The sequence below is a fragment of the Protopterus annectens genome, chromosome 1.part2, assembly GCF_019279795.1.
Source record: "Protopterus annectens isolate FY-2018-M chromosome 1.part2, PAN1.0, whole genome shotgun sequence".
Classification (NCBI taxonomy): Eukaryota; Metazoa; Chordata; order Ceratodontiformes; family Protopteridae; genus Protopterus; species Protopterus annectens.
Window position 1 is genome coordinate 345,951,531 of NC_056727.1, and position 72,089 is coordinate 346,023,619.

A 72,089-nucleotide genomic window follows, 5' to 3' on the forward strand; every position below is an offset into this window, starting at 1 on the left:
TAAGTGTCCTATAACCATAAAACTGAAAACATGTGTAGACCCATTCTGTATAACATGTCTAGCTAAAGCATTTCCTTCATTTTCCTTGTAAATAGCATAGACATGTTCTCTAATTCTTTCTCTCAAAGTTCTATTGGTTTTTCCCACATAGAAACTTTGACATTTTTTACATACAGCTAGATATATAACATTTCTAGATCTACAATCTGCATAGTCATTAAACTCATATTTAATATTACTGTCAGGATGTGTGAATACATGGGAGTTCATGATAAAATCACATTGGTTGCAATTCCTACAAGCAAATCACATTGGTTGCAATTCCTACAAGCGTGTGTGCCTTTTCTATATGAAATAGTCCTATTCCTATTCTTTCTTTCATAGCATAACAAACGTTTGAGGGACTTTGTGTTCTTATAACTAATAGCAGGTCTGTCACCCACTATTTCCTTGATGTCATCATCTAATAGTAGGATATTCCAATTCTTCTTTATTATATTAACAACAGAATTGTTGGTGTTAGTATAGGGAATTGATAACCTTTTTCTCCTATCTCTCATCCTAGTTGGGCGCTCATGCATAATATTGTCATTCTTAATGAAAGGTGATGCTATCCGCTCACTGCATGTTTCTTGTAGCACTAATAGATCCTTATTATGGTAACCTCTATTGATAAATTCTTGCTGCATGGTAGTAACTGCTGTAGATAAAGCATCATCCTCACTTATGATACGTGAATGACGTATCAATTGATTTTTTACAATATTCTTATGGATATGTGGAGGGTGCATACTATTTCTATGCAAAATAGCATTCCTTCTACAAGGTTTTTTTATAAATATCTGTTGTTAAACGACCTCTATCTAAAATTAATGTAACATCAAGGAAATCTATTTTAGTGGGTGATGTTGTAATAGTCAAGACTAGGAAAGTAGTAGTTCCATTAATATACAACATGAACTCTTCTAAAGTTTCTGTATCTCCTTTCCAAAAACTGTTATAGGTACAGGAAAAGAAACAGGTACACATATGAGGGAAGATTCTACTCTTGTTTTTCCACTCCCTTTTCATATGGAACAGAGACAGTCCTGGAGCCCACACCAAAAATCCAGGAAGAGGAAAACCTCAGGAGGACCGTTCGAGTTCTAGAACAAGGCTCTGAAACCAGTGATACGGACTTAGTAGTTAATTTGTCACAGCATATACTGACAGAATTTGAAAGTAAGTTGTTAAATAAAGGCTTATCCTTCATCCCTTCGCAGGAAGTGGATGTTAGTGAGCTCATAATAGACATTAAGCATTTTACTAGAAATGTGGCACTAGGAATGCTTTTTGATAATGGTGCTGCAAGTAATACTGTAGATAATATTTTTAAAAAAACATCTGTGTTTATTCCTAACTTACATCCTTTATTAGAAAGCTTTGAAAGAGCTTGCACAAATGACTTGCTGAAATATTTTGAAAGTAATGAAAAGAGACCTGAATTTTATAATCTATCTAGTGAAGAGAGAATGGCATTATTTGAGTTACAGAAAAATGCAAATATAACAATAAGACCAGCAGATAAGGGGGGGGGAGCAATTGTGTTGTTGGATAACTGTTATTATAATGACAACATGCTTGAAATGCTATCGGATGAATCTACATATGTAAAGTTAGATAAGCCGGGCTTGAATAGGTTGATTAACTCTGTGCATGCAGATTTATATGACATGTTAATGTGTGATGTCATTGATGAAAATTTATACAAATATTTTTTGATTGAAAATCCAGTTATACCTGTTATTAGAGGCCTGCCCAAGATACATAAGACCATGACCAATCCTCCACTCAGACCCATAGTTTCGGGTCGTGGATGGATAACTGAAACCATCTCTATTTTTTTAGAGAAGACACTTAGACCTATAGTTCTATCTTACGAGACACTAAACAGTTCCTTGAAACCTTATCAATCTATAATGGCAATAATGACCCACCACAGTCAGACATTTTAGTAACGTTAGATGTTGCCTCCCTATTCACTTGTATACCCAATGACGTAGGACTAGATTATTTGAGATTATTTCTGCTGAGTAAAGGAATGAGTAATAATGCCATTATAAGGATTATTATGTTATTGGAGATTGTTTTGAATAATAATGTGTTTCTCTTCAATGGTGAATATTATCTGCAAACCAAAGGTGTGGCGATGGGGACATCTTGTGCCAACTCATATGCAAATCTTGTATTAGCGTATTGGGAGGTCACCTATATATTAGAACATATGAGTTTCTCAAGTAATATTAGACATTACAGACGTTTTGTGGATGATATTTTTTTGATTTGGAAAGGAGATACAGAAACTTTAGAAGAGTTCATGTTGTATATTAATGGAACTACTACTTTCCTAGTCTTGACTATTACAACATCACCCACTAAAATAGATTTCCTTGATGTTACATTAATTTTAGATAGAGGTCGTTTAACAACAGATATTTATAAAAAACCTTGTAGAAGGAATGCTATTTTGCATAGAAATAGTATGCACCCTCCACATATCCATAAGAATATTGTAAAAAATCAATTGATACGTCATTCACGTATCATAAGTGAGGATGATGCTTTGTCTACAGCAGTTACTACCATGCAGCAAGAATTTATCAATAGAGGTTACCATAATAAGGATCTATTAGTGCTACAAGAAACATGCAGTGAGCGGATAGCATCACCTTTCATTAAGAATGACAATATTATGCATGAGCGCCCAACTAGGATGAGAGATAGAAGAAAAAGGTTATCAATTCCCTATACTAACACCAACAATTCTGTTGTTAATATAATAAAGAAGAATTGGAATATCCTACTAGTAGATGATGACATCAAGGAAATAGTGGGTGACAGACCTGCTATTAGTTATAAGAACACAAAGTCCCTCAAACATTTGTTATGCTATGAAAGAAAGAATAGGAATAGGACTATTTCATATAGAAAAGGCACACATGCTTGTAGGAATTGCAACCAATGTGATTTTATCATGAACTCCCATGTATTCACACATCCTGACAGTAATATTAAATATGAGTTTAATGACTATGCAGATTGTAGATCTAGAAATGTTATATATCTAGCTGTATGTAAAAAATGTCAAAGTTTCTATGTGGGAAAAACCAATAGAACTTTGAGAGAAAGAATTAGAGAACATGTCTATGCTATTCACAAGGAAAATGAAGGAAATGCTTTAGCTAGACATGTTATACAGAATGGGTCTACACATGTTTTCAGTTTTATGGTTATAGGACACTTACAAGTAACTGAAAGGTTAGGTAACATCAATAATACTACTGAGAAGGAAGAAGTTAAATGGATCATTAAACTTAGAGCTGATAAAGGACATGGTCTTAATGATAAATTGTCCTTGAAACCCTTCTTGATAGATAGGCCATTCAGACGCTAGTAGATAATATACATGTAATGATGTAGATGCATGATGAATGTATTTGTATTTTCCTATATACACACACATTATTATAGATATGTATAAACACTACATTATGTGTTTTTCATAAAGAGTTGTTATTATAATGCATATATTTCTCTACTTGGCATCTCCCCCCCCCCCCTTTTTATTCATTGTTCATGTACTAGTCCAAAGTGTTTTTCATGTGACAATTTTTACTGTTTTTATTGGTTGTTTTGAATATTTAAGTGGAGTAAGCACAATTGTTTTTATTAAAGTCTGATGAAGCGTTCTGAGCAACGCGAAAGCGCTTACTGTTCAAGGAATAAAGGATTTTACTTCAACTCTGATTTGCAGTTTCCTGGTTGGCTTCGATTGTCTTGGAGTATCTACCTCTTTTTGTTTGGACTTCATTTTCTCTATATGAGGTGATACCTTACCCTGTTTTGTGTTCTCTTTTTCATAATATTCCCATTAACCCAACACACCAGGGTTCCAACAGTTGAACAGCAAGCATAACACATGCATATATTGAACGACAGTGGACATTACAACATCATGCAGGGATAATTGGTGGCAACAGGCCACCCAGATTGTGGTGTTTGAACAGGGCATATGCATCAAAGTAAATGCAGATATTTAATGAACAATAGGACATATGTCCCAACAAATGTTTTGAGATTAGACATACCCATTGAGATGTGGAATTGCATTGTTTATGCACATAGAGTAGGGTGTAAAAAGAAACCTCCATTAACATCCTATAAGTACTTTTACTCTACACTACATTCCTATTTACTGCAGGTGTATATCCACTTCATGTATTATTACACTAGGCAACATGCATTAGGTTGTGTAATGGGTTTGGCTAGTTCATTATATACCTGACCTATATCTGACATACTAACTGTTCAAGATGTAGATGTTACTGCTACATAGTTATATTTTTTATTTATATTTATGTATCTACATATCTGGATGTGTTCATGTGACATTTTCAGTTAAATTTCTACAGAATCCTACATTTCATGTAGCACACTCACATTTCTGGGGAACACATTGACAAGCTACTCATGTGTCAGATTTACCTATGCATGCCAGCCATTTACCGACTGTTGAGGACTGTATATATGCTTCACAGCTACTGGCACTTCCTTATTACACTTTATATGGGACTGCCCAACTGTGGGTTGACAGCACTTAATACAACGGTACTATTTATTTAATGCAAGGGTACAACAACATTTCAAAGTAAGTGACACAGACACACTCCAAGTATTATATCTTTATTAATTACATTACACACTTTTCTACAGGCTCTCTCCTTTATTTGATATTACAGTGCATACGGAAGACTTATTCAAGACATATTATACCTTTATTAATAGGTTACAACACTCTTTTTCAGGCTTGCTCACTTATTTTATATGACAGTACATCCAGAGATAGTATTCCAGACTTATTTTACCTTTATTAATGGGTTACTACACTCTATTTCTGGCTCTCTGACTTATTTTATATAACAGTACATGCAGAGAAATTATTCAGGGCATTTTATGACTGTATTATTGGGCTAACACACTTTTTTCAGGCTCTCTCACATATTTTATATAACAATACATGCAGAATAATTACTAACCTGCCTGGTGGCGCAGCCTTAGCAGCCTATCTGCATAGGCTTGCTGATTCACACCACGGACACCTGCAGCTGTGAAGTAAATGAAGGGATATTGAGACATACCTATCCATTATAGTCTATATTAGCATGTCTTACATACTGCATTCCATGGCTACCTACTCAGTAGTGGGACATCTTGCATATGACGGGTCTCCTGGATCCATTGGTTCAGTAGGTCCTGCTTCTATCTCTTCAGGTCTGCATGGTGGTGACGGACCTGCTCACCAGTCCGAGGGATGCCTGTGGCACTGGTGAGATCATGAGCTAACCGGTCCCAAGCCTCTGCTTTGTACTCCATCCCTTGGAACTGGCCCTGTAGGAGTCTAGACTCATAATGGCGGACAAGGAGCCAAACCGTGTATTTTGACTCCTCGATGCCGCAGCGTTGCGCTCAAAAGCGAGTACCCTCTCCAGCACCAGACATTCTAACTGCAGATGGGAGCTAATATCAGTTATGGTGAGTATTCCCGTCTATGGAGCTTAAATATGCCACATTTCCCGCACTTTTTTGTGATTGGCCATTTTTGAAAATTCTCGGCTGACTGCAGACCTGCATAGCAATGGTTAATCTACCATTTATAAGTATATGTATGTTAACAGTGGATGTGTATCCTAAGCTGTCATGGCTTAGTGGTTCAGTACTTTGATTATGGTGCACAGTGTGCCGGGTTCGAACCTTGTCATTGCTTTTTTATTTTACTACTGTCCAGACAGGCTATGGGGTGTGGCTGTGTTTAGGCAACTTTTCTCCACGTTGCTCCACGTTGCTCTAAGGTGCGCTGGTTAGCGCGGTGCACAGCTCTGCACAAACTTATTACGCTGGGTAAAGTGCTGTTTAGCTATGGGCAACTATATTGCACTGGGTAAAGCACTGCTTAGCTATGGGCAACTAGATTGCACTGGGTAAAGCACTGCTTAGCTATGGGCAACTAGATTGCGCTGGGTAAAGTGCTGCTTAGCTACGGGCAACTAAATTGCACTGGGTAAAGCGCTGCTTCGCTACGGGCATTTATATGTCAAGATCCTTCTTACATTTCTATATATACATTTTGTTCACTGATACATAGGCCATTTTAATGCTTTTTTGTAATATTTTATTCATATATGTCAGGAATTATTTCATATACTAATTTAAAACATAAAACAGAAAGGGGAGTGGTGGGACTCGAACGATGACTGCCTCCTCTTTGTGCAAAGGCTCTACCACTGCGCTATTGCTATTTGGATTGATTTATATAAACATTTCTTATTATGCTCTTCAATGTCAACATTGTTAACTGCAGCTAAGCTATGGGCACACCTGCGCAAACACTAGCAAATATGGGCAGCTATATCGGGAATAAAAAAAAAAAGTTTTACATTTTATAACTCTGCTGGGGGTTTACAATGTGAGGGAGTGTAGTGTTGGGTATGTAGACATTTGAGCAGACTCGCTCATGTGTGTTGACATTTCACAATTCAGACACTTGCAGGAGCGTGGACCTTAGGACTGCTCGGCAGTCAGACATGGCCCCTGCCTTCCTGCACGGTCCGTGTTAGACATGCAGTGGAGTCAGTGTGCCCTCATGAATATGCATGGCACGCTGACGTCATACTGTTCAACTGCAGTTTCCGAGTAAGACTTATTTAGTCTTACACGGAGGATTCGTGAATCCGGGGGGGTGTCTTTCACTTTGTATATGTCATAGGATCATAGGATCATAGGAGGTTATGAGGGTAATGGCCCAGGGGCCCTTAAAAGCCTAGCCAAGAGTTTATCCCCAAAAAGAAACCTCAGTCAGCACCTGTCACCCCTGTCAGTGAGGGAAACAGGTGGAACCCCTGGGAAAAATTTGTGGTTTCACATCCACTCATCAAGGTTGCACTTGAAGAGGGTTAATGAGGTGCTCTGTTTGACATGTATGGGAAGTTTATTCCAGAGACAGTGCAGTCTCTGGGAGGCAAACCTGTCTCTCCAGCAGGTTTTGTCGATATCGCATATTAGATTCAGGAATTTCAAGTGGGTAATGCGTGAGGAGTTAGACTTATGGATATGGAGCATCTCTAGTAGGGCAGGGTCCAAGATTGTCTTGTAGGTGAGACACAGATCAACCCTGAGCAATCTGTATGATACAGAACAGAGTGACAGTGATTTGAGCCTGTTCACAAAGGACAGGTGTTGGAGGCCATGGATTCACTTTGTGAGGTGTTTCAGTGGCCTTTCCAGTTGGTGCAGATATTTGGAGAGGTACATACCAAACAGGGCGTTATACTCAAATAGCGGTTTAATGAGGCAGAAGTATAGAGAGGTAATAACCTCATTTTTTCTGGATGCAATCCCTTTACTTATGAGATGAAACAAGTAAAAGGCTTTTCTGACCACTGCCGCTACATGATGGTCGAATGTGAGGTTGTTATCAACCTGAGTGCCCAGGTCTCTCACTACAGGTTGTGTGCTTAGGTGGCTGCCATTGATGTGGTAATCAGTAGGGGCCATGTTTTTGCCGAATGGTATTATGATACATTTTTTTGTGTTTAGCTTGAGGCCATGACTTAGGCATCAGTCTTTTTTTTTTTTGCTGTGAGACCCTGTTGCAGTATATTAACATCATTTGATGAGTCAATGACAGCACCCAACGTACAGTTGTTCACAAACTTGGTCAGCCACAGGCCTTTTGTCTTTGCCTGGACCTCTGAAAAGTAGATGCCAAACAGTAGGGGCACCAGGACAGATCCCTGGGGAACTCCAATAGTGACAGGTCTGCTATCGGAGCTGGAGGCCTCTACTTTGACTTTGAGGGTCCTGTCAGTGAGCCAGTTGACCACCCACCTGATGAGATAGGGTTTACAACGAGTTGTGTTAGCTTTTCAATGATGCCCGAGAGGAGGATTGTGTCAAAGGCCTTGGCCAAGTCAAGGTAAGCTGTATGCACTTACTTTCCCTCATCCAGGGCCTTGGTGACAGTCTCAAAGAAGTCACCCAGGTTCAACAGGCAAGATCTGCACTTGACGAATCTGAACTGGGTGGGGTCAAGTGCTTGGAGATTGCCTATGTCCTTGTTTATGAGATCCATAATAACATGCTCCATGGCTGTGCAGATCAGACTTGTCAAGCTAATGGGGTGATAGTTTTCAGGGTTAGTAGTGGCACCACCTTTGTGAAAGGGGATGACAATGGCAGTTCTCCACTCTGCTGGAATGAAGCCTGTACTTAGACTGTGGTTGAATAGGGTGCTCAATGGCAAAGTCATTTCTTGGTGAAGAATTAGTGCAGAATACAGCCTGGGATACTATCTGGTCCCATGGAAGCTGTATTCTTTCCTTGGATAGGGCCTTTAGCACTTGATCTGCAGAGGCGTAAGGTGCAGGACAAGTATCAGGGATGTAAAAAGGGCCTTTGGGGGGACAGAGGTGTGAAATTTGTACTGAACCTATCTGCTAGCAGGTTGGCTAAGTCAACAGGATCGGTGTAAGTGATACTGTTAAGTACTAATTTGGAACAAATGAAGAAGTCTTTATGGTTTCCCTTTGTTTCATTGGCTAGTTTAGATTCATAATTGGCTTTGGAGAGTTTCATTAGTGATCAAATTTGGTTGTTGAGGCTAAGGAGGGAGTTTTCCCAATTTGGAATATGTTCCTTTTTACCCCTGGACAGCAGTTTCTTCCTTTTGTTGTAGAACCTGTTGACTGAGGATGTCCTCCAAACAAGTTTGTGTTTCCTTGAGGAGCAGTTTGTAGTTATATTGGGTATGGCTGAGTCCATGCAATTGTAAAGGTGCTTGTATACTACATTGGTGTACTGTTCAGCATAGTTGTCTGCATCCTCTGAGGGAAGCGGTGATGTGAAGCTACAGCATACCCTCCCTTAGAAGATTATAGTCAGCTTTTGAGGAATTTTATAGCTTGGTTACAGTTGGGGAGTTGGGAGGGATAGTCCAATGATTTGATCTCACCAGGGAAAAACATACTATGGGAGTGGTGCTGTGGTCACCCAGGTTGGTGAGAACCAAGTCTAGAATATTATCTCCCCTTGTAGGGGATGAGGAGAGCTGGTCTAGTGTGTCAGAACTGATGAAGTCAAGAAATCGTTGAGTGAGTATAATAATGCAAGAATAGTTCACCCAGTCTATGGTGGGGTAGTTGAAATCACAAAGGATCAGGATGTTATAGGGTACCTTAATGGAGTCAAGTAGATTTAGGTAAGAGGAATGGGTGTCCTGAGTCATGGAGGGGGGCGTCTATAGCTGGCTATAACTTGAATGTGTGTCTTGCCAACTGTCAGTTGTACCCGGAGCAGTTCCAGTGCGTGATGCTAGCAAACCAGTCTGGAGGTGTGCCTGTCCTTAATGAAGATAGAGATTCCACCACCCTTAGTCTTCCTGACCTCATTTTGGAGTCAGAGTGTATGGAGTGAAGTATAGCCTGGTAAGGCAGGGGTGCTCTCTGCAGCCCTGAACCAAGTTTCCGTGACTGCACAGATATTTGCATCTTCCAGTGCAAGGAGGGCCTCCAGTGAGTGCATTTTCAGGTTAAGGCTCCTAGTGTTAAGCAGCATGACCTTCAATTTGCTTTTTGACAGATCTTTTATGTTTGAAGATTTGTTTTTGGGACATTGCCTAAAAAAGGCACAATGGGGGAGGTGAGAGCCTTGGCCAAGATCCAGAAACCCAGTGGTGATAGGTGGAGGCCATCTCTGGCAAAGCATTGAGGTCTGTCGACCATGTTATCCTAGGCAGACAGATACTAGATCCCCTTGGAATGACACCAGAAACTAAACCAATTGTTAAAGTCAATTATTTTTTGTTGGTATTGTGATATAATTCTTGGTGAAGGTAGGATGCTTCTTAGGGCTAGGGTCATACCTGCCTGGGACACATACTCTGAGAGCTCAATCATGTCTCTCTTCATATAGTCCAGGGAGGTATGTCTCAAGTCATTCAAACCAACATGGACAATGGCAGAATTGTACTTGTACTTGTTGTGGAGAGACTTAAGTGTGTGCGTGATGTGGTGGATTCTGGCATCAGACAGACAACTGACTGTGACCTTCTCCATATCGAGCCTGATGATGGAGACATTGGTGTGTCTCACAACTGAGTCATCAATGACTAGTATGTTTGATTTATTATGTCTTGTGGGCTGTGATAGTTTATTTTTTTGCCTTTTTTGGCTGTGTTTGTGGGGTCTATATTACATTGTCGAACTTCAAAAAGTTTTAATGATGTAATTATCGAACTTAAACGTCCGAAACCTGAAAATAGCGAAGCCACGGCACATTGATTTTTTTTCCAGGGAAAAAAAATTGGTGGGCCGTTTTCGGGGCTTTGCTATTTCCTCCACTGTGATGCGATCTTGGAGTTGGTATATTTAAGTAGGGGGGTGTGAGTGTGGTTAGTTTAAGTTTTAGGTTGGAGTTATTTTTTTTTTGTTAGGGAACAGAGATTTTTTTCCCTGGGAAAAAAAAAAAAAATCACTGTTCTTTCTGTTCACTATTTTAATGTTTCGAACATTTAGGTTCAATATTACATCGTTCAAACTTTTTGAAGTTTGACGATGTAATATTGACCCTTGTTTGTGAGACACTGGTGTGTTTGCTGTGTGTGATGTATTTGGTGTTGTGTGTGGAGTGTTTGTGAGTTTGTTTTGGAAGTCTCTGCAGTTTAGGTAAGTTTTAATTGACGACCTCTGCATAGGTGTGTGTGTGTGTGTGTGTGTGTGTGTGTGTGTGTGTGTGTGTGTGTGTGTGTGTGTGTGTGTGTGTGTGTGTGTGTGTTGTGCTTGGCTATGTGAAGTGCATGGTGTGGTGTTTGTGCTGCAATCTCCTCTTTGTCAGGACTACTGACTGTGGTGCGAGTGAGCATGGACTCCAGGTTACTGATGTACATGCATTTTTCACAAGCAGGAGAATTATGTGCTAGGAGAAGAGGGTTGTCAGTAAACATGAGGCAGTTGCTACACTGTCTCAGTATGCCCATGTTGACCAGGCTGGCAGGAGAAACTGATGGGAATTGTCCAGACATTGTGTTCTGAATGCTTAGGTGGACTTATGGAGAGAGTGTTTTGATAAGGGTTTGCCCACAAGAGTGTAGACCACAAGAACTTTGTTAAATGTAAATTAAATGGCCTGAAACACAAGTGCTAAAACCAAAACTAAGGTGCTAGAATAACAGATACATTTAATCAGGCTACTAACAAGCAGTAATAAATGCAGCAGAATAAACGCACTTCAACACTTAGGAGCACACAGCAAAAATAAGGTAATAAAGTAGGAAGAACACAATTACAGTAAAAGCAGCTGAATAAAGTGTATTTTTTGTTGTTTTATGTTTTTTAAGTGGAGAGGAATGAAACAGAAGATAGTACAACATTACGGAACTAAGGGGCTGAGCTGATGAGGTGGGACAGGGAAGATTGTCCAAAGTCAAAGAAGCAAGGGGGGAGTCCCACCCAAATTATTTCACTGCACTCAGATGAGTGATCAAATGAGATGGAAGTGGGAAGAGTGTCCAAAATCAAATTAACAGCAGAGGTAGGCAATTCCAAAGCCACCCAAGTTTAAGAGTACAACAACACTTTGGCTGGAAAAACAAATAGTGCAGACAACAAAGGACACAAAAAACAAAGCAAATATATAAATGCTGTACAGTGCAAAACAAGTGGAAAAAAGTATACTTTTCAGTTTGTATATCAGATGGTTATAGAATCCAACACAGCCAAGAAACTAACTCTGCTATATCAGCTCTGCACAAATTCAGAGAAATGTAAGTTTCTGTAATAGAAGAAGTACTACTACACAACAAAAGAATATACCTCATACTATCAGATAAAACTGGAGGGTTGGCTAATAGCTAACACCTAAGGTGAGCTAGCTCAAAAGAAAGCAAAGTCAACCCCCACCTGAAACTAGCTACTGAACTACCATGAGAACCAAGCAGTGCAGACAACAACATACACAAACAACAAAGCAAATATATAAATGCAGTACAGTGCAAAACAAGTGCAAAAAAAGTATACTTATCAGTTTGTATATCAGATGGTCACAAAATCCAACACAGCCAGGAAATTTACTCTGCTCTATCAACTCTGCATAAATTCAGAGAAATGTAAGTCTTTGTAATAGAAGTACTACACAGAGAATACACCTCAGGCTATCAGATAAAACAGGAGTGTTAGCTAGTAACTAAACACCTAAGGTGGGCTAGCTGAAATGAAAGCAAAGTCAACTCCCACCAGAAACTAGCTACTGAACTACCATGAGAAACAAACAGTGCAGACAAAAACAAAGACACAAACAACAAAGCAAATATATAATTACTGTAGTGTACAAAACAAGTACAAAAAAGTATACTTAACAGTTTGTATATGAGATGGTTATAGAATCCAATACTGCCTGGTTGACTTCTTTGAGACTGTCACCAAGGCCCTGGATGAGGGAAAGTAAGTGCATACAGCTTACCTTGACTTGGCCAGGGTCTTTGACATAATCCTCCTCTCGGGCATCATTGAAAAGCTAACACAACTTGATGTAAATCACTATCTCATCAGGTGGGTGGTCAACTGGCTCACTGACAGGAGCCTCAAAGTCAAAATAGGCACCTCCACCTCCGATAGCAGACCTGTCACTAGTGGAGTTCCCCAGGGATCTGTCCTGCGACCCCTATTGTTTGGCATCTATTTCTCAGAGGTCCAGGCAAAGACAAAAGGCCTGTGGCTGACCAAGTTTGTGAACAACTGTAAGTTGAGTGGTGTCATTGACTCATCAAATGATGTTAATATACTGCAAGAGGGTCTCACAGCAAAAAAAAAAATGACTGATGCCTAAATCATGCCCTCAAGCTAAACAATAAAAAATGTATCATCATACCATACCAGGAAATTAACTCTGCTATAGCAGCTCTGCACAAATTCAGAGAATTGTAAGTCTTTGTAATAGAAGTAGTACACAGAGAATATACCTCAGTCTGTCAGATATAACAGGAGTGTTGGCTAATAGCTAACACCTAAGGTGAGCTGACTCAAAAGAAATCAAAGTCAACCCCCACCTGAGACTAGCTACTGAACTACCCTGAGAAACAAACAGTGCAGACAACAATAGACACAAACAACAAAGCAAATATATAAATGCTGTACAATTCAAAACAAGTGCAAAAAAAAGTATGCTTATGTCATGTGGCTATTATGTTTTCCCTAGACTCAGGCTAAAATGGATCAAGTGGGATCAATCCTCTATCTTGGTTAACAAATTCAAAATACAAAATAAAAAATAAAATAAACCAAAATTAATGGAATTACCAGGAAACCATATGGTCGAGTGACATTAAAGACATGCAGATAGGTGTGTGCGTGAATGGGTGTGCCCTCTTTGAAAGTTGGGCATTGGGCTGGCAACTTGGCACCATAAAACTCCACTGTCAGTCATTAGCGGACTGGAGTTCCGCTGTGGCTACCCCAAACCGGGAAAAGCCAAAAGAGAGACTAGGAAACCATATACAAATTGGCCAAATAACCAGAAAAATATGACCATTACAGCCACTGGAAAAATGTTGAGTCATATGAAGTAAGAAATTTGACTGTACTCTTCAATAAACCCTGACAATGTAAAAATACACTGGTTAAAAACTTTCATCTTTGTAAAAATAAGACATCATCAAATGGTGTTTCGCAGCTCACACAAAACAAACCACAAATCTTCCATGTATTTCTCATGTATTTAAAAAGCACAAATGCACCTAACATCTTTCATAAAACAACAACAGTATTGATGCTGTTCTTTTCAGCATATACATCAAAGAAGCATTATAATTTAAGCCTGGTAGGGTGTTGGCATTATTTCTAAGTTGTCACAAGAATTCTTCAAACTCCAATAATGTTTTCCAGTCCCTTCCACACGTGGATGTAGGAGCTTTTTCTAAAATTAAAAAAAAATATCAAGCTTTTATAATACTTACATGCTAATGAGATATTTGCCAATTTACTTTTGTCATCCTAATGACTAATACTTTATAAATGCTGATAATCTGCTTTTAAAGACAATGTTCATTTTTACCTATACAGAATGAGTCACAAGGCTGGCAAAAGTGCCAGGTAGACCACCCCTTTGCTGTACAACTGAATGGCCCAGTGCCTTGCCATGCTTCCAATTTGTGTAAAATAACACCTAGTAGTTGACATTAATAAAAGGGCATTGACTACAACATCTACATCTATTTGTCCATGTGAAGTCTAAACCCTTGTTACCATTAGACAGATCTTCCAGCAGACTTTTAAGGTTGCTTTTTTCTCCTGAATGTGAAGTTGGGAACTCACATATTATTTAATTAGAAATAACTATATTTGAAAATACCTCAGAGTTTTTTAATAACACCACAATTCATACCCGGTAATAAAATATGGCTTTTTATAGTTATTCTTACTACCAACCAATGTACCTACATATCTGTCAGTAGGGACTACCACCCTGTGTTTTATAATTGCAGGATATTTTGATACCATTCATCAATGACATTTTTAGAAATCTCCCCAATAAAATTACCTGGGCATTCTGTCTCAGAGAACATGGCCCACAGTTTTTTTAACTTCACTTAGAAAGGTAATGTCGTGAAAATTCAGCCTAAACAATCTTTAAAGAAAATTCAAGAAAAATGAATGTTGATTGAAAATTCAAGTTAAAATATGTTTGTTTTATCATTTATGGTATATTAAATGAGCAGCGCGTGATTATTATATTACCATGGATATAAAAAATGTATTTCTGTTGTACCCCATTCTATGGACTGAATAGTTCAATGAAATTTTGATGGCATACCAAGATTATGTAATGTAGGAGTCTCCTTTTTAAAGTTTATGGAAATGGTTTTATACAACTTAGTTTTTTTTTTTTTTTTTGTGTAGATGACAAATATCTCAAACAGGTAAAAGGCCTTGCTATGGGGGCACCCTGTGCCTATGTCTGTTCAAATACAGTTCTTTGGTGGTGGGAGAAAAATCATACTTTCAAACATAACAATTTTGAAAACTGCATAGCTTATTTTAGATATCTGGATGACATTTTTACTGTTTGGAATGGAAGTATATGACAGTTTGAAATGTTTGCGCAATGATTACAGCAATCTACAAATTTTCTTGAATTTTCTTTTAATATCAAGTTTGATGAAGTTAATTTCTTTGGATGTGTGGTTGACCAAAGGGGAGTTGGGGACATTAATACAAACATTTTAAGAAAAAAATACTTATACTAACAATTTTCTACACTATGCTAGTTGTCACCAACACAACCAAAAATGGGGACTGGTGAAAAGTCATTTTATAAGATTGTTCAGACTGATTTTTGATGACGATACCTTTCTAACTAAAGTTAAAACAACTGAGGGCCATGTTTCTTGAGAGAGAATACTTGGCTAATTTTATTGGGGCATTTCTAAAAGTGTCGTTGACAAATGGAGATGAAAAATCCCCTCATTATATGGGCAAATGATCACATTAATCATATTTATGAGCCTCTTATAAGCAGGCTCTGCAATCCTTTTTGAAAAACAAGAGAATATTAGGCTTTTGTAATATATTTTAGGAACTATGAGAATATGTACCCATAAAAGTGGTCACAGCTTTTCATATTACATGTGATACAAGCATTGATAAAGCCAAGTCAGACTGGAAAAAAGTTCTGAAATAAATCTTTCATAATTTCCTTCAAGGAACATGAGTCCCACAATAGCAGACCCAGTCTCTCATATTGCATATGATTAAACACAGGCTAATAAAGTCAGGTGACAGCCTTGTAAAAGCAGACAGTTTCAGTTATCAGACTGTAAACCACTCTACAAACCACTCTGTTAGCAGGACTTGATAAAGCTCAGCTGAAAGTATTTTCTTAAATATTGTTCTATAGTGGTAGCTCAGAGTGTGTTGTCATTTTTTGTTTGTTAAAAATAAAATGAAAACCTTTTAACTAAGAATGGGGGTCCACAGGCTACTGAGCTAGTAAACCATGGTGACTCTTTTAGGAATACTCAAATAAGGGGCTAACTTCTAAGCTTTGGGATTGGCTCCTTGCTTTTCCATTCTCACAGATTTTCCTCTAATCAGCTCCCCTGGACCCCCACCACCATTGTCTGTAACTAGCTTTAAATAAGTGACCTATTGAATGCAATATATAAGAACATGAACACCCATCCATCTACCTACTTAACTGCATAAAGTACTTGAAATGTCAACAAGGAGTCTTTATTCCTCCCAAAGGGTGGGTATCAGAGAGAGAGAGAGAGAGAGAGAGAGAGACTCTTAGATCTGCTAGCTAAAGTGATTTTATCTGGAATCATCTTTTGTATTCTGTTTTGATTATAAAACACAGGATGACAGTCCCTATTGACAGAGATGTAGGTTCATCAGGTGATAGGAATGTAAATTATGCAGTCATCTTTTATTACTGAGTGTACTTTAGACTCCAGTATGATTTGAGGTGTTAGCAAAAATGCTAAATTTTCACCTTTTCCAAGGATGATTTCACAATATGAACAGAATATAACCAATGTTATTAACTGGCTTAGTTTCTGGCATTATTCTAGGAAGCACAATATTTGTCAACATTGAAGGAGATGATCAAAAGACCATGCTGCTTTGCCAGGGATGGTCTGCACCTCTCCTTTGTAGGTTTTTGATTATTAGCTAAAACATTGTTCACCGCCATAATGCCTATTTTAGGCAATGCCAAACTGAAAGTACTTCCAACATAACAAATCAAACCTAAAAAAGTATAAAGGTGCTACAGCTAAAAGCTAGGAGTCTAATCAAAAAAACTCTACCCCCTACAAGATCTCCTCACTCTAGAGAATGATGACATTTGTGTGGTCCCTAAGACGTGGTATAGAGCCGTAGAGAACACATCAGCAGTGCAAGACTATAATGATTTCCACAAATTTTGACCAGCTATTTAACAGACAGGGACTAAAGGTGGCGGTGTCTCAATTTACATAAAAAATAAACATACCTCAAGGCTGGTGAAATAGCTTCTCCATGTTCATATTACCATAGGTAAAATCCTATACCACATCCTTGCAAGCTATAGGTCCCCCTCTATTGTCCAGGAATCCCATGACATGCATTTAAACTTATTGGAAGCACTCACCATCAACCCAATGCCATATTCATGGGAGACTTTAATTACCCCACTGTTAAGTAGGAATCATGCACAACACCAAATGTACAAGCACAAAGATTCCTGGATTTTGTAAACACAAACTCCCTGGACAAGATTGTCAATTTACCAACCAGGGGTGCAAATATACTGGATCTGCTCCTCACTAATATGGGAGAGTGTTGCACAACCACTAGTATAATGTTTTCACTAGTAAGATTGGACTACAAAATGGTCTCCTTTAAAGTAAAAATAAAACCTGGACCTCCACCTAACCCTGTATTATTCAGGAACTACTCTAAGGTTAAGTTCCTACTAGTAAGTGATAACCTGGTAAAATTTCAAGCCCACATAAACCCTGTGAGCACTATGGCTTATGCAGAACTGTTCACAGAAACCCTATACAAGCATGTTAATAGTTGCATAGGGGCAGCTGTACCCACCAGGAAGAAGTACAAAACTAACTTAAAAAACAAGCCACCCTGGTGGAATCACAGCATCAATAGGCTGTATAACAGAAGGAAGAAAATCATGGCAAAAATTAGGAAGTACAGCACCCTGCAGGATATAAACACTGTTATCAAAGTAAACAAACAACTCAAAAGACAAATAAAGTCTACCAAAGCAAAATTTGAGGTAAATTTGGACTTCCAGGCCAAGGACAACCAAAAGGCATTATTTAGCTATGTCTGCAACCTCAAAGGCAATACACCGTTGTGGACAGAGTTCATTATTAGTGGAGCCATCTATAGTGACCAGAATATATAGCAAGCCTACTGGCTAACAAATTCAGCTACAACTTTACACCTCTCTCCCCTTCAACCTTCCCTCAGGAAATGCCATCAAATATCACTACACCTGCTATCACTAAGGAACAGGTCCTTAATGCTGCCTCTAAGGCCAAGAACACTGCATCAATCATCCATGACAATATCCCAAGATGCTTTCTAAATACCATGAAACATGACCTATCAGGCTGTCTGTAATTACTATTTAACTATAGCCTCCAAACAGGCTTTGTGCCTCATGAATGGAGAATAGCAACAGTCATCTCTCTGCCCAAAGGTGGGACATCTACAGACCCTGGAAACTACAGACCCATAGGTCTCACTAGTCTCATATGCAAAGCCATGGAAGGAATTATCATGGAAATGCTCAATAATAACATAGAAAAAACCCAGAAACTGGGCTTGGTTTTGTCAAGGACAGGTCATGCCTACTCACCCTGGTGAATTTCTTTGAGAAGTTCACCAAAGCAATAGATGAGGGCAACATGATTCACATTGCCTACCTTGACTTGCCCGATGCATTTGACACAATACTCCACTTTGGCATTGTTGACAAATTCAAGAGGTTTAGTATAAACCCTTATGTCACCCAGTGGATAGCCAGCAGCTTAGAGACAGGACTCTGGAAGTTAGAATTGGGGAGTCCACCTCTTTAAAGAGGCCAGCTACAAGACGAGTCCCTAAGGGACTGGTCCTGGGAACATTCTTTTTTGTCTGCTACTTCTCTAAAGTTAAGTGCAATGTCAATTGCCTCTGGCTGACTAAATTTGCAGAAGATTGCAAATTAGGATGAGGTCATAGAATCCCTCACCAACACAAATGTTCTCCAAGAAGGGCTGCCACAGACAAATAACTGGTGTCAGAGCTGTGGATTAAAACTAAATGCCAAGAAATGCATAATAGCATTCTTTGGGAGGTTATCCAGCCTGCTAACTATCATATTGACAACACACCTCTAAGAGGTGGCCCAGAAGTCAAAGACTTGGGAGCACACATAGATAGTAATCTAGCCTTTGACCAACACATGTCTACAGTAGTGAGGAAATTGTTCTATGTTGTGCATCATTTAAATTAAGGTATGAAATTAGGTCCAAGAAAGTCATTGTACCACTGTATTTGGTATTCATCAGACCAATCATTGAGTACAGTGCCCCCTTTGGTATGTACCTAAGCAGGCATATTCAACCATTGGAATGTGACCAGAGGTTCCTCACTTCAAGAATACAGGGTATAAGTAACATTTCCTACTCAGACTGCCTCAAGGTTCTGTTCCTACATTCTGTCTCCTATAGGCGGTTGAAGGGAGATCTATGCCTGGCATACAAAGCATTGTCATACCCCACACTGATGGACCTCCTACATATCTGCAAAACAAACAACACAGAATTACCCATTCTAAAGACATAAACTTTGCTTGTGATATAAATATGACTTGCTGGAGAGACAGGTATGTATCTCAGAGACTACTCCCTCTCTAGAACAGGCTCCCCATCCATCTGAAGCAGAAGTCCTTCTAACCCAATTCAAGTATAACTCGGACAATTGGATGGGGAAGAGAAAACTCATCCTTGGTTTGGCACCTGTTTCACTATTGGATGAAGTCAACCAATAAATTGTTCATTTCTCATGCTCCTGCTTGTAAATGTTTCATCTCCCAAGCCCCTGCCTACACTTATCAAAGGTACCAGAACACCTACACCTTTCATCAGCTGTAGTAACCACTAATGAAATGGTGATGCTGTACTACTCTGGTGGCAAGAAACAAGAGGCTGGCATCTGGTTTATGGTGAACAGCTAGGCTGCAAGAAGCATCATCACTTTCCAACCAATACTGGACAACCTGGCAGTGCTCACCATTGATGGCACCATCAAAATCCACATTCTGCCCATCTAAGAACCAACCAAGATGAGTTCAGACCCAGCCAAGGATGACTTCTGCAACCAGCTCCAATACATGTTGGATTTGATCCCATGGACTGAGATGATCATCATGGCGGGAGACTTCAATGTCCATATTGGTGAGGACAGTCCAGTTGGGAAGGAACGATGGGTAGATTTGACCATGAGAATGATAATGGTCTGCACTTTTTGTCCTTTGCTGCATCAAACTATCTCATTGTGGGAAATATACATTCTCCAGAAACACCAGCTCACATAGTGAAATCCATCCGGCAAGGACTTGGCCATATTAGACAACATCCTGGTCAACTCCCACTTCCAATCATTGCTCAAAGATATCCATGCTATGGGAAGACCTCACTGTGGCTCCTATCATTACCTTGTCCATGCTGTGGTGCAGCGTCACTTACAGAGTACAAAACACAAGTCACCTCCAACAGCTAGGCTGGACTGGAAGCAACTGATGGCCTCCACCCATAAACAGGAATTCCAGATTGCACTGTCAAACCAGTTCACAGCACTGGCCCAAATGGAGGACATGGATGAGACAGAAAAGTGGATATCAAACTCCATCATGGAATGTGCCAAATTGCTATGCCCACCCATCTGCCCCCGAATGCAGCCATGGATATCTGATGAGTGCCTGGATCTCATATCCCAACAGAAGCAGGTGAAGTTGGTCAACTATGAACAATACCAATAACTCAGTTGAGAAGTTTGCCAGAGGCTGAAAGCAGGAAGGAAGGCATATTGGAGCCAGATGGTAGCCGACCTTGAAGCAGCGGCATCCAAACTTGAGTACCACACCCTGTACAGCACCCTCAAATGACTGAGTGGGAAGACCAAAACCATCAGTGACAACATCAAAAACATGTGTGCGCTCACCTTGTGAATGCCTGAAATGTTGGGGGAATTGTTTCAAGAGTTTTACAACTATGACCACCCCATGGACCAATGGTCAATCTGTTACCCATTGATCTCCCTGAGGTCCCAATGACTGATGCAAACCCAACAGCTGAAGAGGTGAAATCAGCTATCAGAACACTGAGAAAAAACAAGGCACCAGGAGTTGATCGGGTCACTGTAGAAGCAATCAAGGCTGGAGGTGATATCCTGCTCCTCCAACTCCAAGCACTGATTGAGCTACTATGTTTTATGTAACAATACCATCCACATGGAAAAAGGCCATCATTGTACCCATTCACAAGAAGGGGGACAACAGGGAATGCAAGAACTACCATGGCATCAGCCTGCTTTCCATCATCGGCAAACTATTTATGAAGATCATACAATCCAGGCTGCAGAAACACTAAAAGCAAACCAGCAGGGAAGAACAGGCAATATTCAGACCAAAAAGAAGATGCTGTAATCAAATCTTCACCATCCATCAGCTAAGGGAGAAAATAATCCAGTGTGGATAACATACAGTTATTGTCTTTATTGATTTCAAGTCCACATTTGACTGTATCCACTGGCCTAGCCTGTGAAAGACATTGGAGACCGAGTATGTGCCAAAAACAATCATCAGACTCCTTCAAACTTCATACAATGGTTTATCCAGCCAGGTGTACATTCAGAACAATCTGTCTGAAGAGCTTACCATCAAGACTGAGGTCTGTCAAGGGGATGTGGTATCCCCAGTGTTGTTCAACCTAGTGGTGGATGCCATCATGAAAAGAGTATTTGAAGGCAGGATCAGAGTCCAGTACAATAAAGCCCATTTTGTGAGTGACTGATGACAGTGCCATTTTCATATACAGTGAAGGTGAGGCCATAAATATCCTCTACGACATTTTCAACATCATACAATCATATGGCATATTGATAAACATGGATAAGGTGAAAGTGATGGCAACTGACAGGTCACAAGCTACCATTCACCTCAGGGAGTTCAGATCTAACACAAAAATTCAAGTATCTGGGTTGACTTGTCCAAGAGAAGAAGATGGCATCAACAGCTAAAGTCCATAGCAGGACTGGACAAGCCACTGCAGCATTTGCCTCGCTCAAGTGGTGTCTATGGAGGAGGACAAACATTTGTATCACCACTAAGATTCACCTTTTCCAGGTACTGATCTTGCCAATTCCCCTTTATGGATTGGAAATGTGTATCCTCCTCAAGCCAGACCTGAATAAGCTTGAGGGTTTTTCAAATGCAATGCCTGCACCAAATCTTGTGAATCTCACTTCATGACCACATTAGAAATTAAAGCATCTGGACCAGATATGATCAGCAGCCAATGATCAGTTAACAGCTCCAGAACAGGAGGCTGTGCTGGTTTGGACACATGTGCAGGATGGACACCCACCACTTTCCATAAAGACTATTATGGAGAGAGCGTGCCATGAACTGGAGAGTTCACAAATCTGTACCAAAGAAGACGTGGGCTAAACAGGTTGAAGAGGACCTGAGAAGCCAGTGACTCAACCTGCAGGAGGCCAAAAACATTGCCATGAAGTGAGCAGCATGGAAAGGCATCATGAAGGAAGTCCAGAATCCAGCGACACCCACAGCAGTGTGCCGACTATGGGGTCAACCACCTCTGCCGACTTCCAGCTAGGGACAAAAGAAGAAGAAGACCAGCACTTGTCAGAGATTTACGATGAATTACTAAGCTTAAAAAGGCCCTTGCGGTGATTGCCTTGTAAACACCTATGATCATATGAACCTATAATGCATAATACAAGTCTTCTTTAGGTTAAACTCCATATTATTAGTTGATGCCCATAGGTTCCTATTATGTTGTCGGAAGACAACAATGTCAAACGCACAGAAGAGCGAAACTGGCGGATATTGACGCTCGGATTGTGGGATTGCAGTACAGTGAAGACTGGAATATTTGCCCTTTCCTCACTGTAGTGTGATATCGGAGTTGGTATATATATTTAGCGGGGGTGGGGGTGGGGGTGGGGGGTGCAGCTCCCCACAATAAAAGTTTCAATATTCAGCCATTCTGCTCTTCTGAGCATTTGAAATTGTTGTCTTTCGACAATGTAATATGAACCCAATGCCCACATAAACATTTCATACATAGATCCATAACTGAAGTAATTACTGACACCATCTTAGAATTGTCAGCTTACTCACCCACAACCCTTTCACTGATGAAAAAGATGTCATAAAAAGGCTGACTATGACTGACCTCAGAGCACATCCTTGAGGAGCACTGGAATAATTAAGTTTATATGCAGAAAGATCCTCATCTAATCTTATCCTACCAGATCTATGACACAACCACTTCTTTACCCATATTATTATATATTGTTTTAAATCATATCCTATCATCATAGTATTTTTTTAGGAGGGAGAGTGTCAAATGTCTTAGCCATATCCAGATAAATAATGTCAATTAGTAACCCCTTGTCTAATGCTTCCCGTAATGGTAGATAAAAGTACAGTAAATTGGTCATATGTGATCTCCCCTGGGTGAAGCCATGCTGAGTAATACCCATCCCATAGACCTACTGAATCCAATATATACCTAGAGATAATGCTCTCAAAACACTTTCCCAATATAAACATTAAACTACTCAGCCTAAAATTCTCAATAGCTGATACATTCACACCATTTGGTATATGAATGACTGTTACCTCCTGCCATAATCTTAGTACATATCCTGTTTCCAGTGGTCTTTGAAAAGGTTGTACCAAACAAGGCATAATGGTGTCAGTAATAGACTTCAGAAAATATCCATTACTCCTATCTGGGTGGGCAGCTGAAGTAGAGATATATATTTTTTCCAAAATGGTTACATTAATATCACAAAATCAGTCACACCCAAGGTACAGTGGGGATTGGAGCCAAAGCAGTAAATGTATGACCAGTGGGCTTTGTTTTTCTGAGATGCCCTTATCCTTATCCTTAATGCATGCTGCAGTGCTTACTGGATGTTACCATTAACTACTTAATGTATGCCATTCAAGTATGGGGATATATAATTCACATTAACACAGGCAAATATTAAAGAGCTAAACTCCCTCCAAGCCCTCCTCACCCTAAATAATATAGACATCTGTGAAGTCGCAGAGACATGGTTTAAAGCTGCAGAGAGCACTTGATAGTGCAAAGTTTCAGTGCCTTCAACACTTTTAGACCAGTAGCTGCATAGACAGATACTGAAGGTGGAGGTGTCTCAAAATACATCAGTAACAAGCATACCAATAATTTGGTTCAGGATGATGAGTTGGAGTTGATCCACATGCAGGTCATCATAGATAAAATCCTGTACCACATCCTAGCAAGCTATAGGTTACCCTCTATTTCCCATGAAACCCATAGTGGATACTTAAAACTATTGAAGACACTCACCATCCAACCAAACACCTTACTATGAAGTACTTTAATTATCCTTCTATGCATTAGGAATTCTACACAGCCTCAAATCTGCAGGCACAGAGATTCCTGGACTTGATAAATACAAAAATCCTTAACCAGGTAGTGCATACTCCCACTATATGTTCCAACATACTGGACCTTGTACTCACACATATGGAAGAATGCTACACCAGCCCTTATGTCACATCCTCCCTGGTAAGGTCTGACCTGAAAACTGTCTCCTTGAAAATCAAAATCAACTTGGTAAACCCCAGTAAACCCAATAACAGTTAGGAATTATTATAAGGCAAATTATCTTTTATTAAGCAATAGTTTGTCGAATTCAATGCCCCCCAAATACATAAAATGCAGTAGCCTCTGCAGAACTGTACATAGAAACTCTGTACAACTATGTCAATGGCTGCATACAGGCTCCTGTACCTACTAGATGTAAGCCCAAAACTAACTCAAAAAAACAAACCACCCTGGTGGCATGCCAGATTTAACAGGTTATACAACAAAAGGAAAAAAAAATCATGGCTAAAATCAGAAAGTGTAACTCCCATAAAGATAAGAACTCTATCATCAAAATAAACAGGCAGCTAAGAGGGCTAATTAAGTCCAATAAATACAAATTTGAGGTCAAGATAGCCTCCAGGAAAAGATGAACATAAGGGCTTCTTCAACTATGTGAGAAACCTCAAAGGCAGACACAGTAGTGTGCTAAATCGGTGGTTAATGGTGCCACCTTCACTGAGCTGGCTGATGTAGCGAATCTACCAGCTGAAAAAATTCAGTTCCAACTTTACCCCTTCACTCATCCCTGGCCCCTTCCCAAGAAATGCGTTCAAACTTTGCCCCTCCAACTATAAATAGAGAGCATGTCCTACCTGCGTTTGTTAAGGCCAAGAACACAGTCTCAATGAGCCCCAATAATATCCCAAGATGCCTCCTGTACAGTCTAAAACATGACCTATCAGGGCCACAGGACTTACTATTTAACTATAGTCTTAAAACAGGCCTCATGCCACAAGGCAGACAATCAACAGATACCGGAAGCAACAGACCCATTAGTTTGACTAGTATTATATGCAAAGCCATAGAAAGAATTGTCATGGAAATGATCAACAGTGACATAGGAGACCTTTAGACACTGGATCCATCCCAGTTTTGCTTTGTCAAAGTAAGGTCATGCCTGATGAACCTGCTGGACATCTTTGAGAATGTCGCCAAGGCATTGGATGAAGGTAAAACAATGCATGCTGCCTACATTGACCTGGCTAAAGCATTTGATACACTACCCTATTCTGGCATTGTTAACAAACTTACAGAATCAGGCATAAATCCCCATATAACACATTGGATAGCCCAGCTGGCTCACAGTTAGGACACAGGAAGTTTGGATTGGTGAGACTACCTCCTCAAAGAAGCCTGTCACCAATGGGGTCTCTCAAGGCTGTTTGCTGGGCCTGCTCATCTTTGCCATTTGCTTCTCAGAAGTCACAGCTAATCTCAAAGGCCTCTGGCTGACCATGTCTGCAGATAAGTGCAGACTGGGAGCAGTCATAGAATCCCCCCAAGATACTAATATCTTAGAAGCGGATTTAACAGAGACAAATGACTGGTGCCAAAGTCATGGCTTAAAACTCAATGTCAAGAAATGCATCATAGTACCTTTTGGGAAGTCAGCCACCCTGGGTAACTATGTCATCAATAAAACACCCCTAAGAGTTGATCCACTAGTCTGGGATCTGAAAAACACTTGCATACAGCAGCCTGGCCTTCAACCAACAAGTACCCAAGGTAGTAAAGAAATCCTTCTATGTTGCTCAACTTATAAGTAGGTGCATGGCATCTACGTCCAGCGAAGTCATTGCAGCACTATACTTGGCCTTCATCAGTCCCATCATTGAGTATAATGCCTCCTTCGGTATGTACCTGACCAGACACATGCAGCAACTAGAATGTCCACAAAGATTCCTAACAAAAAGAATACAGGGCATAACACAATATCCTATGTGGATTGCCTCAAAGCAAATCTCTATATTCGGTCTCCTACAGACTACTGAGAGGTGATCTATGCCTGGCAAACAAAGTATCTTGGGACCCCACTCCGATGACCCTTTTCAAATCTGCAAAACAAACAGCATCAGAACTACTGATCTAAAGAAATAAATGTTGCCTGCAACATAAATAGGACATGTTGGAGAGACAGATATGTATCTCAGAGTATTCCTTTTCTCTGGGACAGTTTCCCCCTCCATGTGAAACAAAGTCTGTCTCTAATCCTATTTAAATGTAACTTGCACCACTGGATGGGAAACTGAAAATTCACCCCCTGGTCTGGCACTCATGTCTCTGATGGACAGAGGCAGTTAGCAAATCATGTCATAACCAACAATCACTTATACATAAATGTCTAAAACATATAATTTGTGGGATGCATCTGGGTTGCACGGCTAGTCTTATAAAGGCCCTAGTGGTCATTAGCCTAGCATACATCTATAAACCTATGAACCTAACAGCATACTGCAAATTAGACTGCTCAGGTATAGCTTATTAGGTTAGGAGCCATTAGAAAACTGCCACTTCAGTGCTGCAACCGCTAACCCTCCTCCAACCCACCCTTCACTGGATACTCTGGTGACTGAATGTATCAGTTCTGAAATGCTGAGCACCTGCTATAACACTTTATTTTAAAATAAATAAATAATAAGGGAATAAGCACTACAGTCATTGCTTATACCTATTTACATCATTTCAACAAGGTCTTGTGTATTGCTTAGTTAAGTTAGGTATCCATTATAGCGGATCTGATAGAAAATAGCCTTGAGAAGGGAAAATATATTCAATAGTTATACAGACGGGTATGGCATAGATAAAGAACTATACATTTCCTTTTCTTCTTATTTCTGCCACTGCAGAGGAGTGAATACAGTAGATCACAGTCTGAGTAGAGATTGTCATGTGACAGAAGGCAGCTATGAGTATTAAAAAATTATAATACTAGTAGTATATAAATAAAAGAGTCAGACATGCATTTTGAATTCCATTTTGAGGAAAACAGGTAGGTTTTCTGTTATATTATTACAGCAGTTATAAATTCACATGTGAGAATTAAAACTGATATGCAACAATAATTAAAGAGTCATTGACAAGTTCTGCAGCCAGTCAGTACTAATGAATGGTTCCCTATTACGTGTTCGAAGATGCAAATCTTTGAATGCATCTTTATCGGACTTACAAGAGAGAAAATTTAAAATGGCAAAGGGGCATATAAATGATTTCTTTCCCTGGGAAAGAAATCGCTTGGCTGCCTCCATTACTTTGCCATTTTCCCCACTGTAGTGCGATCTCAGAGTTGGTATATATAGTTAGGGGGGTGTGGGGGGCACAGCCACTTTGTTTAGTTTGTAGTGATGTGTTTTTTTTATTGGGCTAAGTGCTTTCTTTCTCAGAGAAAGAAATCGCTTATATGCCCCTTCGCTGTTTTGCAATTTTGTTCTTGTGAGTTCGGTTAAGACGCATTTGAAATGTTGTGTCTTCGACGATGTAATAGGAACCCTAATGAATGCATTTAATTGGTGCTGTCAAATAAAAACAACTAAGTTGTTAATCTTTATAATATAATATAAATGGTAATTTAATATTTGATTAATAAATGCTTATTCTGTACTGTCAATAACAATGTTTTCTCCCCCACCCCCTCTCTCTCTCAGCCTTAATTTATTTTTAATTCTTTTTTCAGTTCTCTCCCTTTTATGTTCCTCTTTCCACAGGTCCAGAGCTCTAAGGGTCAGTCTAACCACATGCATCACAGGTTTGAGAATGTTCACCACCTCCATCTGCCCACCTGGGGATGCCTTCACAGGGCTGTGGTGGTCCTATAGACCTTGTGGATCCATGGTGCATGGCAGCCTTGAAAACCACTAACATTCTAAGCATTGGGACTTTGTAGAGGCAGAATTTGAGCAGGAACTTTTGACGTGACATTGACCACTGCAAGATCTTATCCAGTGGGTTCAAAACTCACTGCCCTGGTCGGCCCTAGGCATTGAGCCACCCAATACCTCCACTTTGACATCATCAAAGCCCCTTCTGCAAGTTCATCAGGCTGGAGGTATAATTAAAATCCATCAAACCATGTTAAGAACTGTGCCTACACCTCCTCACAGTCCATCTTTTGTGCCTGCCTGCCATGTGTATGCCTTCCATCCACCACTATAGTTTCTCACCTGTCTTAACTAGCTTTTTATGTTTTGTCTATTATCTAACGCTTTCCTAAGCCTCTGTCCTATACCCTCTTTCCTTCTTCCTTCCCTAATTCCCCTCTTATATAAACAAGAAAACAAATCAGAAAAAGGGGGCTTATCTCCTGCCAAAAATATATTACCCTGCTAACCCAATTTCTCCTGCACAACCCTCTTGATATCTTCCTTCTGTGTGTCCCTAGTCTCTCTCTCTCTCTCCCTCACTTCTAGCCTCTCTAGCTTCTCCTTTCTAACCTTATAAAAAAACAGTCAGGGTGTCCCCATAAGGGCATTCCTCTTGCATATTGTAAATAACATCTTATAACTTTTTATATTCACATCCGGATACCTGTGCTGAGCATCACTTTACTGAAATAAACAGCAAACATAACTGACAAAAAAATGTTACTTTACACACTTAATCAAAAGAATAGTGCACAATGCTGCTATTGTTTCAGAAAAAAAAACAGTATAGAAGGCCAAAGTCCAAATACACAAACCTGATTAAGTTTCAAAAACATATTAATCCAACATACCAGATTGGGCATCACATTATGTAAAAATCAGATAGCATGTGCTTTGTTCCCTTTACTCCAAGGACTTCATCAGAACAAAATTAAATCACATGAACTACTTACTTACACATGCTCACATTGAGCCACATATGCCCGACCACAAGTCATATTAAAATCAGACTGTAATTATAGTTTAATTAATACATAGAAACCTCACCTCATGTGGTTTAGTTTTGTTCTGATGAAGTCTTGGAATAAAGGGGACAAAACTACGTTACTTGATTTTTACATAATTTGATGCTTATCCTGGTCAGTTGGATTAATAAAAGTTTTTGAAACCTAATCGGTTTGTGAATTTGAACATTTGGCCTATTCTCCTGGTTTTCTTCTGAAGATTTGACCAGGCTGTGCACTATTCTTTTGGTTCTGAATTTAATTGGGTTCACAACACTTTCTTCTTCTTCTTCTTTCTGGTTCTCACTTTATACTCAAACATCTTTCTTCAAACATAACCGCACTAGTTAGAATTTACTTTACTGTCTTCCATATTTTCAAACCTGCTGTTGGGTGGCCTTTCATTTTTTGTAGTTCACACTATTTAGTGGTGCTTAACATATTTACATATAGGCACAGCACCCCTTTTCACAGTTGACCATTATGCATATACAAACTGTGCGACTATGAACACCACCTGGGACCCTATATTAGACATTCCTTAGATCGATTAGACAAGTTAACAGATGTAAGGGTTGAGCAGGAAGATTTAATGGTGAACACAGATGTGATCTCACTATATTCTGTTATTCCACATCAAGGTGTCACTGATTGCTTAGATTAGACAGTACCAAATTAAAAGTAACTAGGATTCATTTACTAGCAAAATTAATTAATTTAGTTTTAACATATATATCCACACACACACACACACACACACAGATATATATATATATATATATATATATATATATATATATATATATATATATATATTTTTTTTTTTTTTTTTTTTTTTAGGAACAGATTTAAGCAAAAAGTAGGTGCCACAAAGGCGCTTAGCTTTGCAAATTTGATAATGTCATTTTTGAAAAAAAGAATTATGTATATAATAATGAGATCTTTAAATATGTTGAGTTTTACGTATGTTTTACTGACAATATTATTTTATTTGAAAATCTGGAAAAGTTTAAGTATTGGGAAGCTACCACCATTTTGTCATTTACATTTTATTCAAATAAATATTCTGTGAAGCATTTGGATTTATTAATATATAAACTTAAAGAAAGATTTATTTCAAAAGTACATAATAATACTAATAATATGTTACTATATTAGACTACTATACATCCAGTTTATATGAAAACTAATATGGTTTATGGAAAAATGGGTATATATTGAACATTTTTTAAAGTAAAAACTCCAAAAAAGGAAATATAATTTTACAGTGGTAAGTTATCTAGATAAAATACTAGATACAAATCTCTAGTAGATGTGTAGATAATTCTGGAACCTTAGCTACAGCTTTTGCATGGGGTGGAAGAAAAAGGCCACTAGATGGTGATATTGTGTTGCAAATGAATAAAAGCAAGCCCACATTATAACCCCTACACTGTGGAGTCCCAAGTATTAAGTGTATTTTAAAAGAAAATTGGAAAATAATCAAAGGTCGCCTTGAACTGATGAAGATTATTGATAATGAACCTGAGTTTATGTATAAAAGAAGTGTGAAATGAAAAGATTTATTTAATCAAAACAATGAAAATATTTATTATAAATAAAAAAAGTAGAAAAGTGCTATAATTGTCCATACTGTAGGTATATTTCAGGAAGTCCTGCTGTACTGATAAATTATGTTAATAAAACATATGTTACCCCTGGTTATTTTTTTAGTAATTCAAAGAATTATTTAATATAGTGCTCTGCATGTTAATGTTTTTTATAGTGTAAAGACAGCTAGGATTTTTAAAGCAGGATTTATAATACATTTATACTATGAGGACTGGTGATGTTAATAATCCTCCAGAGAAGCATAAATAAAGTTATAAGAATTTTAAGACGTTTTTATTTCTTCTATTAGATGTGATTGATAATGACTTGAGAGAAGGTGATGGAACTTTGCTGGATGTGACAGAATTAAGGTGGCAAATTTTATTAAATGCTTGTGTTAAGTCTTTCGGCTTTTCCTGGTTAGGGTTCGCCACAGCGGATCACCGGTCTGATATTGTTTGGCAGTAGATTTTTTACAGTGTCAAGTTGCCAGCTTGGCACCCAGCCTTCACAAAAGGCACACACTCACGCACCTACCTGCATGTCTTTAAAGTTCAGTCGACCTCAGGGAGGACATGCAGACTCCACACAGAAGGCAATCCAGCTAAGAATCGAACACCCTCTTGCTTTGAGTTGACAACACTAACTGCTGCACCATCACAGAGATATAAATGCTTGTGTCAAGCCAGGATTACATTACATAATTAATTACAGCTGCATTTTAAAATCTAGAAAAAACTGAAACATTGATGCTATGGATTTAATTTAGTGATATGGTTTTATAGCATTATTTAAACTATTTTCTAGATGAGTTTGTTAGACTAATGGAGTCTTTGTTTTATTGAAAGATGAGAAAACTTACTGGTTTTATTTTTCTGAATAAAGTGACTGTTCTTTATTTGTTTTGTATTTCTCTGCAAACAGTACCTATTAAACAATATCTGTCCCAATATTTATTGTTTGTCTGCTGATGAATTCCACATCTGTTCTCAACCTCTTTATAACCTTTTTACCTAATCAATTCTCAGATCCTGTCTTTTTTAATCTCTGACTTAAAGGCCTTTCTTATGTCATGCTCAAGTGATAGTAACTCTTTTTCCCAGATTTTCAGACTTTCATATTCCAGTATAATGTCACTGACCCATGTGTATCTAACAAAGTGGTCTTCCAACTAGTCTTATAAGAAAATACTAAGAAACTATAGAAAACCTTTACCTGTGGTGCATGACTATACATTCAAATTTGGGGGTGACATACTCATTCCAAACTGGCTGGCGGTGTCAGTATTCCAGCAAAACATGGCTTATATTCTTCCCCTGACAAATTATTCTCAATGGGGAAAACCAGGTAATCCTTCACTGCATGCACAAGTAATGAAATCACAAAACATCACATAGCCTTATTTTTTATGCAAACCCAAACGTAATTAAGAAATACATTTTCTAACTTTCAGTATTTGCTCAAATGTGCTTAATACTAACTCTTGTAAAGAGATGCCCAGCAAAAGGCGCGCACACACACACACACACACACACACACACACACACACACACACACACGCACACACACAAAAAAAAAACTACACTATTGATTCTATCTATGACCACCCAGGCAAACACACACACACACACACATAAACACACACACACACACACACACACACACACACACACACACACACACACACACACACACACACACACACACACACACACACACTCACTCACACTGCCAAACACACACACATTGCCTCCCCTGCACACACACACACACACACACACACACACACACACACACACACACACACACACACACACACACACACACACACACACTCATCCCCCAAGGACTATAGCTCCTCTTCATATTACCTAACCTTACTTGTAATCTACTTGTAATATAGTAATATAGTCATCTCAATTGAATATAATGGGAGAATGGTGCATTTTGACAATGTTCATTAAACAGTTGTGCTCATTTACACAGCCCAGTGAGTCTTTGAATTGCTTGGTTGCTTAATTCTCTTCCTGCAGATGATTTCAGGGCAGCACACATAGCTAATTAACATTAGTTGCTTTCCTGGAATGCCTCAGTATCATTTAGTGTGGTCAAGGAGATGATCCACAGTGTTGAGTCTACTGACAGTGCAGAATTACAGCAGTGTGTCAGTCTCTGAATCTGACAGGGTATTTGCAAATGGTTGGTGTGGCATCCCACTCTGGGCCAGTAATCAAGGAGCCTGAATCCTCACCACTGATAGTGGAGAGTGATGTTCACTTTGAATACAAATGGATACACTCAGTATTTCCAGATGCAGATCTGCATCAAGCACATTTTCCCTTAAGAGAACACAGGGAACACACTCAGCCCAGGGTCTGGGTTTTTCTCCCTTTCTTTTCCCAGGTCCCCAGTAAGGCTTGCCCTGGCAAAGCTTCAGAGTTAAGTCCTCAGCCAAGTGCCCAAGCTAAGTACTCCACCAATCTCTCCTTGAAATCAGTGCTTCATGTCCCTGCCTAAGTAGCTGACACACGCATTCTTTGAGATTTAATTTTTACACACACACACACACACACACACACACACACACACACACACACACACACACACACACACACACACACACACACACACACTCACACACACACACACACACACACACACACACACACACACACACACACACCTGGGAAAGGCTGGCACAGATTACCCCCTCTATCAACTTTGCCCAGACTATAAAGTAGATTTACATCCATCAGTCAGTTACTATAAGGATCTTAAAAGGGTATCAAATTATACTGAGTGAAATTAATATTAATACAAATGGTAATGTTGACCAAACAGCCAGGCTTTCAGGAGTGGCCAGAGTTATCACCAAATAAGTATGTGCAAATAGTCTTAAAAACTTAAATATTCTCTGAAAAGGACCAGTCAAAATGAAAAGTTTAAATATATTTAATAATAAATAATAATAGAGAATGAAAATACTAAATGTCAATTTACAGTAAACACCAGAGTTTCAGCACAGGAAATATTAAAAATAACACATCTGAAAAGAGTCACACAATTACAGGGAAAAACAATGCTTAACTATTCTCGTTATATTTTCCTGAATAATCTAAAGAATTATTGTTCTTATTTACTGAATAGAGCAAGGCAAGATAATGTGGGTGAGTGCCCCTTGTTGTCAGATCAAAGACAGAATACAGAATGTTGAGCACAATCTCCTACTAATATCTAAATATTACTTCTGATTTACAGAATGACATCAAACATGTCTGGTCATCTGACTGTTTCCCAGACTATTCCTATCACTAGAAGCTGCCAGGGATTAGCACCTATGTGCTACAACACACACTAGATGCTTAGCTAAATTTTATTAAAGCTTCTGGAAGCCATAAAACAATAAAACCATTGCACTCTTCCTACAGTAGCTGCAACCTATTCTGTAGCCCAAACATTGCATCTATGGATCTATTCAAAACTGTGGGATAACATCTTTATGGCTTAACCCACAAAGTAATTTAATTTCACAATATTTTAAAGTTTGAGATTAACCTCTTCTCTTCCAGTCCTCTGTTAAAACATATACATTTAATGCAGTTACAATAATACATGTACATTTCTTTACCTTCCAGCAGGGCACCCTGTTGATACATTTTAACACAAGCAAACCTCACAAATACATTTTCAGCACAAGCATATCTACAAATAAGTTTGATATACAAATGACATATAATTATTTACAAATTTTCAGTGCCTTGTACACGTCCACTGCCCCACTTCTCCTGGCATGGTTGGCAGTACCTCCTATTGTCATAGTTGGCCTCTTGTGTCAGGGCTCATGGAAAGCCTTTCTGGATCCCAGGAAAGGTCACATGTTTACCTGTGCCTTATAAATCTTAATACAAATGACATCCATTCCAAAACCACATATAAATATGCCTTTTTGACATACAAAATACAGGAGCACTAATTCCTTTTTCATCTTTAATGAATAATCTGTTTTGGACACTGTACGATTTACATTATCAATAGTCAGTCTTCCTGTCACAAATCATGTCTTCTCTAAATTAACCAAACTTTGCAAACTATGCAGTAACCTCTATGCCAACAATAGAATAAATTATTTATAACTGTAATTGACTACTGGTAGTGACCTTTATGAGCCTGGCAGAGTCTTGTCCAGCTATTTGTACAGTATTACTGCTATTTTTGCCTGCTTTCAGCTAATAGTTATTTCACCTTTCTTTAAAATATGATTCAATGAACAACCTCCAATTTACAACAAAAATTTCCTACATTTTCAAATAAATTTCCAGCAGAAAGCCATCCAGGCAAGGAGCCTTACATTTCTTAACTTCCTTCAGTAAAAGCTCTATTCTTCCTGATGTACTTTCCATGAACTTTGTTACCTGCTCTTTAGATAACCTTGCAAGATCTACTCATTCTAGATATCACCTCATTTGTACACCCTGTTCAACTCTTAGTTCCTCCTTAGTATATAACAGCCTACATTTTTCTGAATATTTTGAGTATTCCAACTAGTCTATTGCCCCTTTCACCTCTGTCTATATCCGCCAACCCATATACCACCTGTTCTACCTCCTGTGGCACTGCCAAGTATTTGTACCCTTCAAGTAGTTTTCAAAATATCCAACTCACAAAATTATATTTATCCATTCTGTTCTGAAATGTATCACTTTTGCTATCACCCTTGTAATTTCCTTAATTTTTTCTTCACCCCCTATTCTTATGTCTTTTCATCTTCTCTTGTTCTTTTAGTAATTTTCCTTTGCAGTTCAAATTTTGTTTAAATGTATTCCACTGCTTCACTACTGATCTCAAGACCCTTTGGCCATCCTTATTTTGCAAAATCTCCCTAATCAAGTTGCAGACTCTTCCCCTTTACAGAAATATAAACTTAGCCTACAAAAAGCCTTGGCATCTTAGTCTTCATTAAGTTAATTGCTAACTTTTGAGGGGCATGATCAAATGAAAATAATGGGGTGGGTAGTCATTGTTTTAGCATTAGCAAGGTGGTCTTTAGTAATCTCGATCTTATCAATATGTATATATGTCCGAAATATTTATATAAAACAAGCATGTCAACTCTCAGACTTTATCACATCTGAAAACGCACATCTGTTATTCCATAGATTATGCATCATAAACCTAATTCTAGTTCTCAGACCACCATAGTACCTTTCCATACATCTTGATTTCTAAAGTTAGTATTCCAGTTCCCAGACATCACACTATCCCATTGTAGGACGATATCAATTCTTTTAAAAAAATTGACAGCTCTACACTTCCTATATATTTATATAAAACAAGCATGTCAACTCTCAGACTTTATCACATCTGAAAACGCACATCTGTTATTCCATAGATTATGCATCATAAACCTAATTCTAGTTCTCAGACCACCATAGTACCTTTCCATACATCTTGATTTCTAAAGTTAGTATTCCAGTTCCCAGACATCACACTATCCCATTGTAGGACGATATCAATTCTTTTAAAAAAATTGACAGCTCTACACTTCCTACCCACACATTAATGACAGCTACTGTCTCTCTCCGTAGTATTCCTTTACAGAACACATATCTCCCATACCTGTCAACTTCTCACTCCCTAATGATATAAAGCACACCTTTTAAATCATTGTCACTACCACTTTTCTTATCTGACAGATTACAGGCAGCAAACTCCATGGCTGCAACCCAGTGCTAGTAACTTCATGTTCCCAATAATCAAGATGGATTTTCTAAAAAATAATGAAACTTGGAATATATTTTCTTAACAAACTGAAACCCCTTGATATCTTTACAGGAGATGATATCCCATTCATATTCCAAGATAATTTATACATGGGTTTGCTATGAATAATCATGCTTGACACATGAGAGGCCAGTACTTAAATCAACAACATTCCCAGGCTTCCAGAACTTAAAAATACTTTCCTCTGCACCACTCTGAATGTAATGTGAGGGCACTACTCCACATCCCCAGCTATATATACACACACACCCACCCACACACACACATCTATATATATATATATATATATATATATATATATATATATATATATATATATATATATATATATATCTACTTCAAATCATTGGAGTTGCAGAACATCAAACATCATATGGTCGGGAAACTTACCATTTTTCTCTCTGTAGTGTGATTTTGGAGGTGGTATATTTAATTAGTAGGGGATGGGGGGTGCAGGGGGGCTTGCCCCCTTGCAAAAAATGTAAAAGAAGACTTGTTTTCTTTTTAATCATTTTTTATTTAATGTTCAATGTTGTAGAACTTTGATCTTCTGGTCTTCGACCGTATGATGTTCGATGTTCTGCAACTTCAATGATTTGAACTAGATCTACATATATATATATATATATATATATATATATAAATATATATATATATATATATAAATATATATATATATATATATATATATATATATATATATATATATATATATATGGGTCCACTATGTAATCCCAAAATACTGAAATCCCGAATTTCAGTATTTCAAAATTACATAGCCGAAAACACAAAATTGCAAAACCCGCAGAAGCACGAAATTCAAAATGCCAAAGCACATAGATGTTGAATTAATACTTCTGCTGGTGCATTGTGTGAATGGATGGTGGAAGTTTACGTAAGTATGTATGTGTAAGTGTGTTGGTTAGGGGCTTTAGTGTGTGTAAGTGTGTGTTGTGACTGTGATGTGTGTATGTGAGGGACTAAACTGTGTGGGTGTGAGTTTCCTTTGTGTGTCTGTTTGTGTGATTTCAGAGTTAAAATATTTAAGTAGGGTGGTGTGGGGGTGCAGCATCCCACATGGGGGTTGCAGGGAGGCTTGCCCCCCTGCTTATCTGTAGTGTAGTGTTATATATTTGATTGTGGAGGGAAGTTGTGTGTATTATATGAGTAGAGTACATTTGGGATTTTAAATTTCGCGGTTATGGGGTTTCAGGATTTTGTATTGTAGTTGTGTTTTCAGCTATGTAATTTCAAAATACTGAAATTCTGGATTTCAGTATTTCGGGATTACATAGTGGACCTATATATACATATATATATATATATATATATATATATATATATATGTATATATATATATATAATTGAATTTCAAAACAGTGAGACCAAGTCATTGAAAACTCATAACATCGAATCTCAAATCATTGAAAACTACAAAGCAACTATAAATAACATCCCAGACACTGTTTACTATGTTTATGCAGGGGAGCAAGCCCCCCTGCACCCTCCCACACCCCCCAAAAATTAAATATACCAACTCCAAGGTTACACTACAGTGGAGTTAGGAAATTACCTTTTTCCCCCACTGTAATGTGACCTTTGAGTTGGTATATTTAATGTATGGGGAGTGTGAGGGATGCAGTGGGGCTTGCCCCTTTGCATAAACATAGTAAAAACTCTGTGGGATGTTATTTGCAGTTGCTTTGTAGTTTTCACTGAATTGAAATTCGATATTATAAATTTTTTGATGATGTCAGTTTTCGATGATTTGCTCCCACTGTTTTGAAATTCTATGAAATGAGCTTTTGATGATATGAAGTGAAACTATATATATATATATATATATATATATATATATAGATATATATATTTATATATATATATGTATATATATATATATATATATATATATATATATATATATATATATATATATATATATATATATATATATATATATATATATATATAGGTCCACCTTGTAATTCACAGTCTCGAAGCTCTGAATCCTGACACTCAGAACTTTGAAATTACGGAATCTCGAAAAGTGTCAATGGAGATTGCTGTACAGTCCAGAAAGGTAACGTTACCATTCTCTTCATTGTAGTGCAATCTTGAGTTAGTATATTTAAGTTGCAGGGGGTGTGTGGGGTGCAGGGGGAAAGCCCCCTGTAAAAACTTGATTTCTGATGTTTTGCTGTTTTAGTTTTTTTTTTTTTTTTCGAGATTCCACAGTTTCAAAGTTTTAAGCATCATATACCCATACATACATGCATCTCTATCTATCTATTGAAAGATGCCTACTCACTCTGACATTACATAAACTGAGAGAAAAAGTGTGCTGATAAAAGTCCAACACTAACCTAAGTACTCTTCTCTGAGTCAAACTGCCATTAAAAAAACATAGACAACATTCAGTGTTACTATTCTGAGCATTGATCAACTGGTTGCCAGCAAATATCTGTTTTGTTCTTATATATACTCACCATAGGAAAATTTTGATTAGAATTCCCATCCCCCAGTTTCAGTAAACATCTTCCTTAACTTTGCACTTCTGGATTTTTATATTTAGTAATCTTCAGCCCTCCTTTTTCCTTCATTCTAGGTTGTTAATATCCCGTTTCAATTCACTGAATCTTTGAAATCATTATTTTTTGTATGCTTTTTCTGCCATTCTCTGTATCTAAGCTCCTCCATCACTTCTGCTACAACTCTTATCTCACAACTTTAACTATAAACATAATGTTAACACTAAATGCAACCATATGCATAACTTTCCTCCCATGCTTCACTTGCACTGTGAATGTTCTTTCCTGCTTCAGAAACAGAACACTTGAGCTATGATTATTCTAAGATATCAGGAATGTCGAATAGCTGGACAAAGGAGTTACCTCTGTGCTATTCCCGATTGAAGCAAGGGCATTAGTTAATATCTCTTGTTTTCACATCTCATCTTCAGGGGCTACTGCACCATATCACTCCAATAAACTTTCATCTCTCCTCTTAACTTCCAGATATATTATTACTCTGTAATTGTTCAGATAAATAGTAAACAAAAACATAATATAAAGGATTGATTCTTCACACTATACAATAATTTCATCTTCACAGATCAAATAAAAGTACTCAGCACACTTGAGGCTTCTTCCCTTGTAAATAAGCCAAAAGTGCTCTCATCATCAGCTAAAGTGATCTTTCCCTTTTAAGAAGGCCAAGACATATCATTCAGCTTTTGATAGGCGATTCTTTGTTACATATTTCACTTTCAACTGTATTTTAGTGCTTGCAAACCATTAATTCAAACAATGTTACAGGATATACATAAAAAGAAAGTGATGGAACCAATAAACCCAAAAACAAATATTGCAAAATTAAAAGGTGTATTTGCTGCAGAGTGAAACACACTTTATTCCAATAAAAAGGTGAGCGCTTTCGAGGTTACCTCCTTCTTCAGACCTTAATAAAAACCGAATATACACTCACAGTTTAAAAATATAAAAGAACCAATAACAAAATACATTAAAAATCAATGAGACAAACCCCTTTTTCTCAAAAGGGGCTTTAAAGAGACAGCACTGTTCAAGCCAGGTGGAACATAAGCCTTAAAGTCAACTATCCATTAGTTCTAAATATTCAGTCTCATTACAAAGATCTCCTTCTCTAAGACTCTCATTAATCACCTCGCAGCACAAAGGTACTTATGCCTGTAGGGCTTGTAAGATCTGTTATAACATATGGTCCACTTGTATGGTTAAGCATCCATTGCATTTAACACCGATAGAATTTTCTTTCTATGGAGATTGCTGCACCAAGAATATAGTATCTTTAGCCAACTGTAACCTATGTAGTGCATTCTATACAGGCAAAACTAACCGTATGCTAAAGGAGAGGGTTATGGAGCATTTAAATGAAATACGTAACAATAAACCTACAAATGCATTGGCAAAGCATGTATTAGATGGTGGCGTCCAACATAGTTTTAAGCTTTTAGTCTTACAAAAAATTAATGAGAGTCTTAGAGAAGGAGATATTTGTAATGAGACTGAATATTTAGAACTAAGATGGATAGTTGACTTTAAGGCTTATGTTCCACCTGCCTTGAACATTGCTGTCTCTTTAAAGCCCCTTTTGAAAAAAAGGGGTTTGCCTCATTGATTTTTAATGTATGTTTTTATTGGTTGTTTTATATTTTTAAACTGTGAGTGTATATTCAGTTTTTATTAAGGTCTGAAGAAGAAGGTAACCTCGAAAGCGTTCACCTTTTTATTGGAATAAAGTGTGTTTCACTTTGCAGCAAATATGCCCTTTTATTTTACAATGTTACAGGATAATTGAAATCCAAATAACAAATAGAAATACATGCAGTATATTTGAAGCATAATTTTCATTAATTAATAAGTGGCAAAAATTACCTACAAAACAACCATAGATTCTCTGTAAATATTAGCATCTATATTGTCCGCTAAGTTCAAAAACTTTAAAACCATTCAATTAAATCCAAAAACTAGTCTTCTGCTGATAAGAACCCCCAACAAAAACATAAAGTTCCAGGAGTAAGGCAACACAGCAGCATGGCTCCACTATCTTCACTTTGCTAGTCACTCTGACCATATCATTCTGATTATCCCTTAACTAATATTGATGATAAAAGTCAAAACGTAGCATGACAGCAGTGAAATTAAAGATCATAGAAAAATATTTGCACTCTTCCTTTCCTCCATGCTGACCACAAGTGATCCCACCATCCCACAAGTTTTGTAGTGTAAAAACCATGGCTACCTGAATGCCAAAACATCTATATAACTTGAACTATTCACCAAATTTTCCAAGTTTCATCCAACCATAGCCACCGGCTTGGGGAAAAACATCCCTGCAGTTGTTTACTACTAAAACCAAAACATGTAGCATGCTCCATGTTTTAGCAGCCAGTCTGCTGCCATTGCTTGAAACAGAACTATACAGCAAGAAGTATTTATCTCACATCAGCTAACAGCGGCTGCCTATGATAAACATACCTTCTCTTCAGTTAGTCAAGGTTATTTGCATTTCTGGAGTATGTGCAATTAATTGTTGTTTTCCTAGGCTTCCAAAGTGTTATTAGACTGCTTCTGCTCTGTTAAACTGCACCGTTAGAAGTCTTAATGAGCAACAAACTTTTCAACAGTGTTTGAAAGGGCTAAGTTTGGGACTACTTACCTGTATCCATCAAGTCAATATCCTCCCTTCCATCTTTCAAAACCACTCTGAAAGGCTTCCTAGCTAAAATCGGGCTCTGTTCTTGCTCAAAACTAGGATAAACTATATCCCTAAATGTGAACCAGTATCTTTTCATTCCTTGTACCTCCATACGCTCCCTTCCTCACTCGCTTCCTTAGTTCCATCAAATTCTCTTCCCTGACTTTCTCTCTAATTATACCATAAACCTGTTTTTCCCTCACTTCATATTTCAATTCATGTTTGTATTAGACTAACTTACCTTTAATTTCTCTACAAACTGTTTAAAATTTCTCTAAATATTAAATGATTGTCATATAACTTGTATCAGTTTTTAATCAATGTTTTTATATTATGTTTAATTTGTTATAACTTAAACTGCAGATGTTTTTGTTTTATTTTTGAAATTGTAAAATTATTCTTCTTAAAATGTTTTGTAATAATTTGGAACGTTTCTCCCTGAGCCTCCACTGAAAATGGGCCTTTACCCAGTAGGACTTTCCTAGTAATCAAATGTCAATAAATAGATAAATAAATAAACAGTACATTACTCTGCTATAAGCACGATGATGACAGCTTTCCTTTAGCCTTGCAAACACCATTCACTCCATTTCCCCCATAAAATTAACATGATTGTGTTTAGCTTTTTCCAAAAAACTACACTTAATATCTACTATTCCGATTATAAGAAAATTCTTTCATGCTTATTGTTGTGGGACTATATGTGATGACAACATTTTTTTCAGTTATTATTCATTTTTTTGCATTCTCCCAGAATATAGTTCTTAAGTTATAGCTACTCCTGGGATTTAAGCCTGCTTCCCATCTTGAAAAGCAATTCATTCATCATAAACCATTTAAAAACATTTTATAATAATAGCATATCTGTCTTGACTTCAGTTAGCACTAAGCATTTACGAGTGTATATATTACTCATCTGTTTTATATAAATGAAAAACGAATAAAGAATAAATTCTGTATAAAATGACATTCTTCCTGAATGTGAAATGGCACTGTTGTTTATTTATTTATTTTATGTACATTTTGGTTACTGGGCTAGAACATTGATCACAGAAAGACCAATTGCAAGCTTAAGTCAGGTTGCAATCACAATATAACAAAGGAAAGCAGAAAACAACAACTATCAATAAAAGCCTAATAGAACAGATATTCCAACTACAACAAACAACAAATATCAGCAGAAGCATAAAACAACAGATATGTGACAAATAATAATACACAGGCATGAATGCAAAAGAACAGTAAAAAATGTCCAAAGAAAGTGAAGCATAGAAAAAGGTTGAGTTACATGCTTGCTCTACATAGTTTTATAGGATGGTGTTACTGATGTCTAATAACATATTCATGAAGGAAAAACAGTGCTTCTGAACTGACAAGTATGTAAATAGTTAATAAGACACATACTTACCTGAAAAAGTAAAATGTATAGAATGAAATGTAAAAGAGAAAGGAGTTAGGTAATTTGAAAAAATTATATTTAAGTAATGTCCCCTGTTGCATGGCATTTGCATTCATGTTGTCCATTCAGGAACTGTTTGAATTCTGATCTGAGTTTTGGGTAATTTGTGTGGAAGATGGGGTCATAATGGAGAAATTGACACAGTTTAAGGGCAAGGATAGAGAAGTTATGATCTGCACAATGCAGTTTTGTGGCATGGATTTGGAGTGAAGGCCCATCAACAGATTGTCTTCTGAGGCTGTAGGCTGGGCTGGTTGCAAAAAGTTTTATTTTGGAAGGAGATAGGATGTCTTTTTTGCAGTAGCCTGGAAAATAATGAATCATGTAGTAGGTTGGTTATGATTTGTATGGAGAGACATTTTGCTAAAGTGAAGCAGTGATGCTCATTCTGAGAGAAATTTGTAATGAAATGGCAAATTTTATTCAATAAGGCCTGTAGGGCAGTTGCATTTTTGTTTGATGTGGTGGCAAATAAAGGTAGGCCATATTCCAGCTGAGAAAGAAGAATGCCTTTGCCTATGGCTGCTCTGGCAGAAGCAGAGAGGTAATATGAAATTTCCCTGGCCAAGAATAAGAGGATAACTGATTTTGGGTGTCAGTTTTTGAATGTGTTCCTGATGGTAACCATTTGAAATGTCAGGACCCGCTAGAGTGAGTCCTAAAATATGGAGACTGAATGGGTGAAGGAACAGAGTTACTTATACTAGGTATAAGATGCCATTTCTGAGAATATTCCCTTTTCTCCAAGGTATAGTGATCCCAGAGCTGGTATATGTAAGCTGGAAGAGCTTGCTCCCCATATGAGGAATGTGTGGGGGGGGGGCTTGCTGCCCCTGCAATAAAAAGTTTAAAGGAGAAGAGCGATTTTCTAAATTCACTCTTCTTCCATGTTTTTGGTATTTTTTTTTTTTTTTTTTTGCTTGTTGGCACTCTGTATTTTGAATGCTGGTGTTTCAATATGGTGCCATTCCTGATAAGTGAGGAACTGGTCTAGCCAAACTTCTAGGTATGTCAAGTGGTGATAGTTTCAATAATAGATTGATATCAAAAATGTTGAAAGGAAAGAGCAGTAAAAAGGCTTTTATTTATACCAAAGCGTGTATATTTAGTTTTCATAGGGTTTAGAAAAAAGTTTTTGCTAACAAGCCATGTATTTATAACCAGAAGATCATCCTGAAGTTGAGTTTGAATGGCTCGATGGAAGAGATTTGCTCTATGGATAACTTTTGTCATCAGTATATGGTAAGAGTTGTAGATGGGGCAGGCCCAGAGGAAGTTTATTTATAAAAATGAAGAAAAGCAGTGGAGCAAGAGGAGAACCTTGAGGAACATCTGGGTAAGTGCAGAGTGAGCCAGAAAGGGAGGTGCCTCTCTCTACAGTAAAGGATTTGTTAATCAGGAAGTACTTGAACCATAGAGAAGCTTCAATACTAATATCAGTGTCTGTTAAGGGCATAAGTAACATAGACAGGCATGTCAAAAACTCTATTAAGATCAATGAACATGGCACTAGTAATGTTCCCCTTGCCCAGGTTGGTTAGTATATTGTCTGTTGAGGTCCTTAGTGCAGTCAGGGTATTACTACCTGCCCAAAACCGATGTAGGTACTTACAGAGTAAGTGATATTTTTGCAGAAACCTAGTAAGTTGAGTACAAACTAGCTTCTCCAGTACTGAGCCCAGTATAGAGAGTACTGAAATGGATTTGAAGTGGTTGGTGGAAGTAGGCTTATGACTCTTGTGTCTGGATCTCACAAAGGCAGTTTTCCATATTGAGGGAAGGGTGTTGTTTGTGAGGCTGAAGTTATGTATGCATTTCACAGGAGTAGTAATGAAGTTTCTAGAGTGGTAAAGAAACCAAACACAAAGGTTATCGGGACCAGAATATGAGTCAAGAGGGATTTTTGTGAAGTAAGGGAGCTATTAGTTATACTGTAACTTTGGTAAATTAGAATAGAGGAAGATAACTGGGGGTATGGGATCACTGAAAGTAGCTGTGCTGGACAAGTGGTCAGTGGAAGGTAGGTTGAATAGTTATTTTAGAAAGTTTGAAGGGTGAAAGGTTATCATTTTGACAGTAGATCAGTCCTTGTGACAATGAATTCTGATGATGATATTGCTCTCCAGAATAATTTGGCAGAATGCAAGACAGGTTTGTTTTGGTTTAAAGTCTTTGACTTTGAGCCTATGAATAGATTGCTTGGTGAGACTGCACTATTTAGTCTGCTGGTCTCTACAAGTGGATGATGGGCTGTTTTTCCAATATTTCCATGCATTGTTATGCAGCTGCATAAGGGCTTTCCATTCTTTTGTAAGTAGATCTGTTGGAGGCTGTGTGGGATCTACCAGGACAGCACAGTGGTGCAGCAGTTGTGTTGTCACTTCACAGCAAGAGGTTCTCTGGTTTGATTCTCAGATGAGGTGCCTTCTGTATGGAGTCTGTATGTCCACCCTGTGCGTGGGTTTCCTCCCACATTACAAAGACATGCATTTGGAGGATTTCTCCCCATGCCTCCACTGAAAATTGATTTTGTTCCAAGTTGGGCTTTCCCAGTAAACAAATGGTAAATAAATAAATAAAATAAATCTATAAGGGAGAGAATGAGAGTCCAGTCAATGGTGGAGAGATGGGATTTAAATGTAGCTAACTTGTGAGGAGATCTCTAGTAATAAACCCCTTAGATCATCTGACAATTTATTTTTTAAGGTATCCAAATCTAATAACTTCGATGGAGACACCCTCTACTCAAACAAAAACTAAAACCTAGAACTCTCTTCCACATTCTAAAAAAAAACAGATATTCGTAAGTTCAAACTACTTCTAAGAGAACACTTTACTAAACACTGTCTATGCTCTTGTACAGTCCCAGGATAATTCTTAATATCTGCTGTTACTTACCCTACATATCAGAAGACATGCTCTTTCACCTTTATATCTCTTGCTCATAGTAATTGCTCTTCTTTCTACTTTCCTTGTACAAAACACTTAATTCATTCTAGTTTCTTGTATTTCTTCTAATTATTATATTATATTTTCAACTCATTTTATATATATATATATATATATATATATATATATAAATATATATATATATATATATAAATATATATATATATATATATATATATAATGTTTATGTTTTTTTTAATCTCATTTTGCTATCAATCTAATCCAATGATTATTGTATTTGCTCTGTTTTAACATTTCCTAATGTTTTTTCTATGTGCATTTTTTTGTTTGGAGAATTTTTTTCTCCCCGGGTCTCTGCTGAAAACGGGCTATTTAGCCCAGTTGGATATTACCCGGTTAACAAAATACATAAATAAATAAATAAATAATAGTCTTTGATAAAATTTGATTTTTAAATGTTCAGTTTGTAAGGTAATGGGACAGTGGTCAGTGAAAGAAAATGGGTGACTGGTGATGGAAGAGTTACTGGTAGGGTGAGAGGTTATTAACAGGTCTAGTAGGGTTTGGTGGTTTGTTTTAAAGTTAGATCTAGATGGACTGGTTATGGGTTGTATTAGTTTGTGCTTGACTAGAATTTCAGAGATGTCAAGGCTGGCAGGACCCAGAAAGTTTAAGTTAAAGTCTCCAAGGACAATAATGGGATAATTTATTGGGATGTTAACCAGGATGTTGCTTAAAAGTGATTTCAATAAGGCAATTGAGGCTGGAGGTGGTAGGTATGTCACTGCAATGTATAGGTGTTGAGAGGCTTTAAGTGGGAGTCTAAACAGACTCCAGTTAGGAGCATAGTCAGATACAGAGCTAGTATGAGAGACTACAGAGATACTTACAAAGGATTTGTAAAATAGCATGACATCCACACCAATATGTGAACCAGGTCAGGCATCAAAATAATGGCTCTTATCTGAGAAAAAATTATGCAAGTGCTGGTGTTTATCTTTTAGACAAGATTCCATTATAGCACGTATGTCTAGGGACTGTGAACCTAGAAAGTTACTGATGTCCTCAAGCTTGTTATGCACTCTTTAACATGCATGAGAACACAGGAAAGACAGCTGTGAATGGCTGTTTATGATGGTGGGTGGATTGCCAATAGGAGGGAAGAGGTTCTGTCCTGGTGGTATCATACCCCATAAGTAATCATCATAGGTTTCTGTCCTGGTGGTATCATACCCCATAAGTAATCATCATAGGTTTATCATGTTGGGGCAGGAGAGTTTCATACACTTCACCAGTTTTTCCTTGTATGAACTCACTTCAGGTTTTGCTGTCCATAAACACTATTGAAAGTCTGTGGAAGCCTATGGGTTTCTTTTCTTTTCACTGTGCACCTACCAAAGTTGTCAGACCTTTTGTTTTTCCAGCTGCCGCAAGAGGGCGGGTTGGCACTCAGTGGAACAGATGGTCACTCAGCAAGCACCTACTCAAACTCTATTAATCTCATGCTCTGCGATTAATTTTCTGCCGTTAACTTCCAACTTGTATTTCACTGAGACACAACCCTACAAGCACTTATATAGGAACAGATGCAGTTCCCTTAATTAGACTTGACGCATTTATGAAATTATCTTTGTTATGGATTCTGTCATTGCAAAATAAATGCCTAGATACCTAGACATCTAGGCAGGATGTTAAACAAGTGACTGCCATAGCCAGCTAGGTAAGAACATATTGATGGCAAACCACAGATTAATGGGCAAAGTGAAAGAAATGCAAATAAATGAGTGCCAGCCACAGGAATGGCTCAAGTTCAAAGTTTTCTCATATTCTCTAGTAATACTGAAAATATTGCTGCTTCTTACAGTAACTGTATTCATATTTAAACTGTTGGGACATCAGACTTAAATTATGATGTGATACTTCTAACCTGAGAGACTGCTGTGGAAAAATTATTTGTCAGATGAAAAAGAAGTTGTGATTTGTTTCGTAATGAATGCCTATAACGTTATAGCCCCAGTTATATTATTTCAGTATGTTACAAGACTCAACAGGTATGTTGACAAGTATATTAACCCAAGTATCACTGGATTGCAGCAGTCAGAATCCATTATTAAATAGATACTCATGATAGTGTGTATTTTTCACTGAGGTATGCACTGACAACATAATTTTTCTGCAGCATATTTAGAATGCATCTCAAAAAGATGGGAATACCTCTTTTACAATGTTGGTTAGGAAACTGTAGTTTCTGGTTCTAAAAACAATGCTCTGGTGAAAGACAATCTATACCCCCCTCTCATTTTCCCTGAACTGCTTAGACGCCTGTCATAGAATGATTTTGAAGTATAGTTGCATTCATTCATATTTGTTTACTTGGAAGGTCCCTTTTCAGTGGAGGACCAGGGAGAAAAGGTCCACAGTTAACAAATCTTACGAAATGTCATATAATGTCATACAATAGAATTGTAATAATATCTTTTCAGATACCACACTAGCTGCTTACCATTTCCCCTCAGACCACTTAAAAATGGCTGCAGATGCAATTGCTTTTCCAGTCTCTGCATTGATAAATGCATCCAAAAAATATGTTCCTTCCATCTGGAAAAAATCCTTTATTATACCTTTATGCAAAGGGGTCACATTTACAAAGTTTAATAACTACAGGCCCATTGCAATCCTGTTCCCCCAATCAAAAACACTTGAAAATTCCATTCATGCTGGGCTTCTTCATCACCTAAATTCAAATAATCTTCTGTCTGAAATGCAGCATGGTTTTAAACCTCCACCACAGTGGAAACTCGACCCACCTTCTCTTCACCAGCACTATTAAATAGCATAGGAACAATGGCAAACTAATCAACTGTATTTCTAGACTTATCCAAAGCTTTTGACATTGTATCACACCAGCATTTACTCAATGAATTTACTTCTACAGGTCTCTGTCAATCCTCCCTTACATGGATCCCTAGTTATTTATCTGGAACACAGTAAGCAGTAAACAGTAACAGGACCTCTCCTCCTTTCTCCCAGTTACCATAGGTATCCCTCAAAGCTCTATATTAGGACTCCTTTTCTGCAATATTTTATAATCAAGCTTTATACTGCCATAGACCAAGCAAATATAGTACAGTATGCAGATGACTCAACTTTAAAATGCATAGCCCCCACAATATCCAAACTCCAAGAAGCCATCAAATTTTATTCTTTTCAATCAAAATCTGGTTGAAAAATTCAAACTTGTCCCTCAGTCCCAAAAAAACAAAACTGATGCCCTTCACCCCAAAACATTATCTCAATCAAAAACAGTCTTTCTTGGTTACATCTGTAAATAATACCAAAATTGAGGTAATACCACATACTAAATGACTGGACATTGTAATATATGAGAATCTTAAGTTTGATCAAAACATTCTTCATACAATTAAAAAAAAACACCAGAAGCTTGCCTCCCTTTACATGGCCAAACAGTTCCTTACAGACTCAGCCAAAAAAACCTAGCCTCATCCTATTTGCTTCCAACCCTATTATATGGCTCACCTATCCTTCCAAACCTAACTTCAAATTCAAACTAACTGCCTGTTACAACAAACCGACACAGTAACCAAACTCATCATATCCAAGCTTTAACAGAGTTAAACTGGCTAGAGCTTAACAACTACCTAACAAAGTCTCGATTATTTATGGCGTACCGACTGAAATATTATCCTAAAAAATGCACTGCATTAAAAAATATTCGATTGCCCTATATCCCACAAGAGATTCTGGTGATAAATTTCTATTAAGTACTAGTAAGGTAAATAATTCATCAGGTACTCATTTTATACCTGTTACATTTCCAAACTTTGGAACACCAACCCTACATGAGGAAGTAAAAATCCAACTCAGGCAATACGTTTACCCAGTCCTAGTCATGTTCATATTCATCACCAGGTAGAGACCACTAGTGAAAGCACCGACTTCTTATTACATATCACTAACTCTCCCACTCCTGTATTTCAATCATTACACTTCAAATAATTTTGCCTGATGCACTTGAATCAATATACCTCTCTTCACTCCCCTCTTAAACACAACTCAACATCATTCTCTTAATTAAACACTAATACACATCTTTCTCTTACTTAAACACGGCCCTCATCCTTCTCTTAATTAAAAACTACTCATCATTTTCCTACATAAACACTACCTTTTATCCTTCTCCTTTTCTAACCACTCTACCCCTCTTAAGCATTCCCCATATACCTAAGTTATAAGCTTTCCATACACACCAATTAGGAACAAGCAGCCTAGACAGAACTAATCCTGTACTCTGCTCCCTCATTCATATGTAATTACCACTATTGCCCTATACAATACTAATATCTCCCCTCCTGCATAATTTTATAACTTACTTCTCAACTATGCTCTTCATTATATCTCTTGAACTCTTTGCAAACCTTTCTGTACTGAAATGTAAGAATATTAAACTTATTTACAACAATATTTTCCCTTTTGCAGTATAAATCCATTTGTTTCCTGCAAGATCTCATAGGTTCATAGGTTCATAGGTAGATACTAGGCTATCTACCCTAGGGCATTTATAAGCCTAGCCAGAGTGTATTTGGCTTCCGCCTCCCTATTAGATTAGCCTACTGTGCCTCTGTAAAGTAGGTCACAGAAGGTACCCTTTTAAGATTAGTTTACTGTGCCTCTGTCTAGCAGGGACACAGGAGAGATCCCAGGGGTGAATTTGCAATTTCCCATCCACGCGTCCAAATTTCGCTTGAAGAGGGTCAGCGAGGGGCTATGTCTAACATGAATTGGGATTCTATTCCAGAGTGAGGGGAGCCTCTGGGAAATGAATCTTTCCCTCCAGCATGTCCTATTTATTTTTGTGCTGAGGTTTAGGTCCCTGGAGCATGAATCTCTAAGGGATTTGGATTTTTTGAGGTGGAGCATGTCCATTAATTCTGGGTTTGACATGGCTTTGTACGTCAGGCATAGATTGCCTCTGAATAGGCGGTAAGCAACTGAGTAGAGCTGGAGTTTCTTTAGTCGAGCTGTATAGGACATCTGTTTATAGCCCATGATCCTCTTGGTGAGGTACTTTTGGGGTCTCTCCAGTTGCTGCAGGTGTCGGGTAAGGTACATCCCAAAAGGGGCATTGTATTCAATTATGGGCCTGATGAGTGACGAGTAGAGGGGCACAATGACCTCTCTTGATCTAGATTCAAACCCTTTCGTGATAAGGTGAGCTATATAGAAGGTCTTTCTAACCACTTTGGCAACGTGATTATCAAAGGAGAGATTACTATCTACGTCGGTCCCCAAATCTCTAATTACTTCTTCCGTACTTAATGGATTACCACCTATGTGGTAATTTGTGGGCTCCTTGTTTTTCCCAAAGGGGATGGCTATGCACTTTTTAGCATTTAGCTTGAGGCCGTGGCTCTGGCACCAAGCATCCGTCTCTGTGAGACCCTTTTGGAGGATGCTTGTGTCAGCTGGAGATTCGATTATGGCCCCCAGTTTGCAGTCATCTGCGAACTTTGTCAGCCATAATCCCCCCGTGTTAGCCTGAACCTCAGAGAAGTATATACTGAACAAGAGAGGTCCCAGAACTGAGCCCTGCGGGATGCCACTTGTAACTGGTTTGGATTCGGACATGGCACCTGCAATTCTGACCATGTGGGTTCTATCTCTGAGCCAGATTGCAACCCATCTTGTGATATAGCGGTTGATATTTAAGCTGGTAAGCTTATTTATGATGCCCGAGTGGGGTATTGTGTCGAAGGCTTTTGCGAGGTCCACGTAGGCTGTGTGGACTACCTTGCCCTCATCTATGGCTTTGGTAACTGTTTCAAAGAAATCAACTAGGTTTAAGAGGCAAGATCTGCCCTTAACAAAGCCGAATTGGGTAGAGTCCAGTGTCTGGAGGCTCCCAATGTCTTTGTTTATGAGTTACATGATAATATGCTCCATAGCTTTACAGACCAGACTAGTCAGGCTTATGGGGCGATAGTTTTTGGGGTCCGTTGTGGCACCACCTTTGTGGAGTGGGACCACTGTAGCTGTACGCCATTCTTTGGGTACATATCCTGTAGTAAGGCTAAGTTTGAACAGTGACTTAATGTGAGGGTTGAGTTCTTCTTGGAGCTCATGTAAGACACAGCCTGGGACACCGTCCGGTCCCATAGATGCTGTGTTTTTTGCTTTGGAGAGGGCAGCTTTCACCTGTGCATCTGTGATGTCAGGGAGGTTACATTCAGTTGGGATAGGCGTTTGCTCCTTTGGGGTGGAAGGGGGGAGTAGTTTGCGCTGAATCTGTCTGCCAGGATGTTGGCTATGTCTGTAGGTTCGGTATATTTTGTACCGTTATGCAACAATTCAGAGCATATCTGGGAGTTTCTGCCCATGTTTCTGACATAACTAAAGAAGGCCTTGTGATTATCTTTAGTGTCTGGGGCAATTTTTCTTTCAAAACTGGCCTTTGATGATTTTATGAGGGATTGAAGTTTCTTGCTAATACTGATCAGAGATGCCTTCCCTTTTTGGGATTTTGCTCTGTCATGTAGTAGCTTCCTCCTTTTGTTGTATAGCTTATTTATGGCCGGGGTCCACCAGACCGGTCTCCTGTTTTTGGAGGAGTGAGTCTTGGTTTTATTTGGGATAGCACGATCCATGCATTCCTGCAGGTGCTCATAGAATGCATTTGTAAAGGATTCTGCGGATTGGGCTGTATTATCCTCTGGCCCAGGGGCTTTGAAGGATTCCACCTCAGTCTTGAGAAATGCAAAGTTTGTTTTTGAGAAATTCTTTTCAGTGATTTCCTTGGCTGGGGGTGGGGTCGGGATATGGATGTCCAGGGAAATTTGTTTATGGTCTGATCTTACCAATGAGGGGTTTACCTCTGGTGTGGAACATAGAGTCCCCATGTTGGTGATGATCAGGTCCAATATATTGTTCCCTCTTGTGGGAGTGGTGAGCAGTTGTTCCATTGTGTTAGAGTTCATAAATTCAAGGAACCGTTGGGTGAGGGTTTTTGGGCTTGAGTAGTTTTCCCAGTCAATGTTTGTGTAGTTGAAATCACCCAATAACATAGTGTTTGGAGAGACCTTCATATTCTCCAGTGTTCTCAGGAATGCCAAGTGGGGTTCCTGTAATAGGGAGGGTGTTCTGTAGTAGGCTACAAACTGAAAGGCAGTTTTGCCCGCTGTTAGTTGCACATGGATGGTTTCCGATGCTTCGTGCAGTGCCACTAGGGTGTAGGAATCTTTGATGAATATAGATACTCCCCCTCCTTTTGTGCTTCGGTCCGAGTTTTGGGGCCGAAATGCATGGTATGAGTTATAACCTGGTAGTGCTGGGGTGCTCTCAGGAGCCTTGAACCAGGTTTCTGTTACTGCACAGACATCGATTTTCTCCATACTGAAGTGAGTCTCGAGTGCATGCATCTTGAGGTTTAGACTTCTGGCATTGAGTAGCATTACCTTTAGTTTTTTTATCTTTGGGTTGTCTATGGAGGTGGGTTTGTCCTTTGAGCCTTGCCTAAAAAAGGCACTATGGGAGTGGCAAGAGCCTTGGCCAGTATACGAAAGCCTAAGGGTGACAGGTGCAAGCCGTCCCTAGCAAAGCAACGTGGCTTGTCGAGCATGTCATCCCAGGCTGACAGACACTGGATCCCCTTTGAATGACACCAATACTTTAGCCAATTGTTGAAACTGATCATTTTGTCTTTATACTGTGGCATCATTCTTAGTGAGGGCAAGATGCTACTCAAGGTCAGGGACATACCAGCCTGGACTACATGGTCAGAGATCTCCTCTATGTCTCTTTTCATGTAGTCCAGGGAGGTACATCTCAGGTCATTCACACCAGCATAGACAATGATGGAGTCATACTTGTACTTGCTTTGGAGGGACCTGAGTGCTTGCATTATGTGGTGGATCCTGGCACCCGACAGGCAGCTTACAGTGACCTTTTCCTTGTTCAGTCTGGTGAGTGGGACGTCAGTGTGCCGGACAACAGAGTCCCCTATAACAAGTGTATTTGGTGTGTTGTTTGGCCTTATGGGCTGCGACTGTGAGGCACACTGATTTTGTGAAATATGTGATTTGTGGGTATTGTTGAGGGGTGGCTGTTGCTTGGATATCTGCTTAGGAGGTCTTTGCTGTTTAGGCAGATTTTTATTTAGAGCCTCCAAGTATGTTTTTGTGTGTTTATGTGTTGGGTATGCAGATGCAATAGGTCTGTGCGAGACTGGATTTGTGGTGTGGGTGGTTACCTTTTCCTCCTGATGCCAATCTTGGGTTGAGAGAGCTCTTCCTCCAGTTTGGCTGTGTAACTGCATCTCTCACATGTATTAGAGTTTGTTGGAAGGAGGAGAGGGTTGTCTGTGTACATAAGGCAATTGTAACATTGCCTCAAAATTCCCAGATTCACCAGCTGGACTGGAGAGTAACCTTGAAACTGACCCTTGGACATACTAGATTAGTATAGAGAACTGTTTTATTTTTACTGATCAGATTAGGGAAGGGAACTGATTTTTCACTTGATCAGGAAGGACCAATCGGGAGTCTAATACTTATGAGAAGTCAAGGAGGGTGTAGTGCTTTAGTTAGTGTTTTCTTATAAGAGCTGAGCAAGTGCAGGGATTTATAAAAAGAATAGAGTGATTTCTTTGAGAGTTTGAACAGTTCTAAGGGAAAAAGTGAAGAGCAGACTTTGTGGAGCCTGGAATAGTTTAAACCTGTTTAGGTGACACTGCTCAGTGCGCAAAACCGTGCAAAAAGAGAGTTGTAGGGTTTTAAGAGAGAGAGATTAAGGAGTTTAGAATTGACCCAAAATGGCCAATAAAACTACAGCATCTAGGTAGTAACCACTCCTCCAGGGACAGGCAGGCTGTTCAGTGTTAACCACTCCCACTGGTGAACACAGAGACTTCCCTTTAGCCCAAGCAAGCACTGGCCTTCTAGAAACTTCCAAACAGTTCAGAACAGCAAATCTGTAACTGAACTTTCTTAACTTTCAGAAAGTGGGAAAAAAGCAAGATTTTTTTGTTTCAGAGCTATGAACTTATACACGTTGATATAATTATTTTTCTGTACATACCTGTTTTGTAATTATGTTTTGTTTTTTTTTTTCAGAGAAAAGTAATTGTTTTTTTTTTTCTTCTTTTCTTTTTTTAGACCTGCTTAATTCACTTGTTAATATAAATATACTGAAATAGAGCTTTTCTCACAGGGCCTCTGCTAAAAATGGACTCTGCCAGGTGTGACTTTCCTGGTCAACAAAGACATAACAATAAATAAATAAATAAATAAATACATGCATAGATACATACATACGTACATACATACATACATATATACCTACGCAAATACATTTTTAACTAGACTGGATTATATCATATATCCTATGGGCCGATAATACAGGAGGTTTAAAATATTACATAATGAAGACTCTAGCCTGGTGGTGTCTTTCTTGTAGCATTTACTAGCTAATGCAGATAGAATGTTTAACTTGCAACTGAATATCTGACTTGGAATATAGAAATAACATAAATCAGGGACTATATTTCAGAAGAATTTACATGTTTTTCTTTACTTAGGATGTTGTGTTACTATATGCAGTTGCACTGTGACATCATTATTTATTTATTTTAATTATTTATGTATTATTTATTTATCTATTTATTTTTCCTAGATAAGAAGGCTAGTCCACAGACACCTCCACCTTTCTCTATCTATATATCGATATCTATATCTATCTATATTTACATCTACATCTATATCTATCTATATATATAGCTATATTTATCTGTTTCTCTCTCTCTCTCTCTATATATATATATATATATATAGATATATATATAGATATACAGAGAGAGAGAGATACTATAAATGTATACATGATTACATGATGAGTAGCTGGTAGCTGACAGAACTACCTTTGAAATCTTTTTGATATTTTTTTGGTTGATCACTCATCACCAAAACTGAAACCATCAAACTCCGAAGGTTCTCCCAAAATTAGTTAACAGTGGTGAATTGGAAATGCTTCTTAACCACATAATCATGCTCACTCCTGCCATGGTCAAAGAGGGCAATACTCAATCTTTGCTCAATGACTATTTGCTGTCAAAAAGGAATGCTGATTTTATAGATAGACAAATAGATAGATAGATAGATAGATAGATAGATAGATAGATAGACAGACAGATAGATAGATAGATAGATAGATAGATAGATAGATAGATAGATAGATAGATAGATAGATGATATAAACATAGATATACAGAGTAGATAGAAAGATAGATAAATAGGTAGCAAGATATGAATGTATTGAGTTGCATCACATATATACATTTGACTGTCACTTGATGCACTAATTCCAAAGTGTCAAATCCCAGTTCATTGAGAAAGCACATACCCCTGTACTTTGATACAATGAGGAAACAGTACGAAAAATCAAATAGCAAAACTACATTTTATATATTAAAATCATGGTACATTGCTTTTCACATTTTGGAATATCAGCTGTATTGTGATCTCCCAAAATGAGACCAGTAATGTTGCTAGATATCAGTACGTACAATAAAACACAAAAAGACAAAGTTTTTACAGGAAAGTAAGCCCTCTTACAGTCCCACACCCTTGTAACTTTAAATGGTCAAACACTAGGGTCACACAATAGCGGTGAAAAGAGAAAGCTCAAGTTTATTACATTGTAATCTCCTATTTAAGCCATGGGAGGAATTCAATAAAGCCTACATGGAGTGATTTTCCATACAGGCATAGTGGCAGTGCTCTGTTTACTGGATTACATGGCTGTAAGCAGCCGTGTGATCCAGTATACAGAGCAGAGGGATGTGCACAAGTGTGCAAACACGGAAGTCTGCTTGACATGCAAATCACCTCATAAGCAGGTGAATTGCATGCAAGTGAGGGTGCTAGAGTGATCCAGCGAGCAGATAGGCAGTCCTGCAGACCCCGTGTTGGTGTACGAAGTGTACACAGAAAATAGCTGTGTACAAAAAAATATAAATTGAACAGGGGCTGTAAAAGCCCATTTAGAAGGTCAGAAATTGCATAGTAGGTACAGATATGTGCAAAATAATGCCCTGTGTGTCCGAAAAGTAATCCAAAATAATATAATATAAGCTTTTTTTAATAACCATATGACGTTTGCACAGCACACAGCAGTGCATAAACATGCCATTATGCAAAAAAATATATATTAAAAAGTATAAAAACAGAGAATAATAAAACTGTGACAATAATGCATTATAGGGCCTTGCAAGGAGAATGTACAATGGTAGATATATGTGGTTGCTAAGAGGGCAGGCCTTGGAATGGTGAAGTATCCATGATGTGTACACAGCTCTGTATGCAAATGAGCTGGGGTTACTGAATAGCAAAAATGGGTTACTGTGCACACAGATAAAATCCATGCAGTCCCAGAACCATGTAGGTGTCCACAGGAAATGCAGTTGACATCAAAAGGGGTTGTGTCACTATATGTTTAAACACATTGGAGCTCAGCAGCACCCGTTTGCATGGCTTGCTGCTCAGTTAAGCAGGAGTACATGTGTCCAGTGCTGCTACACATTGCTCAGCTTAGGGGTGCATGTTTTAGCTTGTTTGAGTATGTTTGCACAGTGTGCCACTCTGCTGAGTGTGCCCATGGATGGGGTGTGTCTAGTGATTGCTGTGCAGTGTTTATACCAGCTGTGCGGGTTTGCGCACCACGCCGCTGTGCTTAGCAGGGAAGGCAGTTAAAAAAAGTAAAAAATAATTGCCTGTGAAGGCCAATCATGTATAAAAAAGTGATAACCCTTCTTCCACTTATTCTGGGCCATTAAAACCCCTCAATGATGTACCTGTCAGGTGGAATGCATCATAGGTAGCCAATCTCACAGGCTGCATCTGCAGAAGTGCACTATAAAGTATGAATACACCCTACAATCTGATTTTTCCAACATACTCTGCACCATTGGAGTAGAGACTTGGGAATTTTAACTCACAGAATGCTAGTGACTGCTGCTGCTCTGCTACATTTGTATGTGCTAGATGATGAGGTCATTGCTGATGCTGGTGCTGACAATAGGCCTAGACTAAGAAGGAGAAAAGTGTTCAGGTCCAGGGTAACCTTCCATGAGCTACACGAGCTGGAGATTGTAGAGTGCTACAGGGTGGACAGAGACATACTACAAAAACTCACCAAGCTCTGTCGTCCTCAACTCAGACCTAGAGCCAACAAAGGGGAATCCATCCCAGTGGAAATAAAGGTATGTGTAGCCCTTAGAATACTAGCTACAGGTACTTTTCAAAGACCAACTGGGGACACGATGGGGGTATCACAGGCATCAGCATCCAGGATACCCCACCAGTTCCTGGCTGCCATGCAAACACATGCCAGAGAGCACATTTATTTACCCTGCACCCCTGAGGAGAGGGCCAGAAGTATGCATCTCTTCTACTATGTAGCACACTACCTTAAAGTACTGGGTGCCATAGACTGCAGTCATGTACACATCAAAGCACTCCCCGGTGAGGAGGGTAGAGTCTTTGTCAACTGTAAGGGGTATCACTCTATCATATGCCAGGTCATGTGCAATGCAGAGAGCATCATCATGAATGTGTATGCTGGCAGCCCTTGCAGTTATCATGACTCCCATATCTGGCATGCATCACAGCTGTACCAGATGTTTGCTAGGGGGAAATCCCATACGGCCATCTAGTGGGGGATGCTGACTATGCACTACAACTGTGGATGATAATACCCACCAGAAATGCACATAAACCTACAAAAGAACACTATGATGAGGGACAAACTTGGAACATCATAGAGCATGTGTTTGGGCTGCTCATGTCACAGTTCCAGTGTCTCAATATATCTGGTGGAGCCCTGCAGTACTCTCCAGCCACATGTACACAGATGTTCACAGTATGTGCCATGCTACACATTATGATCAGGCAAGCAAAAACTGAGGGTAATGCTACTCAATGCTAGAAGTCTAAATCTCAAAATGCACAAACTCGAGGCATTCCTTAAAATGGAGAACATCGATATCTGTGCAGTGACTGAGACCTGGTTCAAGGTTCCAGAGAGCACCTCTGCACTACCAGGCTATAACTCATATCACACTTTTCAGCCATGTAACCTGGACCAGAACAAAAAAGGTGGAGATGTGTCCATATTTATTAAGGATATCCACATCTCCAGGCTAGTTGCTAAGCATAATGCATCCGAGGTTATCCAATGCAACTAACTCTGGGCAAAACTGCAATCCATATTGTAGCTTGCTACAGATCCCCCACCATGCTCCAGAATTCCCACTCCTCTTTTCTTGATGTACTGGAAAATATTAGGGTTTAACCAAACACCCTAATAATGGGTGAGTTCAACTACCCCACCATTAACTGGGAAAACTACTCGTGTACCAACTCCTTCACACAACACTTTCGGTAATTCATAAACTCAAATGCCCTGGATCAACTTATCCACACCCCCACCAGGGGCAACAATATCCTAGACCTAGTCATTACAAACATGAGTGACCGGTGTTCCACACCTGAAGTCAACTCCATGCTGGTCCGATCCAACCATAACTAATCACCCTTGATATCCACATCCCGCCCCCACACCCATTAAGGAAACCACAGTAAAAAATTTCTCCAAAGCCAACTTTATGCTTCTTAAGACAGATGTAGCGAACATCATCACACCCATGCAGATAGACAATATAGTTACAACTGCTGAATCCTGTACAAATGCACTCTCCAAGCACTTACACAAATGAATAGATCATGCTATCCCAAACAGAACCAAGATGCTATCCTCCAAAAAAAGGAAGCCAATCTGGTGGTCCCCTGCCATAAACAAACTGTACAACAGAAGGAAGAAATTATTGCAAAAGAGAGTAAAATCCCATGAGTGGAGGAGCTCCCTGGTCAGCCTCAGTAAGAAGCTGAGATCCCTTATAAGATCCTCCAAAGCTAGCTATGAAAACAAAATCACCACTGATTCTAAGGATAACCACAAAGCATTCTATAGCTATGTCAAGAATCTCAATGGCAACACTCAGATCTGCTCTGAGTTACAGCACAAAGGCATGAAAATTACAAAACCAACTGATATTGCCAGCATCCTGGCAGATAGGTTCAGTGCTACCTTTACCCCACCCCCCACCCCCTAAAGGGCCCATATCTATGCAGGAAGAATGCAGAGTCCCTGTAATCACAACTATGCAGGTAAAAGGTGCACTCTCTAAAGCCAAAAACACAACATCCATGGGATCGGACAACATCCCAGGCTGCATTTTACATGAACTTCAGAATGAACTGGCTCCCCACCTAACCACCATGTTCAGTCATAGCCTCCCATCAGGCTTTGTGCTCACTGAATGGTGTACAGCAACAGTTATCCCACTCCACAAAGGGGCAGCCACCAATGATCCCGGAAACTATCACCCTATTAGCCTGACATACCTGGTCTGCAAGGCCATGGAACGTATCATCATGGAACTCATAAACAAAGACATTGGTAACCTCCAAACTCTGGATCCCACCCAGTTCGGGTTTGTGAAAGACAGATCATGCCTCCTGAACCTGAATGACTTCTTTGAGGCAGTCACTAAAGCCGTAGATGAGGGTAAGGTGGTTCACACAGCCTATCTTGACCTTGCCAAGGCTTTCAACACCATCCTTCATTCTGGAATTATAGCTAAACTCACTAAACTAGGTATAAATCCCTACATCATAAGATGGGTTGACAACTGGCACACTGACAGAACCCACAAGGTAAAAGTTGCACACTCCAAATCTGACCTCAAACCAGTGACAAGTGGAGTATCACAGGGTTCAGTCCTGGGACCTCTCCTGTTTGGTATCTACTTCTCTGAAGTACAGGCCAACACAGAAGGCCTCTGGCTAAAGAAGTTCACAGATGACGGCAAACTAGGAGACATAGTCGAGTCCCCAAATGATGTGGAAATCCTACAGAAGGGCCTCGCTGACACATATGCCTGGTGTCAGAGCCATGGCCTCAAGCTCAATGCCAAAAAGTGCATTGTCATCCCCTTTGGTAAAAACTCTCTACCCATGAACTACTACATAGACAGCAGTCTACTTAACACCGAATGTGTGATAAGAGACCTTGGAACCCAGGTGGACAGTAGTCTGTCCTTTGATAGTCACATCGCCACAGTAGTCAGAAAGTTCTTCTATGTGGCACACCTCATCATAAAAGGGTTGTCATCCAGGAAAAAAGAGGTCATTGTTCCCCTCTACTCAACACTCATTAGACCCATTATAGAGTACAACGCCCCTTTTGGAATGTGCCTCACAAGACATCTGGAGTAGCTGGAAAGGCCACAGATGTACCTCACAAAGAGGATTACTGACCTCAAACAGATGCCCTACACTGACCGTCTCAATAAACTCCACATTTACTCCGTGGCATATCGCCTACTCTGAGGTGATCTCTGCCTAACATATAAAGCTATGTCAAACCCAGAGCTGTTGGACATGCTACATCTAAAGAAATCCCAATCCCTCCAAGCTACATGCTCTAGGGACCTAAACCTTGTCACCACAATAAACAGAACATGCTGGAGGGATAGATTCCTGTCCCAGATACTTCCCATACTCTGGAACAGGCTACCCATCTATGTCAAGTAAAGTTCTTCATTAGCACTCTTCAAGAAAAATCTTGATGAGTGGATGGGAAATAGGAAATATACCCCGGGGACCACTTCTGTGTCTCTGCTCGACAGTGGCACAGGAAAATAACTTTCTTGAGTGGTGTAAGCCAGGGAACCTTGCTGTCTAGGCTTATGTAGGCCCTCGGGTCGATAGCTTAGTACCTACCCATGAACCTATGAACCTATCCTGTGGAAACAGCTGCAGCAGGATCATCACAAGGAAGGGACACACAACCCCCCACCAGTGCCAAGGTCCCCAAAGCCACACCCACAGTGGGACTCAGAGTAGGACCCCCCTGAGGCTGTCCATGTAGATAGATGTAGGCATACCTGGTATGCCATGGCCTTGGCAAAGAGGAAACACATAGTACATGCACTGACAAACTCAGATCCTAGGGACTGACACCTTACTCCAACTCACATGCATAGTAAAAAGGATGCCAGCCACACCACACAACCTGCACCTTACCATGTATTGGCTGTGTACTGCATGCACCAGACAGAGTCAGTCCTGAAAAATAGGTATCTCAACTGCTGCATGCACAAGGTAAGTCATTCTCCTTTACAACAAATGTAAGGGGTAGCATATGTATGGGCCTACTGCATTTTTGCAAGGGAATAGAGTGGGAAACTGGACTAATTGCAGAGAACAAACAGCTCTGTCGGACAACAGGTACTCTGTCCAATAGTAACTGCCTCAGAATCTGCAGTAGGCCACAAGGCAGCAAAACCCACTGCAGTATGTAAGTGAATTGCCAGACAGCGGGGTCATAGGACATACGCACGAATCTCAGTGTTACAGTCCCCTAACCCCAGTACATCAGTATTCACATACAACTGCAGTAACATAGTATGTTTGCGAGGATATTTCAGCAGAGAACACAATCTTAGGGCTGTCCCAAACAACCTGACTATATATCCTATTTCCACAATATGCAGGGGTCAAAGTGTATATGTCTGTTTCCTGTTGATAGTGTGAGAAATTAAACCTCACTTCCTGTTGGCTGGTGTGGCTCAGTGGACTAAGTACATTAGCATGGTTGATGGTGTTCATGGTTCAAAGTTGGCTGCACCTACGACTTTTGCATGTGAGGTACTCCTATTGTATGAGTCCCACACACTGTCAATATTTCACAATGTGTTACTGCAAGAAAGTTGTACAAAGCTAGAGACAATGGAGGGACAGAGGGCCAAACCTACAGACATTATATATGCTCTGAGTAACCAAGAATGTGGCTAGTATAACAGCAGGCTGCAACAAGTCAGAGTAGCAGCAGGATGTAAAGGCCATCACTTAACTGAGTCAGTACAGACAACAATTCAATGGGCTCCATTTAGTAGTATATTACTGTAAAAACGCAACTGTATGAGAAGCAGAACAGATATGCTGGACATTCTGCATAGCATGTACAGTCAGAGCTGTGAAGACTGTTACTTTGTGTGTGATGTGTTACATCATGTACCACAGTCACAATTCACAACATACCTACAACCACTTAGAGCAAGAAATCTGGACAAACCCATGAACAGTAGTAGGACAAAGGCCCAAATATAAGGAGAAGGTTTAACTATTGGCCAGATAAATGTAGAACATTCAGAGAATAACAGGTCGTGCAGTAGCATGAGTTTCCTGGTGTGTATGGAGTCAGTAACTCAAATGCTTGTCATCATTTCCTAACTTCAATCTATAATGATTTGCCACTGATATACCAGAATATCACAATGCTATGTAAAACATACTATACATATAATGCAAAACTATGTACAGTCTATTACAAGCTGTACAGGTGTTAGGTATGAGTCATATATTACGTTCATCACACAGCCAGGGAATCCCTTGGACAAAATATCAGGGAGGTACTGGACTGTTGAATCAGGTGCAGCAGCCAATTGGCTGCAGCACAAAAAATCATGGACTGGAGTACAGGTAGGTCTGGCCTGGAGTTACTTTGCAAGTACTGACAGTCACACTGGGCATGCTCCTACACTTAGCAAACCTGAGCCTATGTCTGATGTCTCATCTGCCTAAAGAACTGATATGTGAAAATATGTCTGTACATACAGATAGCTATATATACATATCTATCTCTCCCTATACCTATCATTCATGATCAAACTATCCATCAGTATGTGGCACAGTGGCACATAAACATTTGTGTGTGTGTGTGTGTGTGTGTGTGTGTGTGTGTGTGTGTGTGTGTGTGTGTGTGTAGCTACATAAATGTGTAGGGTGATGTAGACCCTCCACATATATCTATACCACACTGTTACATAATGTACACACAACTACACCTAAGTTGACATACCTGTTTTATATATATATATATATATATATATATATATATATATATATATATATATATATATATATGAATATGTGTGTGGGGATACATGAATGTCCATGCAGAATGCTGGGGGTCATCTGCACATACACACATAACAGTTGTCTGATGGTAAAAGACCAAGGCCACATAATGACATAATCCACCCAAATACAGAACCCTGTGCCTGTGGAATGTCACCCTGTAGACAGACAATGATGAACAAGTGTTGCAATGTGCAATGACTTCAATGCAGGACTTGGACGGGCCATATTGCCACTGGCCAGTTGTCCACCTAGCAAAGAGAAACAGGCCAGAAATGGTGATACTGGTAACCATACACATATACCAGGGGTGTTAACAAATACCTTATTGCTAGGACTCTAGATACAATAACAGCATAAAGCAGGTTCACTCTTCAGGCCACACAGGCTGTGTAAGACAAGGCCAGTTTGTGTAGCCCTCAAGTGCTGTGGCTGCAGCCACAAGTAAACCATATGTAACCGGTAGCAGGTACAATTAGTACTTCGAGCTGTAGTGTGTAATAGTAGGTAAGTAGGGGTTCTAATCTCACATCAACCACTGTGTGTGTGTGTGTGTGTGTGTGTGTGTGTGTGTGTGTGTGTGTGTGTGTGTGTGTGTGTGTAGATGTTTCACTTACAGCAGTACAAACATGCCCATCTGGCCTATGTCTGTGCAATAAGCAATCATTTTATGCTACTGTGACTAGCGTCTTCCTCAACATTGGCCTCCCAGTCAACACCTGCTGATATCATCCACCTTAACAGCACTGGCTGACAATATCAAAACAGATAAGCTCCATGGCACAGGTGATAAGTACTTAGTGCCATTGTCCATACCCATGGATAGGTAGGGATTCTAATTGCCAAAATGGCAACTGTGTACATAAATTTATCTCTAACTCTGTACAATGGTTATACATTTGCAGGCCTTGTGACTACCTGCAGCCTCCCCATTGGCCTCATTTACAAGAACTGCTGATCTCATCCAACTTAACAGCAATGTCTGACAATCTCAAAGCAGATAAGTTCCATGGTGCATGCGATATGTATTAAGTGCTATAGTGTATACTAGTAGATAGGTAGGGGTTCTAATCTCCAAAATGGCAGATCTGTTTGTGTAAATATATTCCCTTGCAGCAGTGTACCTACCTCTATGCAATTGTTATACATTTTTAGACCCTGTGGCTACCTGCCAGCCTCCCCATTGGCTTCCTTTACAAGGCTTGCTGATGTCATCCACCTTAACAGCACTGACTGACAATCTCAAAGCAGAAAAACTCTGTGGGGCACGTGATACATATGTTGTGCTATAATGTATACTAATAGATAGGTAGGGGTTCTAATATCACTAAAGGCAACTCTGTGTGTGTGTAAATACACAAATATATTCCCATGCAACAGTACACATATGGCTATATGGGTGCGCAATTGATATGCATTTTACTACCCTGTCACTAGCTGCTGGCCCTAAATAGCCTAAATCTATTGAGGCATACATGCTATGTACAGAACACCAAGGTGACACGTATCAAGGGTAGCAGGCCTTGTCACAGGGTATGCATGCAAGATTACGCTGACTACCCCCATTGTCCCCGACACTCTGTTCTACACCTATGCACCTAGGAAACCATGCACATATATGGTCGTACCTTGCTAATGTCATATTTCAGTTGTGCTGCCATGCTGTCTTGTGCTGCTGTATTGCTTCCAAGTCCCCATAGCTTATCCACTCAGACTCCTGGAACAGAAACATACACAGTTCGTGAGACACCTGTTATTCTGCAACAGTACCGCCAATCTAACATCATTCTACAAAGGTACACAAGCTTTGATGTGTACTCATGATACATGCTAGCATACAGCACCCGTCATGGTACAATACTACCACACTACAAAACTATATATAATGTAATATACTCATCCCTGTGCATTAGACACATATTTGCATGTCCCTGCATTGATGGTATCGATGGCAGGGATGTGGCACAGGTATCATCTCATGCAGAGAGTGTGGTGTAGGGGTGCCAGAGACCTAGGCTGTGCAAAACAGTTGACAGAATGTGTGTGACTCAGGAAGGGGTGCTGTTTAGCTGGGCCATGGAGAGGTTCTGTGTGTGTCTGTTGTTGACCTGCATGTAGCAGTGATATTTGAGTGTATGCATGTACACAGTCAAGCCAAGTGCTAGCCCTACACATGTGTATGTTGGACAGCTGTGGACCGTACATGGCAGAGTGGGCAGTTCACCATCTCTGGCCATGAACACGGGAACTGGCTGTGTCAGGAGTGGCACTGGCACCACAATGCCCAGGGTCAGATGCAGTGCTAGTAACTGATGGTGACTGGTGTCTGCTGGGCCAAGACCACTACAGGAGCATGCATGTGCACAGCCGCGTGGATTCTCAGCAGATGGTGTTGCTGACCTACGTCCACATGTCCGATGCCCTATTCCCACCAGATGTTCCAGCACAGATAATGTGCGGTCAAGGACTAACAATGTCTAACCACAGCATCTGTCCATTACATCAGTGAAATGATCCATGGCATCACCAATATGGTGGAGGGCGTCATGGATGTCAGATTGAGCTGCATCCATGATCCTGAGCATCCATCTGGTGTTACATTTGGAATGTGCCTATGCCTCCATGACAGAGCTAAATTTGCATCAAGTGACCCATGATGTGACACCTGTTGCAGATGGTAGATAGGCAGCAGTCCTCCTTCGAGCATCCCTGTCACTCTGTGTGTGTGGGATCTCATCAGCTCTCTGGCTATGGGTAGTGTCTGCACTGATGCCATAGTTGGCACACTCTTCTGTTAACTGTTGCCGTACTATGACTGTCTAATATCTGTGGCCACAGGGGACTGGGAATGTATGGGCATAGTAACTGTGTGTGGGGACATTGGGGGAAGAAGTAAGATGTCAACCCATGGGACAGATACAGCTCCCATCAACCCCACCTGTGCTTCACTATTGCCACCATCATCATCAGAGTCTGAAGAGACACTGATATTAGGTTGTGAGGGGGATACACTTCAACCTCCACGTTCACCTGTGAGGATGAAGACAAAATAAGTACATTAGTACCTGCACTGTTATGTATAGTAATCCACACACATACATCTACAGGTGAGGAGCCACAATGGCATTACACATACCACATCTTATTTCTGATCCCATGCACAACACACAAGCAGACTACAACATACACAGACAGGACGTACCTTTTATAACATGCACTGCAGCTTCGTCCGGTTAATGTTTCCAGTACTATACACCTGTCTGATAAGCAATATGTCAGTCTATGTGATAGACCTACACCTAAAACACGGTGCACCCATCTTGAGCATACTATACCAGTTCTAGTATCACTGCCTCAGGTATGCGCCACCTCCATATTGTGTATGAACAGGCAACTGTGAGTAATTGTCTCCTGTATAGCAAAGTGCATAGATCTTCTCAAAAATAAGTGCAAATGTATTACTGCTGCTGCAAATACACAACTGTGATTACCCATTCATTGCACGTCAGTTAACCCCTCCAAAATTGAACATATAAGTATTGTACTCTGGCTAAGCATAACAGTTGTACCTAGGGCAAAATGTCAGCCGTTAACATTCTTAGGTTATATATGATCTGTAAACCAACAGTATCACACTTACCAGGTACAGAACCTTGGACACCAGCCAAACCTGGTGTACCTATGGAAATGTGAGGGGGGTATTGTCAGCAATACCAAATGTGGCATTGTTATAGGTTAAAATGTGTGTATATTAACATGTACAGTAGCTAATGTGATACTGCCTACATTACTGACATTCTGAGTATGTGTGCACAACTGTGCATTGACCATATCTGTGGCCCAATGTTGGACCTGCTCACAGGTTCTGTCCTGTAGCCCTACTTGGTTGACTGCTGTGATGAGGTCAGCCCACAGTGCTGCACATTGGTCACAATGTTGGTGAGTCCTGGACAGCAGAATGTTGTGATGCAGTCTGAGGCCATCCAAGATGACATTGTTTTCAGCCTCTGAAAATTGCGGGTCTCGCCTTCGATGCATCCTTTCTGAAAGACAACAAGAGGGGAACACATCACAGGACCAGATACCTTGATATCCGCTATTTACAGACCCTGCACATCCAAATTGGCCTGCACTATCCACTGTTATATCAACACACTATGTATGTCACTATCACCAACATAGTAGCAATACTGGTTATGTCACTGTGTGCCGTGACAGAGTGTGCTGTGTGTCTCCACACCCATCAATGCTGTCTACTGTGGTGTGTCCTCTGTGGGCAAAGTCCCACTACTATGTCATACAGCCACTGTCAGACACATAGGTGTGTGTTATTACAAGTATGTGGGGACAGTCCAGCAACATCACTGTGCCACAATGACAGACAGCAATGCAAATCTGCTGGAGTATATCCTCTCTGTAGGCATCATACTTCTCCAGTACACAGATGTTTGAGAATGTGTATGTGTGCCTGATATATATGGTCCGTTTGGCACAAACTTGTGGATGTCTGGCAAGCTTTTGGCCAATAACTGATGGTTGTTCTCAGAATATAGAGATTCTGGTTGTCACATTCCAGACCCCTTAGAAAACAGTTATGCTACGGACATTGGATCCTACCCAATTTGGTTTTGTCAAGGGCAGATCCTGCCTTTTGAACTTGGTCGACTTTTTTGAAACAGTCACTAAGGCCATTGATGAGGGTAAGGCAGTTCACACAGCCTACCTTGACCTTGCAAAAGCCTTTGACACAATACCCCACTCGGGCATCATAGACAAACTCACCAGCTTAAATGTAAACCCATATGTCACAAGATGGGTTGCAAACTGGCTCAAGGACAGAACCCACAGGGTCAGAGTTGCTGGAGCTATGTCAGACTCTAAGCCAGTCACAAGCGGTGTCCCACAGGGCTCAGTCCTGGGACCCCTCTTGTTCGGCATTTATTTTTCCGAGGTACAGGCAAACATAGGAGGATTGTGGCTGACAAAGTTCGCAGATGACTGCAAACTGGACGCCATAATTGATACTCCAGCGGACACAAACATCCTTCAGAGAGGCCTCATAGAAATGGATAATTGGTGCCAGAGCCATGACCTTAAGCTGAACGCCAACAAATGTATAGTCATACCCTTTGGGAAAAACAAGGTACCGACAAATTACCACATAGGTGGTAATCCATTAAGTACGGAAGAGGTAATCAGGGACCTAGGGACCCAGGTTGACAGTAACCTCTCATTTGACACTCACATTGCCAAAGTGGTTAGGAAGACCTTCTATATTGCCCACCTTATCATGAAGGGTTTCACATCTAGATCAAGAGAGGTCATTGTGCCCCTGTACTCTTCTCTTATCAGGCCAATGATTGAGTACAATGCCCCATTTGGGATGTATCTCACCCGACACCTGCAGCAGTTGAAAAGACCCCAAAAGTTCCTCACCAAGAGGATAAAGGGTCTTAAACATATGTCATATGCTGCCCGACTGAAAAAACTCCAGCTCTATTCAGTCGCATACCGCCTACTCAGAGGTGATCTGTGCCTGACGTACAAGGCCATGTCCAATCCGGAATTAATGGACATGCTCCACCTCAGAAAATCCAAATCCATCAGAGCCACAAGAACAAGAGACTTAAACCTCAACACAGAAATAAATAGAACATGCCGGAGGGACAGATTCATAACCCAGAGGCTCCCTACACTCTGGAACAGAATCCCAGTCCATGTTAGGCAGAGCCCCTCACTGACTCTATTCAAGAGAAATCTCGACGAGTGGATGGAAGATCGTAGGTTTACCCCGGGGGTCATCTCTGTGTCACTACTAGACAGAGGCACAGTAAACTAAACCCTAAAAGGGCGTAGTATTCTCATCCTAAGGGGTGGTGAAAGCCGCACACACTCTGGCTAGGCTTATAAATGCCCTAGGGCAGATAGCCTAGTACGAACCTATGAACCTATGAACCTATAATATCTGTTACTCTATTCCTACTCTTACTTTGTATGACAAATATGTACACTCTGTTGCTGAGGTTTGGCCTGTGTCCCCCCAGTAATAACAGCTATGACCAGACTTCCTGCTGTAGGGGGTTGCCAGGTACATTAGTCATAGCTCTCAAGCAATGACATAGGAATGTCGACTAAACTGTGACCTAACCAGAGTACATCAGGGACAGTCAGGACACCTTTACAATCTTGGAACTATTCCTGTCTGACATTCACAGACTGAGAGGAGATGAATGATAGTACATCATGTGATATGACAGCTGTGTCCACCCTTACTTATTGTCAATATGTCTAACACATAATCCAGTAGAATTGGTACAGGAGCTGACTGTTGTAGGAGGGAGCGAGAGGACCTCAATTGTGATGTAATTCACAGCAGGCAACATTGAGGGGCATGCCTGTAGCTGTTGGAAAGCAGATTATCACCATGTCATTCCCAGAGATGTACAACAGGCCTACTGTTGTAATCCTTATTCTCTATAACTGCATCCTCCCATCTGCATCCCATTATATGAGGACTTTTATTACATACCTGGTAGAGTGACGTAATCCTTTTGTGAACAAATCCTGAAGAAAAATGCTTGGTAAATCACAGTCTGTCTTGGTAAAGCAAGTTACAGACCTGTTTCCCATAGACAGTTGCTTGCCTTTTGTGGGTAATGCTCATTAACAGGTAATTGCCTGTGCACCAATCAATGGCTCTGACTTGCTAATTGCACAAGAACAGCTGGGTTGCACTTTCATTAGCCAATGACATGGCACCACAGTGCAATATTTAAGGCCTACATGTAGACCTTGGCCCCTTTCTTAGGCTTTGAGATGAACATTATTGAGTTGTGGAGACCACAGCATCACAGAGGGTAGGTACAAATACTGTCCACCGTTGATTTATAAGATATGTCCAAAGTTTTGCTTGCTATGTTTGACCATTATCATATGACATTGTGATTATCTGGCAGTTCAGTGTTAAACATTGCGGGTTGCGATCAGTAAGGGGGAAGAGACATGTCAGTGTCAGACATCATACACATCAGAATATGCATGCTGCTGCAGTAGCTGCTGGTCTATCAACTGACTATGTCTGTAGGGGTGAACTGTGAAACATGTCCCTGTTGCTTGACCTTTGCCCCACCACCCGTTTATGTATGGGTGTTGTCTGGATCCATTGTTTTAAGGGGTTGTGAGGTATGGTAGGTCCATAGCAGGTAGCTGAACATACAGCTGCATATGTTGCAGGCTGCAGCTGCTGATGCAGTCTAGGATGCCTGGGGGGAGTGTAAACACTTTGGAGGACAGCAAGCTGTATGTGTCACTGAGGGGGCAGTTTCAGCTCTTTCTTTACAGCAGAGCCAGGGTGAGGGTATCCATAACAGTCTTGTTGAGGCATGTGCCTCAGGTATGTATGTTATGTAACAGTGCCAATCAGATAGTACTAATAGACATATAGGTAGGCTATACCAATATGTGCAGTGTGTCCCTACTTACAGATCTTTGCCTTTTGAACATGAGTAGCAGTTAATTCAGTAGCAGCCACTTGTTTTGGTTAAAATTTCATGACTCAGTCATTATTTGTTGTCTTCCCAAGAATGTAAGTAAAGTGCAACACATTGGATTCGAACCCAGGACTGTGGGTGGCAAAATGTACTGCATGCAAGGCATTTAACAGACTGAACTACTGAGTCAGTACTGCAGTGGGTGTATTTGGAAGCTATATATGCATGCATAAAGTCTGTGACACAGGATTTGCATTTGCATGTGTTTTGTGAAGTGTATGAGGTGTTACACTCAAATGTCTGTCATGATTTTCTAAACTCATTCTTTAATGGCTTGACAGTATTTTACCAACCAGATATGTTTTTGTGAAACTGTGCCAAATTTAGGGGGCAAAATTGTGGACAT